The 60,677-nt window shown below is 43.2% G+C and overlaps 1 gene segment (V, D, J or C); it reads right to left on the minus strand.

Moving 5' to 3' along the window:
• Positions 1-111: 111 nt before the first annotated feature.
• LOC129200910 (T cell receptor alpha chain MC.7.G5-like) lies at positions 112-38,621 on the minus strand. The segment is given in 5 exon segments: positions 112-250; positions 728-833; positions 1,997-2,044; positions 2,501-2,764; positions 38,531-38,621. Coding segments are annotated over 5 exon segments (525 nt in total).
• Positions 38,622-60,677: the final 22,056 nt, after the last annotated feature.

Genomic DNA, 60,677 nt, shown 5'->3' on the forward strand with positions numbered 1-60,677 from the left:
AAAAAGAAGCATTGTCATGCTAAATGAGTCAGGCATGTGGGGAGTAGAATGCTGAGAATTTTTTAGTAGCTTTATAACAATGCAAAATGAAGCAATTTATTTATAATGGCGAGTGAGATACATAGAAACAGCAAGTAATATCCCTTGCAGCAGGAATGTCTGTGTTCCTTCTTGCACACGATGCTCTGGTAAAGATTCCTCAAAAGATTTCTTGGCACTTCAGGACGGCACCATCTGGTTACTTTCATTCCTGTAACAGCAATAAAGGTATATTGAATCCTTATTTGGGATACAGGCGCAGCCGCGCAGATGTACCTAAATGTCTAGGCAAAAGGAAGAGGAGAAAGAAACACTGGGCCAAAAACTAATATATGTCTGAGGTTTTACAGTCAATAAGCATAAAACTTTCCCAGCTGGAGACTGGTCAGGGCATGAATCTGATGGATAGACGGATGAATGCAGACAAGGGAAGGGATGGATGTAGAAATAGAAGGGACAGATGTCTAGAAAGAAGAAAAAAGTTAATTTTTTTAAGGATAAAGGAGAAGTAAATAGACTTGAGGGCTGAGCAAAAGCAATGGTATGGCCAAAGGAGCAGAGAGATTTTACTGTTGGTATACAGAAAAGTATGGATAGACTGCATAAACAGTTACTACAGAGAGAAGGAACATTCGTAGCTAATGAACTGATTCAGATGTTTTCTGTCAGAGGCCTCATCCATACTCACTTTTTTTTCCACATAAGCATCGTCATCAGCACATTAAAAATTATTCCTTTCATTAAAATTATTTTCAGGCCCAGCTGTGATAAAGACAGCATGTTCAGGTTTTCATCTGTCAAAGTAACAGAGAATGAAAGTCACAAGGGAACTGAGACATCTTCACGTCCAGACAGACTTAAAAGCACTTCTTAATGAAGCCGTTCCACCGTGTGGGATTGAGTTAGCAGTAGGATGGCTAATGAGACAGTGAGCAGGACTGTCTCACTGGGATGCTTTCATTTCTTCCAATTGATGTTTCAAGGGCTAGGTTTTCATTCAATAGCCACCCAATTGTCCAATATGCAAGTCTGCCAACCATATAGCTGTTTTAAATACTATGAACCCAGGATGCTGGAGGCAACCCTCTTCCTCTCCCTAAAATTTGTTAAGATAGGCAGGGGGGAAACAAGTTAAATTTTGTTCAAAGGACACAAAGTCTATCTGGATTTTCTATTAATCAATAGATACAAAGTCATTTTAATTTGAAAATACATTGACCTGTACTGAGGAAAAAAGTCATTTTATGTTTACCTTTGAAAACTGCTCTCTGAAATGACTGATCAAATCAGCCAAGTTTATTTGTGAGTATTTTTCTGAAGTGATGTTTTGGAAACATTTGGGTAACTGCTTTCTTTTCCGTAAGGCTGCATGTTTGCAAAAGTACAGCTGTTCTGTAAACAGGGCAAGTGCAGAGGCAGGCTCAACTCCTTTGAACTAGCAGGAAGAGCAATTGCTTGTGCTCCAGCACCAGCTAATATACTCCCACAGCCATGAGCTGAAGCAAAGCTTGCTCAGATGCACCGTATCTTTCGTGCAAGCCTGCTTCTGAGCACACACTGCAGAAACCACCTGCTTATCTTTTGGTTCAGTAGGTATTTGTGCACCCAAAAATATAACCAACACTTTTGAATTCTGAAATGCAGCCAGACATCCAGTAAAGCTGACTCATATCAGTACCTTAAATCATTGTGTGATGGGGATTAGTAGTTTGGCTAATCCTAGCAAGAGCATGTAGGCACTGGCTACACTAGTCACAGAAAAATACCAGCTCGGATTTCTAAAACTACATTAACCCAATGACTTCCAGCCTCGATGTTTAAAGCCTGTGGGGCCCTTTTGGAAATTTCCAGTCTGAGCTTTTTGCTCCAACAGGAATTCTGCAAACAGGGAACATTAGCAAGGAAGACATTTCCTTTAATCAGGCCAAGCTTTACTCCTAAAATGCTGTGTACATACCTGTCCTGAAGTGTAGAGACACCCCTGTAACACAGACAGCACTGGCACCTGCAGATAGTAACAATAAATTTAATCAATAACAGAAATCTACTTCTTCAGAAGTTCATAAAGATATCTCTGCTTAGAAGGGCTGGATTAGAGTTTCTGACCAGTAAATCCTCCCATAAACACTCACTTCTGCTGTTTTCAGTGCAAGCATAAAATATGATCTAATTAAACTTTAGTGTCCCATCAGACAAAGGAATTTCAAGGTTTATATCCCCCACAGTGTGATTTTAAGATCTCTCTGCTCTAGCTGTACCAGTCTATCAACCCTTAATCTTGTTTCCACCTAGGACGAAGGCAGAAGAAAACAGAGGCAACAAGGCAACATTCCTCTGGACTGTGGGACCATAATTCAGTACTGCTTGCAGGGTTGGGAGATGTGAAAAAGTCGTGCTCATACCAATAGCACAGAGACCAGAGTACCGCTAGCCCTGTACACACATCCAACAATGCCATTACCTTTTTCAGGATCCTCGCCCTCCAGTTTTCCAAAGCCCTCGTGATTTGCACCACACCGCATTACATCTTTCTTGGCCCAGTAGGTGGACAGGTAGCTCGCTTCCTGTTTGTTCTCTGGTGTTGCCACCTCTACTACAACATTTGTCTGCTTATCATGCCAGGGAAGAGTAATGTTTTCAGGGGAGTAATCTGTGATAAGACACATTTCCAAATCCTTATAATCTTTAGAGGTCAGCCTGTAGACTGAAGGAGATGGAGTAACATCTGGAAATGGAGAAGAGACGAGACATTAGATGAGAATACACAGTCATAGTTCCTTCAATCTTAACATACGGACTCAAAGGTATGGAGGTTTTTCCATGATTCTAGTGGGAAGTTGCCTGGTCATAGGCATGTTGTGCTAGGACACCTTTAGAGAACCAAGGCATCCACAGCAGATGATGCAGGACCTACATGAGACTTATGTTGACTTATGTTGTGTGGGAGACACAAGAGAGTGGTCAGGCAGGATCCCTAGAGCATCTCAAATGATACTCATGTGTGCATCCACGCCCTAGATGTCCATATCTAACCTAGTCATTCCTCTCTGTAACAACTCATTTAAGTCTACTCTGCAGCCTGGGTTTCCTTTTGGACCTTGGTCTGGATGCATTCACGAACGCGTATAACAGGCAGAGAACGCGCTGTCTTCTTGCTTCACTGCTACGAGATGTGTCTGGAGAGAACTGAACAGTCCAGGGGCATTCTGCCTTTTCTGCAAATGTGTAGTCCAATCCACCACTGACGTTCAAAATCCAACTGCTGTCACCTGTCCTAAGAGACCATGGATAAACTACCAAGTCTTAGGGTGTCCACAGTTACCACCAGTCTAGCTAATTGTGTTCCTGTAGGAGAAGGCTAGGAAAGCCACTGCAAGGTAGGAACACATGTTGCATTTAGGGAAATAAAGATGAAACAAATGAATGTTTCATTATGTTCCACCAACTGACAGTGCAGTGCAAGATGTTTTACTAAATTTTACCCTGCAGAAGAAGGGTTTGAGGAACTAAAGGCTGCAGATATAAGACACCTGGGATTTATTGCTGTTTTCTTGCTCCAAATTCTGCTAGCAAGTCAGTTAGTCTAGGATTTTCCACACATATCAAAACCCTACCTGTGGTTAAACTCTTTTTTTGCACATTTAGCTTTGTAAACTTGTACTCTAAGCATACATTTCATCTTGTCCAGCTCTTGAAGTCTGATTCTTTGAGAAGGTGCTTTCCTAAATCTTTGTCTGTGCTTAATAGTAAAATGTTATGGGCATTGCAGTACTCTAATGATGAACAGATGAAATATGATTAGAGACAAACTGTAGCCAAGATGCAGATTTGGTGCTCTCAGCAACCCATCAGCTGCATTTTCCATTACACTTCACAGTCACAGGTTTGAACAGGAGCTTCAGTTCACATTTGTAAACTGACAAAATGTTATCATATAGGGTTGAGGGTTTAGATTAATATTTTCTTCACCCCTGTTCACATACCACACTGATAAATCTTGTAGAAATGCTAAGAATAACTTAGGTCCCAGTTGAAGAAGTTTTAATTTCTTCCCATGATGGAAGTTTGGACTAAATCTTGGCTTTTAGAAACTATCTCAAAATCTTATGCAAGTGCAGGCCCTAGTTCTATCACTGAGATAAATGCTTTTCATCTGTTCAATTGTCAGTTGTCAGCACCTTAGAGAAATAGCCATACTTCTTTATTAGTATGATCTCAGAGAAAAAAATAATCCACAAAGCCTAATGATTCATTCTCTGGCCCATCTCCTGAATTGTATTTCATCTCTCCCAGCTTTGCCCTGGCTTTGAAAAACCTGATGAGACTGTCTCTTTCCCAACTACACAGAATACAGTGTAATGTATGTTCTGACTCCCTCAACCTCACTCCCCACCTCCCATACTCCCAGTTATTGTTTTGTAAATAGATTTCAGTGATCATTTATTAGGGAGAGGAAGACAGGAGCAAACAAAAAGCTTGATGGTAGATCCCTGTATAAAATACAGATGAACCAGGGTATATCATTGTCATGGAGTACATGGATACGAAAGAGAAGAGGAGGAATTGATCAAGCTGTTCTGCATCTCTCTCATTATGAGTACTATGGTTTCTGAAGAACTACGTATCCATCTCTCTCCAAATTAGGGTGTTTTTCTCCCTTTCAATCTGTACAATGCTTTTATCTTGAGCAGATAAAAAAATAAGATCTGGTTTTTGCAGGCAGCTTCAGCAGCACCTGTTTTGCAAAATACTCATTTCTCATTCTTGCTCAGCATGGCTGCTGGCTTTGTTCTGGTACTAGAGTCTTTTTCTGATAAGTTCCTTTGCATATTTTCACACTGTTATGAAAGTTTGCAGATAGCAGTCTTGGTAAATATCAGCTAACCACAGCACTGTGACCTATGTTTCCTGTTATTCTGTCTTAATGAGTTGGTAGATGTGTTGGAGATGCTGTATTGATATTTATGACCTGTGTTTGCAGGAAAGATTGAGAAGTAAATCATGATACTCTGAGCTGTCCACCCTGACTAATTTGATCTTTACTGAATGATATCTTCCAGTTGGAAGAACAGGAACTGTTGGAATGGTATTCCTGACCAGTTTACAGAGAAAGCCAACTCCCGATGCTGATTTCAGGGAGAGCGCAATAGAAGCCTGTTCCAACATCAGAGTGAGACTTACGCTTTTTTATCCAAACAAGCTGCAGTAGAAATCCTGAACTAGTTTAACACACAGCTTGTATTATAAAGAGATTTATTTCATTCTTCATTCTCTCCAAAGCAAGCTCTCTGAATCTCTGTTCAGACTGGAACTGGTGTGATAGAGGTCTTTGATCCTCTTACTGCTCCTCAGTCTAAGAATGGTATTCCACAGCTAGAGTCAATCTAGAGCTATGTCCCAACTCAGAGGAAATATATAGCCCCTCACACACTCATACACTAATCGTGACCCCAGAGGAGCAACTCCAGTGACTTAACAAACACTTTAGTGATGTTTGCTGGCTGTTCTCTGATGGAGGTTCCAAAAGGTCTACCAGAGGTCCTTTGTGAAATCTGCCAGCCCTGCATGGATGCTCGGATGTCTACAGCAAGACTAGATGTCCACATTTAGTACCTGAACCCTTCTCTAGACTTTCAGTGCTCATGTCTGGACACACTCAGATAAAGGAAGCCAGGTCCTAGTCTAGCATCAGCCAAGTAATCCAAAATACTAGGACTCTGTGCAGAGATTCAGTATTTGCAAATGTGAATATGCTGCTTCACTTAGAAGATTCAAGCATAATTCTGGTCCCCATCCCAAAAATGTGTTTGTTGTTGCTCCTGTAATTCACTTGGGGAAGTCGAACTACCAAACCCATCCAATATCTTTCTCGCAAACCTTTAAAGGGGAAGATTTCTAGCTGAACCAAAACTAAAGCTGAATCAATAGAGGAAGATATCCAGTATGTGAGGAGAAATCAAGTGTTCAGTGGACTAAATAGTTCTCTAGAACCAAAATAGGATAAATCCTGGGCTTATAGCATGTGTTCACATTAAGGAAGAGTTGAGATGAAGTTTTCTTAAATTTCATATTGGGAAGCAATATCCTATTTGTGTTCATGTACAGATTTATTCATGCCTCACCTAAACTGTGGGAGAGATTACTATGATCTCCTCTGCTGCTCCTTTCAACAATGTTAAGGAAAGATTTTTGGAGGTCATAAGGAGCAATTCTTTTTATCTAATCGACTCTTTGAAGCTCACAAGTGAATGAGATGGCTTAACATGTCTGTGTAACAATTGTCTGGAAACAAAAAGCCTTGAAGTGGCTGCTAATGAACCTTCTGAGAACATATCATTTTCACAAAATACTTTTGCATGGTTTTTCTTCCGAAACCAGAGTGAGTTTTAATTTCCAGAATGAGTTTTCAATTTTATATGCCAGAGATTTAGTTTCTGGAAAAAAATTCATAGAATCATAGAATGGTTTGGGTTGGAAGGGACCTTTAAAGGTCATCTAGTTCAACCCTCAATTCAAATAATTTCAACTCAAAAAAAAGAAACTTTCTGAATTAGAGATTAACTATTCATGTAGTGCCAGCCAAAAAAAAATTAGATTTGTTTAATGACTAAGAAAAAAAAATATCAAAAGAATCAACCTGAAATGCCTTTCTAAAAACAGGCGGAAGATCTTTTTTATGTTGATATCAAAAAGTCAGAAAAACTTTTGATCTTACACTTGTGAAATTGCCTCAGATACAGATATCTATTTCACACCAGAATTATATCCTTTCCTGATCAGTCTATTTAATGGGTACATTTAATTTGATAACTTATTTGGGATCATAGCCTTGTGCCATTTCAAAAAATTACTCTCCTAGCTCCAGTATCCCACACACCCCAGTTTGCAAATACTATAGTCTAAGTCACCTGGGAAATTTCTTCACAATGCAGTGTGAAACTAAGACTTAAACATGAACCCAGAGGTATTTCTGAATTTTTTTCCACCTCAATCTAAGGCAAAACACTATTACTGTCTGATAGGATTCAGAAGTTAATGTTAATGATATGCCAACATCATTAACCTAAGACATTGGCGATGCTGTCTCATTTCCCACTATTCCCAGTCTCCCTGCTCCATCTTCACAAGCACCATGCTGAAAAATAATCCTGGGTTCATTTTCTCTCAGCCTTCATTCCTCCGTCCACTCTTCATCTAGAATTTACGTTCATTTTCCATAAAGGTAGACCTATTCAGAAACACTAACCAGTGGACACTGCTCCTGCCTTCATACCTTCCTCACCTGTCTTTCTCCAAATCTTACTCACCTGGGTTGACTTTAAATCTAGTCCCTCTTCCAAACACAAATTTACTGTCTCTCTCAGTTTCCCACTCAATGAGAAGCCTTTGCAATAAATTCCTGCCTACCAGCTGCATATTCCAATGGCTCCTCATCCAAAATATGTGGGAAAGCTGTCTACCAGATGTTGACACACAAGGATATTTGAAATTTCATTCCATCTTTTCAGGTTTCTAAAGCATTTTAAAATCCAACTGAGGAAAGGAAAGAGAGTTACTATGCATCACAAGAAGTTTGGTTCCCATTCCAATTTTTCTAGTTCCTGACTGCTCACCCCGTAACATCAGTTTTTACAAATATGGAAGGGGACTTTACTCGTGGATTTTAAAACCAAAAATCATGACGTATTCTCTTAGGTTAAGAGTTAGGAAATCCAATCTCTAAGCCATCAGTAAGAATAACCTCCAGATAATATTTTAAAGATAATCATCAAGCCTGAAAACATTAATAGCCAGAAACTCTATAAAAGTGCTGAACTTTTTATGTAGCATTCAGTCATGTGTGAACTGCTTACAGCACTCTATGTGTGACTACACCATGCCGTGACTGTTAAACCTGTGTGAACATTACCATCTTCTCTAGCTGTTCTCTCCTGCAGTGAATCACTGCCACACCATAGCCAAGCATTCCTTGGATTGCAAGACTGCATCTCTATTCCAACTGGTTTTTGTCAAGGGAAGCCAAAAAGAAGTTGGACCATGCTTCCATGAAAGTCTCTTTGTCAATCCTGGTGTTAATATTGAACTGAAAGCTCAAACTTACTTGGGGTAACAAGAATTTTGGTCCCAGCTCCAAATGTGAGTTTCACATATCCCTGACTGGCACACTGGTGCCAATCTCTACAAAAATGTAGACAGGTTTTCCCAATGCATACTGACAACCAGGTCAGCAGACATTCCAGGGAATAACTTAAGGGAGCAATGACAAAACACATTGATTTAAGTCATTATAAAGTACCAAAGAAATCTACTAGAAAATTATCAGTGTCAGAATCAGGGAGATAAAATAAAAAAATGTTCATTTGTTCACTGGTTACAATTATGTATTACACCTTTTGTGACAATACTAGGAACAATCTGTGTTTTTCTGTCTGTAACATCACCTAAAATTCCTGTTCACTGTGCAATGTAGTTAGGACCACTGCCTTTCAGTCCAAGTTTTCTCCTGAATGTTTCAGCATTTACTACCCACCTGGCTTGATCACCAGCAAGGTTCCTTTTCCTAATGTCAGCTTGTATCCTTCCCCACCCCCATAATTCACATGACCCAGAAAATCTTTGCAAGAACCTCTTTGACCTTGGTTACAGTTATTTCCTTACAGGTTTCAGTGGCGCATTGTGACCCTGTCTAGATCTTAGAGCTTCACAGGCAGTGGCAAAGGCAATCTGAGCCTTCTAACTCTATTACCTCAGGATTCATACACTCTCACTTAGATATGTGGTAGCAGAAGTAAGCATTAAGTATGGCCTGGTAGCTGTGACAGCTCAGCAAATCTGGATTCAAGTCCCAGTCACAAACAGAATCCACTTGCAAAATTTGTGGATAATACAGTACCTGTACATCAGACAAAACAGCTAAAAGGCAGTCCAATTCCCATATCAACACTAATATTAAAAATGTTATAGGTATACTGTTCCTTGCTGGGATTCTGCTACAAGCAAAGTCCAGCTAAAATTGTGATAATCACCATAAGTGGATATTTTCTAAATCATAGAATCATAGTATGGTTTGGGTTGGAAGGGGCCTTTAAAGGTCATCTAGTCCTACCCTCCTGCAATAGGCAGGGATGTCTTCAGCTACATCAGGTTGCTCAGAGCCCTGTCCAACCTGTCCTTGAATATTTCCAGGGATGGGACGTGTACCACCCCTCTGGGCAACCTGTTCCAGTGTTTCACCACCCTCATCAAACAATTTCTTCCTTATATGTAGTCTGAATCTACCTTCTTTTAGTTTAAACCCATTACCCCTTGTTCTGTTGCTACCAGTCCTACTAAAAAGTTTGTCCCCATCTTTCTTATAAGCCCCCTTTACTGAAAGGCTGCAATAAAGTCTCCCCGGAGCCTTCTCTTCTCCAGGCCAAGCAACCCCAACTCTCTCAGCCTGTCTCCATAGCAGAGGTGCTCCAGCCCTCCGATCATCTTTGTGGCCTCCTCTGTGCTCGCTCCAACAGCTCCATGTCCTTCTTGTACTGGGGACCACAGAGCTGGACGCAGCACTGCAGGGGGGTCTCACGAGAGCTGAGGGGCAAATGACCTCCTTCGATGCTTCTTTTTATGCAGCCCAGGATATGGTTGGCTTTCTGGGCTGTGAGTGCACATTGCCCACTCATGTTCAGCAATATAAATATTACAGCCAGTCTTGTATTTCAATGCATTTTCATCTGACTTATATCATCCATGACTTTGCCAATGGAAGTGACATAGATTTACCCTTTAGAGAGAACAAATTCACATGACTGACTTGACAGAAGAGCAAAAACAGGCTTTGTCTGAGCTTATCCCAGGAATGCAATTGATGGAAGAGCACTCAAAGCACATGCCTGTCTGCAGCTGCCTCAAGGAAGACTGTTCAGACAGCTGTGTGGAATTAATTGCATTGGCTAAGGTGAGACCTCAGGCTATGCTTTTGACAGCTGCCATTTCCCAGATCTTGTTGTGTACCCACAGCAATCTTGCAAATCATGCAAAAAATCAGGATAAATGTACCTGGCAAAACCAGAAGTCTTGTCCCAGACCCAAATGTGAGTTTGTAACTACTTCCATAGTCACACAATAGCACAGGCCTCTACAATATCTAGAGTAATAAAATAATCCACCAAAAGAAATCATATTTATCTCTATGATTAGACAGATTAATCTATCTAGGATTTTTCTTCCAACTAACTTTCTTTTCATGTGGTGTTTTGCATCTTTCAAACTCCCATACACCTGTTCCTTAATATTCCCCTCCACCATATTTATCCCATTGCTTCCAGAAAGCAACCTGCATCCAAGTTCCATTCTTCATCTCATTCCTTGTTTATTTAGTCTGCCAGTCAGACTCCTCTCTCAAAAATTAGTTTATTTACTGTTACTTCACAGCTCACCTAGTGATCAACGGCATAGTACAACTCCATCATCCCATTCCCTTGGATTTGCCATCTGAAGAGTGATTCCAGAGCAAATTTGCCATTTAGCTTTTAAGTAGAAAGCGCACTTTTTTATGTATGTGGCAGGGAGACCATTGCTTATTCTGCCATTAAACACTGAGGTTTCAGTATGCATTCGGGAAGCTCTTAGGTTCCACAGTGTGACCAGAGCAAGAACTGGAGGAGTTGCATACAGATGTGACCATAATGCTAAATTTAGGGACATGTAAATGAACTCAGGCAGAGCCTTGATTTATAGCTCCTTTGTCTTGCGCCATATAAACGTGAGATTCTTATTTTTCTCAGATATTTTTGAACAGGGTCAGGAGGGTCATTTGAAATATGAGGCATTTTCCCAGAGGTTTTCGGAATGAATAGTGTCTTTATATTGCTGTGTTTTTTAACTTTCAGAATAAAATTATTTTGAAATTATCTTAACAATCACTACCATTTTAAGAAATGGAAATACTACTTTTCAGGAGTAAATCCAAACATTTAAGTATTAAATGCTCTGAAAAGTATTCTTAAGAAATTTGGAAAAATTGATACATTTATATGTAAAAAATATTGGTGTCTCAGGATCTTCTTTACTTTCTTTACCTTTTCCAAAGAGTTTTAAACAGGAGAACAGGTGTAGGGGTTTGGCAAGATTTTTTTTCAGACACTTGTGGCAGCACGTGTCGAAGTACAATTTTTTTCATGCTTTTTTGTTCAGAGAAAATTGATTTGTGGTCAGGGTTGCCTTTCCATCGTTCCACAAAAGTAATTCAGTAATGAACTTTGATTCTTGACCTCTTTCCCCTCTGTCTGGGTAGCTATTCCACCCCTCACACCCCATCACATTGGTCTCCAAGAGTTTCAGAGCTTCACTTCTAAGGTGCTTCAAACTTCACATAGATGTTGAAGGCCAAGGTGATTTCACAGCACTCAACACTAGTTGTCTGTGATTACAAACTTGGTATCATTCTCAAGGATAAGCTTGATTCCTGATCTTCCAGTATTTATATAATGCTTCACAATATGACAGAAACCCACTCCCTATATTACAGGGTCTATACAGCAAAGACCCGATATGTGCTTATATTTTGCATCTGCATACAATTAGAATCATAAAACAGTTTGGGTTGGAAGAGGCCTTTAAAGGTCCTTAGGAGTCTTGTTATCTTAAAGTATTAGTATCCACACACTAGAAAAGTCCTTTCTACCTACTACAGCTTTATGAGACTAGACTCACCACTCTGTATTTTCCTGGTTCATGCTAGCTTTCACCATTTCCTTTTGCTTCTGCTCTACATGAGGATTTTTTTATTTATCAGCCCACTTCCTGTTGACTTTCCAAGAAAAATACTCTTGCGTATCTAAAACGTCTGCTATGGCTATTCATCATCAGGAATCAGGAGGGAAAAATATATATGCAGCCATGGAAATCACTTCCTTTTATACCAGCTGAAAATTTATAGTCCTATTCCTAATATATTGTGGAGTAACGAAACAGGCAAAATAACTTGCAAAGGGAAAGAAGTACTTCTAAGAGGAATCACATCTGAGGATTCAGACATACCTGGAGAAACCATGAGTTTGGTTCCAGCTCCAAAAGTAACTTTGCCATAACTCACACTGTGACACTATGCTTTGCAAAATGTTGCACTGGTATGCACATATGCTGGATTAACACTTGAGAACACGGCACAACAAGATTCTTATTGGAATAATCTAACCAACATTATTGGCCACCTCCGGTGGACTCTCAAATACTTTTGACAAATTACACACAAGAAAGCTTCAAACTCACTGGGCTGGACGGACAGTCTGGTCCCTGAGCCAAATGTCACCTTGTAGCCATAGCCAAAATCCCACAGCATTTCCTTCCATAGCAAAAAGACCAACAAACCCCTTCAGAAGCAGCACCTCTCCACAAGCCTTTACTCAGCCATGCCAAGGCTACAAGGGGCAGCAGAAGGGTGATAATACTTCCCATTGCAACAGAAACTTGACCGGGATGGAATGGCGTAGGAAAGCCACACCATGGGATACCGGGAGTAGATGTGTGGTCACTTTGTCTGTCCCACACAAACTAGGAGCAAGAAGGATTGTTTTGGACCAAGCCAGCACATTGCCTTAAAACAAAGTCCATCAATAGGTGGTAACCAAACACCCAGACACACTTCTACACTGAACCACCCCAAGAAGGATCTCAAAGGAAACAGAGCATAGGAGCAGTGTTGGACTTACATGGCCTAACTTTGAGTTTTGTTCCAGAGCCAAGGACAGTTCTATACATATCAGATCCTGTGGTCACACAGCATCTCCTCTCTCAACAAAAACCCTACCAAATAGATGGTGCATGCCCACCATCGCAGAAACTCCCCTGATGGTTTACGTCGTCTGCATTAAATTCCAGCTATTATGTGACTCAGGTGAAACAACTATGTCTACAGGGTGCCCCAGTGCACACATGAGGATTTTTGAAAGAGGAGACACAAGAAAGTTGCACACTCACTGGGCTGGACGGACAGTCTGGTCCCTGAGCCAAACGTCAGCTTGCCATAGCTGGAGCCCAAATCCCACAGCATTTCCTTCCATAACAAAAAGCCCAACAAGCCACCTCAGAACCAGCACCTCTGTCCAAACCCTTTACTCAGCCATTGCAAGGCTAGGGAAAAACAAATCCTCCGTGTCTTTCTCCTGCACCTCTGACTTTCTTTCTGACCTTAAGCTGCCTAAGAATGGCAATGCAGCAAGAGGAGACAGCATAGAGTGGAGAAGCAGGAGAAGAAAACGTACTTGGCAGAACACGTAGCTTTGTCCCTGGCCCAAACTGGAGTTTTCCTGTGTAGCCAGTCACACAATGCTATACGCTCTGACAAGAACCCAAGGCTCACTCCGGTCTCTCACCCGCTCTGGTTTCCTTTTGTGAGGAGTGGGAAGAGCCCCTTGCACAGGAGACAGCATTTGCCTTGGGAACTGCAGCACCGAGAGGAGGGAAAGAGGAAAAACTCAGGGATGACTTCCTTAGGCTGCTGCTTGGAGAATACCAGTCATTCACTGGCACCGGGACTTTTCAGGACAGAGTGCCAAAATGGCTTGGTCTTGGTTTGTTTTGCAAAAGGGACAAAGCACTTTCTTGCCACAGCTTTTCTAATTTACTCCGACCACTCTCTGCTACCATTATGCTCTCTTCCCATGCAATGTCCAACAGGTTTCTAGTTTAGCAAAAACATAAGTTTTCTCTGAGTTTACCTTACAATTCCTCTCCTTCCCATCTGTAACATGACCGAGGTACAAGAAGTACATCTACACGGCCCTGCAGTGGACAGTCAAGGTTATCTGTCCATCAGTTTTCTAGCTCAGCAACAACATAAGCTTTCCCTGAGAGATCTGTTTACCTTTCCTCTCCTGTGTGCTTGACCTGTTGCTGGAGCACAGCCTGAAGACAAAATTGTCAGGCAGGATTGCACCATGCAGGCTTTAACCCAATTACTTGGCCAGAGAGTTACTTTGATCCCCGAGGCAAAGGTGAATTTGAGGCGGTTGTGACCACAGCAGAGCACTTGACAGAAACCCAGAGGCTTGGCTCCAGGATGGAGACACCTCCACCAATCCGGCTGTGCTGGCGGCCTCTTCACCTACACCCTGGGTGAGCGGGATGCTCACTCTCAAGCGGAAACCTGCTGCATGTCTGCAGAGTGGGTCAGTGGTGGGCAGTTTCACTGGCTTGGCATTTTTGAGGGTCCTTCCACCTGTGGCTGTCTGCTCAGCCACGTTAGGTTCCTCCTTTCACTGTCCACACCTTAGCCAGGCTGACAGCAAGTATCACAATGATCTGCAGCTTTTCTCTCCCTGGTGATGCCCAGAAAAACAATCGACGTACCGAGAGCTATTTGACACGACTATCGGGAAGCATTTGCACTGAGCATGATCTGAGCCTTGCCTGAGTTACCTCAAAGTCCTGAGGTAAGGAACGGAACTGAACCCCCTTTACCTATCCCCCACAGCCTTCCACAGCCATACACAGGTACTGAACAGAAGTAGGTGTCTCTATCTCTCTTTCCTAAACTGTGCCTCTATTTCTGATTGCTTCCAGATTATCAGCATCCTGGAGCACCACATCAATAGCAGGTTCCCCTAAATGCCAGAAGTCCTCCACCTCAAAATGCTTCTAGGCTCAAGAGTATCATGAAATATCACCTATTTTCTCCTTCCCCTATGAAAGGTTACACAAATACAAGTACATCTGCAGGGTGCTCTGGTGGACACTCCAGGACTTTTGAAAGAGGAGACACAAAAAGTTGCACACTCACTGGGCTGGACGGACAGTCTGGTCCCTGAGCCAAACGTCAGCTTGTTGGTGCCATAACCATAATCCCACAGCATTTCCTTCCATAACAAAAAGCCCAACAAGCCCCTTCAGAAGCAGCACCTCTCCCCAAACCTTTACCCAGCCATCCCAAGGCTACGAGGGCACTATAAGGGTGACACGACGCAGGAGGATCCCAGGGCAGGAGCAGAGGGTGACAGTCTGCCTGTGTGGGATGAGGTCTGGGATGGGGCCAGAACTAAGGGGCACCCCCCAAACCTCCTCCTCCTGCCCCCACACTGCCTCCTGGCTCAAGGCCTCCAATAAAACAGAAAGCATAGGAACAGTGGTGGACTTACGTGGCCTAACTTTGAGTCTCGTTCCAGAGCCAAAGACAGTTTTGTATGCACCAGCTCCCGTGGTCACACAGCATTTCCTCTCTCAACAAAAACCTTCCCAAATACTTGGCAAAGCTGCGCACACACAGCCCAACTAGACAGTGCTGACTGTCACTCCGAGTCAGCTATGTCCTGAAGTGAAGACCTCCCTGATCTGTCTGTGGGATCAAGAGCACCACTGGACCTACGGGTACAAACCCTGTTTGGGAGGACTGTTGCTCCTGCCCTCAGCCAAAGCCTTTCCTGGCGGGAAGCAAGCGGCATGTAACCCCACGGCTGAAGAGCCACCAGCCCAGGAGGAGATGCTGGAAAGCCCGCTGCCCATTGGCCAGTGAGTAGCTTGGCCACGCATGGAAGGAGAACACAAGAAAGTGGCGGCACTTACTAGGCAAAACCTGAAGTCGTGTCCCTTGGCCAAGTGTGAGCTTGCCGGAGTTCACACCGTGGTTTTCAGCTCAACAAGAACACAAGCTCATCCACGTCCTTAGAGAGAGAGGCAATCCCTGCTCTTGGCGAGCCGAGCCCCTGGCTTTGCCCCCCATAAGCAGAAAACTTTCAGCAGACATCCAGACACGCTGTACGCTGTAGTAAACCACCATCCGCTGGTGCCTACTTCTGCCAAACGAGGACTGATCCTCTTGCTGAGTAAAGGAAGGGTGGGCTGGGAAAGGAGGGCCCAGTAGAGCCCAGCTCAGGAAAGGCCCTGGCCATTCCGTGCTCTACCAGAGACAGGACCGAGCCTGCTCTGATCAGACAAAGGTCAGTGCTCAGGGATGTGGAAAGGGAGGATTGGGATAACAGAGCACAAGAAAAAAACCCACTGGGCAGCAGTTGTACTCACTGGGCTTCACAACCAAGCGTGTCCCCGTCCCCAGCGTCAGTTTGAGGTTCCCTCTGTTCACACAGTCTTTCGCTCTCCAGCAAAAACCCTCAGCTCTCATGCCAGTTACTCTACAACTCATCTCTAGGAAATCAGCTCCTTCCCATCAGCACCAGGCATTTGAAGCCAGGAATAACTCTAGCCTTGATAAGTAATCTCTTGGGAATCTCATCTATGGGAGGGATCACACATGGAATTCTGGAGCAAACAAGAGCATTATTAATTCAGCCTTTCTTCCACAGACCAGAGGACCACCACCCAGGGCTGTGCTAGACAGAGCCATCAGCAGCCCACCCCAACTGTCATGAGTATGGATGGCCATGGTACGAAATGTCTATCCCTGAGCAAGAAAGAGGGTTCAGGACACCGGTCTGCTTATGTGAAAGGCAGAGAGCAAGAGCCGGCAGGAGTAAGCTGAAGGAGAAAATTCACGGCTTTGTTGAATCAGGGTCTCTGCTGCCAGCAGAGAAAGCAGAGCAAAAAGCCCCACAGATTGAACCAGCCTCCCTCCATTGCAGTTATGCTAGCTCATGACTACAAAACTGTTCCACCAAGTGGAGCAGGAAAAAGGCTTTAAAACTTACTGGATTTTACCCTTAGCTGAGTTCCACCTCCAAAGATGACTTGGTTGCCATACTTACTCACACAGTGTTTGCCTTCACTACAAAAACCCTCTAAGTCACATGTCCCCTGCACTAGCTTAGTCCTTCCAAATCTGTGCATTGCTGGTTGGACACTTCTTTTACAACAGCCACGGCTGGTTATCCCTTTCAGCTCTGACAGAGATGACCCCTGAGTGGATCCTTGTCCCAGGGAGTGAAAAGATGTGGGATTGTGATCACAACTCCTTTCTCAGCCCTAAAAAATCAGCCCTAAAAGCAGAGATCTTCCCCTGGACCCTCCTGCACAAACCTTCAAAACGTCTTTCTTGGTTCTGGCTGCTGTTTGTTTGTTTGTTTGTTTCTTTCTTTCTTTCTTTCTTTCTCTCTCTCTCTCTCTCTGTCTCACACACACACACACACACCATCCCTGTGCAAACCAGTTTCTAAGACAGCTCAGCTGGTTTTAGTTTGGGGGTTTTTTTGTTGGTTTTTATTTTCTAAGGGATGTGACTTTCCTATCCTTCTTCCTTCAGCCTGGTATTCTACCTACCAGGTTTCACCATCAGCTGTGTCCCGCTCCCAAAGGCAACTTTCCAGGTGGATGCTGTAATCACACAATGACACATCCACTAACAAAAACCGCACACAGCTTTTAGTCCATAAAACAGTACAAGGTTTCCCATAGAGATCAAGGGGGTACAGAAAGATGCTCCTTTGGGGCACAATGAAAGCCAGTGAACACAGAGCTACTTACTGGGTTTCACAGAAAGTCTGCTTCCGTGCCCAAAGGTGAGCTTGCCAAGACCTGCTCCTGCAAATTGCCACAGCCACGCCCAGCTTTACAACAACCCCCAGTTAGCAGAAAGCAAACACCATCACCTGCAGAAGAGGCTGACATTTGTCCTTCCCAGCAGAGTATGGAGAAAATGGTGAAAAACAAGGGAAATTACTAGTTCCTGAGCTATGACAGCATCCCTACACACACCAGGCTAACACACAACTGCTTTTCCTCCAACACTGCCCTTGCCCACAAGGCTGGCAGCGCTGCCTTTGAACCCCTTCAGGAGCGGCCAGCGCTGCTCAGGACATGGCTGCTGAGACACACGCGTTTGTCTCAATCTCACAGCACTTACAGGCCTTTGCAAAGAGATTTCTCCCCTTCCCAAAGACAAACCTTCTGCCTGCTCCCCCTCCTCCCACAGCAGCTCACAGCTTTTCCATGCCCAGAGAGAGGGTACAGGGTTGTGCGTGCTTCCCACAATTTAACCCTGGACGTTATTGCCTTGGACATTTCAGCCCTGCAGGGGGAAAAAGTAGCTCTGAGACTACTCACAAGGCTTCACACTTAGCTTTGTCCCAGCCAAAGGTGTACCTGCCTGCACCAACACTCACAGCAAGAAAAGCCATTACACAAATGCTCTCCTCTCCCCAGAGCAAGGAAGCCCTTAGTGTGGCTGACAAGGACTTTCCCAGCGCAGCACAGGTGACACTGTTCCAAAAATCATGCAGGGCTCAAGTTAAGGTTTATTCTGTCCAACCACAACCTCTTTAAAGATGGCACTGACGGCATTCTTGGACCCTGTGAAGGGAGAGGAGGCAATTTCACTAGCTTGGCTTTTTTGAGGGTCCTTCCACCTGTGGCTGTCTGCTCAGCCACGTTAGGTTCCTCCTTTCACTGTCCACACCTTAGCCAGGCTGACAGCAAGTATCACAATGATCTGCAGCTTTTCTCTCCCTGGTGATGCCCAGAAAAACAATCGACGTACCGAGAGCTATTTGACACGACTATCGGGAAGCATTTGCACTGAGCATGATCTGAGCCTTGCCTGAGTTACCTCAAAGTCCTGAGGTAAGGAACGGAACTGAACCCCCTTTACCTATCCCCCACAACATTCCACAGCCATACACAGGTACAAGGCTTGCTTAGGCAATGTTGCAAGCGTGAAACTACTCACAGTGGGAAAATAAGTTGCACACACCTACAGCACTTGCCAGTTTTCAAGTGTTCTCTCACAGAAAGCCCCACAGCTTGTCTACTTTACATTATTGCTCTGCCGACCATCTCTCCTGCTCTACAATATCCAGCAGATGCTATAGCAACCAAGAGCTCACTGCTGTTACTTTTCGGCAACAGCCACTGCTTCTGAACTGCATTGCATTGCTCTCTCAGCAAACTTTTACTTTATTTTAGCTGGACTGAAGTTTTCCACTGAACAACTCAGTGTCCCAAATCTCGGAAAGCTTACTTGGTTTTACCATGAGCCTGGTTCCATGTCCAAGCGAAAGTAGGTAGGTACTCATAGACACTGTGTTGTTTGCCCTAGCAAAAAACGTTGTACACTCCTATCCACCCCAAACACCTGACTAACATTCCTCAGGGAAATCCTACAACTTCTCCACGGGCACACTTGCAATGCATTACATCTTATCTCCACGTGCATTGCTTGTTCTTCTTCCTCCCCACACAACAGACTCATTAATACCACAAGCAAGAGCCACAAGGCAATTCCCTTTCCAGAACAAAACCACCCTGCAACACTCACTGAAGACCATTACATTTTTTTCCTCATCTCTGTTCTTGTATTTCACTTACTTGTTTTCACTTTTCACTTGCTTCCTTTCCCCAGGATGGACGCTTTGCTGGTGCACAGTTGCTAAATAGAAAGTCTAACACTTCTTTCCTGGGAATACTAAAACCATCCCAAATTGCCCCACAAAGCCACTACACTGTTATTTTGGAAGCTGGAGTACAGTGTCATCTATATTGAGTCCACCTTGACTCAGAGAAGAGACAGCTCACCTGGGGCAACAAGAAGTTTGGTTCCACTCCCCCATGTGAGTTTTCCCCATCCAGTACTAGCACCGTGTGACAGGTCTTTGCAAAATGGGCCTCTTCATTCAGCCACCTCATGGGTGTCAAAGGCCTCAGATACATTCATGGAGCTGCCTCTGAGAGAAGCTATGAGTACCCATGCAGTTTTCCACAGACCTCCTCTAGCTCTCTTTGCCAAATACCTTCTTCTGTGTTCAAATGCATGGGAATAACTAGATTTGATTACAGTCACCTCAGGTATTAGAGATGGGAAGAACCTACTCCTTAGTTAGCAGGGAACACTTTAAGTAGCTTGTGTTGTTATATCCAAAATGTGGTGCCTACAATTAGTCACTGCAGATGGTTTCCCAGCCTAAGGCTCTTCCCACTAATCCCCCTCTCCTTCCTCATTTTCTGATATTTGGTTGCTCAAGAGCATTCCGTGTTTTCATTACGGCATGATGACTACCTTGCTGTTATCAAGGGCTGTGGCAAACTGAATCCCAAGTTGAAAGCAAAGAAAATATGTCTCTACTGGGTCACGGAATGCCCGAATAGCATTCAGATGCGTTTTGAAAACATGCCCTTATAAGGAACTTTTTTCCAGTAAGTAAGGAAATAATCCCGGTTCCTCAGACCCCACCTTCCTCATTTTCCCATGCAATGGCCTGAATAACTACTGGGGTTTTACTGACCATTTTGTTCCTTTGCCAAATATGAACTTATTTACTGACCCATAATTGGCATCATGATGCAGAGCTTATTTTAAAAAAAAAAAAAAAAAAAAAAAAAGCTTATGTTCCAAGCCAAAACATTCAAACTTTCTTTTCCTTCTCAATCACCAAGACAAAGATGATTTCGTCCCCGGTTTTGCTAAGTAAATGCACATGGCTGCTAACATTCATATCTGGAAGAAAAATACAGGGGGGAGAATCCACTAGTCTCCTTAAACCAGGTCAATTTTCACAGGCACCAGCTGAGTGAACTCTCCTTATACACAAAACTTTCAAAATTACTTTCTCTATTATTTTTCATTGTTTGGTTACTGTTTTGCCTGTGCTGCAGCATTCCCCATTAGATCAAGAGCTCAGACACTATTTAGCCACTTCTACAACAATCAGGCACTGACCTACAGTATGAAGGTAAGAGTCCAACTATCAAGACAAGTGAAGAAGACAACTGTATGACAATGACACATTCGCTATAACAACAGCAAATCTTCCCAATTGCTCAGCTTCTCCTATGGACAATTCTAAATCCAGAATACCATGCATGCATGCTCTGCTTAGCATCTTACTTCGTTTAAAAACAGCCTTGCCTCCTCTCAGGTGTGATTCTGGAGCCAGCGATCACTGTTTCTCAGCTCATAAAACCCTGTGTTCATAGACATTGCTTTTCACGAATTCCAACCTTGCTTGTCCTTCAGTTAAGGTTTCAGGTATGCATCAGACAGCTCAGAAAAAAGACATCACAGAATTGTCTTTTTTCCCCTCACCTTAGAAACAATTGATTATGTGGGCATTTTTCAAAAGCTTTTGCAGGAAAACCATGAGAATTTGTCTTAGCCCACAGAGTCGTAGAATCACTTGACAATGCTTTGCGCGAGGGGTTTGGACTAGATCATGTCCAAATGTCCCTTCCAACATCTGTCATTTTCCTGTCCACTCAATGCTAAACTTCAGAACCTAAAACCCCCCTCATGTTGCTGGCTAAGAGCCAGTGTATAAGAGTGTTTATGGAGATTCAGTACTGAAGAAAAATTAGTCTACTGACTTTACAGTTAGGCCTGGCGCAACAGATCCTGCAAAGACATTTGCAGACATGATCCTAAAGCATTGTTGTGCTGCAATGGCAAAAAGAGATGGGAACAGGAGGAACACAGTCTAAGGCCAGAATAACTGATGAAGTCCACCTTCCTATCAGTCAGGACTTCCATCTGCAGGTGGGTTTTTTTACAATGCAAGAAGTACCACAGTATATAAACCAGTGCTGTGCATTTGAACTACCCAATTCCTTTCATTGCCAAGTCACAGCACAGAATTAGGATATAATTGTCAGGCAAGATTGCAACACGCAGACATTAACCCACTTACTTGGCCAGTAACTTTAATCAGTTAACTCAGATTGTGACTTCAGTCCCTGAGCCAGCAGTGAGTTTGAAGCTGTTGTCACAACACCAGAGCACTTGACAGAAACCCAGAGGGCAAGAAGAGCGCTTGACATGGCTATCAGGAAGCATTTGCACTGAGCATGATCTGAGCCTTGCCTGAGTTACCTCAAAGTCCTGAGGTAAGGAACGGAACTGAACCCCCTTTACCTATCCCCCACAGCCTTCCACAGCCATACACAGGTACTGAGCACAAGCTGGCCAATCCGTCTCTCTTTCTGAAAACATGCCTCTATTTCTGATTGCTTCCAGATTATCAGTATCCTGGAGCACCGTGTCCATAGCAGGTTTCTCTAAATACAAGAAGTCCTCCACCTGGAAACGCTTCTAGGCTCAAGAGTATCTTGAAATAGCACCTATGTTCTCCTTCCCATTTGTAATGTGAACCACATAAAAGAAGTACATCTAAAGGGCGCTACGGTGGACACACAAGGGTTTTTGAAAGACCAGACACAAGAAAGTTGCACACTCACTGGGCTGGACGGACAGTCTGGTCCCTGAGCCAAACGTCAGCTTGCCATAGCTGGAGCCCAAATCCCACAGCATTTCCTTCCATAACAAAAAGCCCAACAAGCCACCTCAGAACCAGCACCTCTGTCCAAACCCTTTACTCAGCCATTGCAAGGCTAGGGAAAAACAAATCCTCCATGTCTTTCTCCTGCACCTCTGACTTTCTTTCTGACCTTAAGCTGCCTAAGAATGGCAATGCAGCAAGAGGAGACAGCATAGAGTGGAGAAGCAGGAGAAGAAAACGTACTTGGCAGAACACGTAGCTTTGTCCCTGGCCCAAACTGGAGTTTTCCTGTGTAGCCAGTCACACAATGCTATACGCTCTGACAAGAACCCAAGGCTCACTCCGGTCTCTCACCCGCTCTGGTTTCCTTTTGTGAGGAGTGGGAAGAGCCCCTTGCACAGGAGACAGCATTTGCCTTGGGAACTGCAGCACCGAGAGGAGGGAAAGAGGAAAAACTCAGGGATGACTTCCTTAGGCTGCTGCTTGGAGAATACCAGTCATTCACTGGCACCGGGACTTTTCAGGACAGAGTGCCAAAATGGCTTGGTCTTGGTTTGTTTTGCAAAAGGGACAAAGCACTTTCTTGCCACAGCTTTTCTAATTTACTCCGACCACTCTCTGCTACCATTATGCTCTCTTCCCATGCAATGTCCAACAGGTTTCTAGTTTAGCAAAAACATAAGTTTTCTCTGAGTTTACCTTACAATTCCTCTCCTTCCCATCTGTAACATGACCGAGGTACAAGAAGTACATCTACACGGCCCTGCAGTGGACAGTCAAGGTTATCTGTCCATCAGTTTTCTAGCTCAGCAACAACATAAGCTTTCCCTGAGAGATCTGTTTACCTTTCCTCTCCTGTGTGCTTGACCTGTTGCTGGAGCACAGCCTGAAGACAAAATTGTCAGGCAGGATTGCACCATGCAGGCTTTAACCCAATTACTTGGCCAGAGAGTTACTTTGATCCCCGAGGCAAAGGTGAATTTGAGGCGGTTGTGACCACAGCAGAGCACTTGACAGAAACCCAGAGGCTTGGCTCCAGGATGGAGACACCTCCACCAATCCGGCTGTGCTGGCGGCCTCTTCACCTACACCCTGGGTGAGCGGGATGCTCACTCTCAAGCGGAAACCTGCTGCATGTCTGCAGAGTGGGTCAGTGGTGGGCAGTTTCACTGGCTTGGCATTTTTGAGGGTCCTTCCACCTGTGGCTGTCTGCTCAGCCACGTTAGGTTCCTCCTTTCACTGTCCACACCTTAGCCAGGCTGACAGCAAGTATCACAATGATCTGCAGCTTTTCTCTCCCTGGTGATGCCCAGAAAAACAATCGACGTACCGAGAGCTATTTGACACGACTATCGGGAAGCATTTGCACTGAGCATGATCTGAGCCTTGCCTGAGTTACCTCAAAGTCCTGAGGTAAGGAACGGAACTGAACCCCCTTTACCTATCCCCCACAGCCTTCCACAGCCATACACAGGTACTGAACAGAAGTAGGTGTCTCTATCTCTCTTTCCTAAACTGTGCCTCTATTTCTGATTGCTTCCAGATTATCAGCATCCTGGAGCACCACATCAATAGCAGGTTCCCCTAAATGCCAGAAGTCCTCCACCTCAAAATGCTTCTAGGCTCAAGAGTATCATGAAATATCACCTATTTTCTCCTTCCCCTATGAAAGGTTACACAAATACAAGTACATCTGCAGGGTGCTCTGGTGGACACTCCAGGACTTTTGAAAGAGGAGACACAAAAAGTTGCACACTCACTGGGCTGGACGGACAGTCTGGTCCCTGAGCCAAACGTCAGCTTGTTGGTGCCATAACCATAATCCCACAGCATTTCCTTCCATAACAAAAAGCCCAACAAGCCCCTTCAGAAGCAGCACCTCTCCCCAAACCTTTACCCAGCCATCCCAAGGCTACGAGGGCACTATAAGGGTGACACGACGCAGGAGGATCCCAGGGCAGGAGCAGAGGGTGACAGTCTGCCTGTGTGGGATGAGGTCTGGGATGGGGCCAGAACTAAGGGGCACCCCCCAAACCTCCTCCTCCTGCCCCCACACTGCCTCCTGGCTCAAGGCCTCCAATAAAACAGAAAGCATAGGAACAGTGGTGGACTTACGTGGCCTAACTTTGAGTCTCGTTCCAGAGCCAAAGACAGTTTTGTATGCACCAGCTCCCGTGGTCACACAGCATTTCCTCTCTCAACAAAAACCTTCCCAAATACTTGGCAAAGCTGCGCACACACAGCCCAACTAGACAGTGCTGACTGTCACTCCGAGTCAGCTATGTCCTGAAGTGAAGACCTCCCTGATCTGTCTGTGGGATCAAGAGCACCACTGGACCTACGGGTACAAACCCTGTTTGGGAGGACTGTTGCTCCTGCCCTCAGCCAAAGCCTTTCCTGGCGGGAAGCAAGCGGCATGTAACCCCACGGCTGAAGAGCCACCAGCCCAGGAGGAGATGCTGGAAAGCCCGCTGCCCGTTGGCCAGTGAGTAGCTTGGCCACGCATGGAAGGAGAACACAAGAAAGTGGCGGCACTTACTAGGCAAAACCTGAAGTCGTGTCCCTTGGCCAAGTGTGAGCTTGCCGGAGTTCACACCGTGGTTTTCAGCTCAACAAGAACACAAGCTCATCCACGTCCTTAGAGAGAGAGGCAATCCCTGCTCTTGGCGAGCCGAGCCCCTGGCTTTGCCCCCCATAAGCAGAAAACTTTCAGCAGACATCCAGACACGCTGTACGCTGTAGTAAACCACCATCCGCTGGTGCCTACTTCTGCCAAACGAGGACTGATCCTCTTGCTGAGTAAAGGAAGGGTGGGCTGGGAAAGGAGGGCCCAGTAGAGCCCAGCTCAGGAAAGGCCCTGGCCATTCCGTGCTCTACCAGAGACAGGACCGAGCCTGCTCTGATCAGACAAAGGTCAGTGCTCAGGGATGTGGAAAGGGAGGATTGGGATAACAGAGCACAAGAAAAAAACCCACTGGGCAGCAGTTGTACTCACTGGGCTTCACAACCAAGCGTGTCCCCGTCCCCAGCGTCAGTTTGAGGTTCCCTCTGTTCACACAGTCTTTCGCTCTCCAGCAAAAACCCTCAGCTCTCATGCCAGTTACTCTACAACTCATCTCTAGGAAATCAGCTCCTTCCCATCAGCACCAGGCATTTGAAGCCAGGAATAACTCTAGCCTTGATAAGTAATCTCTTGGGAATCTCATCTATGGGAGGGATCACACATGGAATTCTGGAGCAAACAAGAGCATTATTAATTCAGCCTTTCTTCCACAGACCAGAGGACCACCACCCAGGGCTGTGCTAGACAGAGCCATCAGCAGCCCACCCCAACTGTCATGAGTATGGATGGCCATGGTACGAAATGTCTATCCCTGAGCAAGAAAGAGGGTTCAGGACACCGGTCTGCTTATGTGAAAGGCAGAGAGCAAGAGCCGGCAGGAGTAAGCTGAAGGAGAAAATTCACGGCTTTGTTGAATCAGGGTCTCTGCTGCCAGCAGAGAAAGCAGAGCAAAAAGCCCCACAGATTGAACCAGCCTCCCTCCATTGCAGTTATGCTAGCTCATGACTACAAAACTGTTCCACCAAGTGGAGCAGGAAAAAGGCTTTAAAACTTACTGGATTTTACCCTTAGCTGAGTTCCACCTCCAAAGATGACTTGGTTGCCATACTTACTCACACAGTGTTTGCCTTCACTACAAAAACCCTCTAAGTCACATGTCCCCTGCACTAGCTTAGTCCTTCCAAATCTGTGCATTGCTGGTTGGACACTTCTTTTACAACAGCCACGGCTGGTTATCCCTTTCAGCTCTGACAGAGATGACCCCTGAGTGGATCCTTGTCCCAGGGAGTGAAAAGATGTGGGATTGTGATCACAACTCCTTTCTCAGCCCTAAAAAATCAGCCCTAAAAGCAGAGATCTTCCCCTGGACCCTCCTGCACAAACCTTCAAAACGTCTTTCTTGGTTCTGGCTGCTGTTTGTTTGTTTGTTTGTTTCTTTCTTTCTTTCTTTCTTTCTCTCTCTCTCTCTCTCTGTCTCACACACACACACACACACCATCCCTGTGCAAACCAGTTTCTAAGACAGCTCAGCTGGTTTTAGTTTGGGGGTTTTTTTGTTGGTTTTTATTTTCTAAGGGATGTGACTTTCCTATCCTTCTTCCTTCAGCCTGGTATTCTACCTACCAGGTTTCACCATCAGCTGTGTCCCGCTCCCAAAGGCAACTTTCCAGGTGGATGCTGTAATCACACAATGACACATCCACTAACAAAAACCGCACACAGCTTTTAGTCCATAAAACAGTACAAGGTTTCCCATAGAGATCAAGGGGGTACAGAAAGATGCTCCTTTGGGGCACAATGAAAGCCAGTGAACACAGAGCTACTTACTGGGTTTCACAGAAAGTCTGCTTCCGTGCCCAAAGGTGAGCTTGCCAAGACCTGCTCCTGCAAATTGCCACAGCCACGCCCAGCTTTACAACAACCCCCAGTTAGCAGAAAGCAAACACCATCACCTGCAGAAGAGGCTGACATTTGTCCTTCCCAGCAGAGTATGGAGAAAATGGTGAAAAACAAGGGAAATTACTAGTTCCTGAGCTATGACAGCATCCCTACACACACCAGGCTAACACACAACTGCTTTTCCTCCAACACTGCCCTTGCCCACAAGGCTGGCAGCGCTGCCTTTGAACCCCTTCAGGAGCGGCCAGCGCTGCTCAGGACATGGCTGCTGAGACACACGCGTTTGTCTCAATCTCACAGCACTTACAGGCCTTTGCAAAGAGATTTCTCCCCTTCCCAAAGACAAACCTTCTGCCTGCTCCCCCTCCTCCCACAGCAGCTCACAGCTTTTCCATGCCCAGAGAGAGGGTACAGGGTTGTGCGTGCTTCCCACAATTTAACCCTGGACGTTATTGCCTTGGACATTTCAGCCCTGCAGGGGGAAAAAGTAGCTCTGAGACTACTCACAAGGCTTCACACTTAGCTTTGTCCCAGCCAAAGGTGTACCTGCCTGCACCAACACTCACAGCAAGAAAAGCCATTACACAAATGCTCTCCTCTCCCCAGAGCAAGGAAGCCCTTAGTGTGGCTGACAAGGACTTTCCCAGCGCAGCACAGGTGACACTGTTCCAAAAATCATGCAGGGCTCAAGTTAAGGTTTATTCTGTCCAACCACAACCTCTTTAAAGATGGCACTGACGGCATTCTTGGACCCTGTGAAGGGAGAGGAGGCAATTTCACTAGCTTGGCTTTTTTGAGGGTCCTTCCACCTGTGGCTGTCTGCTCAGCCACGTTAGGTTCCTCCTTTCACTGTCCACACCTTAGCCAGGCTGACAGCAAGTATCACAATGATCTGCAGCTTTTCTCTCCCTGGTGATGCCCAGAAAAACAATCGACGTACCGAGAGCTATTTGACACGACTATCGGGAAGCATTTGCACTGAGCATGATCTGAGCCTTGCCTGAGTTACCTCAAAGTCCTGAGGTAAGGAACGGAACTGAACCCCCTTTACCTATCCCCCACAACATTCCACAGCCATACACAGGTACAAGGCTTGCTTAGGCAATGTTGCAAGCGTGAAACTACTCACAGTGGGAAAATAAGTTGCACACACCTACAGCACTTGCCAGTTTTCAAGTGTTCTCTCACAGAAAGCCCCACAGCTTGTCTACTTTACATTATTGCTCTGCCGACCATCTCTCCTGCTCTACAATATCCAGCAGATGCTATAGCAACCAAGAGCTCACTGCTGTTACTTTTCGGCAACAGCCACTGCTTCTGAACTGCATTGCATTGCTCTCTCAGCAAACTTTTACTTTATTTTAGCTGGACTGAAGTTTTCCACTGAACAACTCAGTGTCCCAAATCTCGGAAAGCTTACTTGGTTTTACCATGAGCCTGGTTCCATGTCCAAGCGAAAGTAGGTAGGTACTCATAGACACTGTGTTGTTTGCCCTAGCAAAAAACGTTGTACACTCCTATCCACCCCAAACACCTGACTAACATTCCTCAGGGAAATCCTACAACTTCTCCACGGGCACACTTGCAATGCATTACATCTTATCTCCACGTGCATTGCTTGTTCTTCTTCCTCCCCACACAACAGACTCATTAATACCACAAGCAAGAGCCACAAGGCAATTCCCTTTCCAGAACAAAACCACCCTGCAACACTCACTGAAGACCATTACATTTTTTTCCTCATCTCTGTTCTTGTATTTCACTTACTTGTTTTCACTTTTCACTTGCTTCCTTTCCCCAGGATGGACGCTTTGCTGGTGCACAGTTGCTAAATAGAAAGTCTAACACTTCTTTCCTGGGAATACTAAAACCATCCCAAATTGCCCCACAAAGCCACTACACTGTTATTTTGGAAGCTGGAGTACAGTGTCATCTATATTGAGTCCACCTTGACTCAGAGAAGAGACAGCTCACCTGGGGCAACAAGAAGTTTGGTTCCACTCCCCCATGTGAGTTTTCCCCATCCAGTACTAGCACCGTGTGACAGGTCTTTGCAAAATGGGCCTCTTCATTCAGCCACCTCATGGGTGTCAAAGGCCTCAGATACATTCATGGAGCTGCCTCTGAGAGAAGCTATGAGTACCCATGCAGTTTTCCACAGACCTCCTCTAGCTCTCTTTGCCAAATACCTTCTTCTGTGTTCAAATGCATGGGAATAACTAGATTTGATTACAGTCACCTCAGGTATTAGAGATGGGAAGAACCTACTCCTTAGTTAGCAGGGAACACTTTAAGTAGCTTGTGTTGTTATATCCAAAATGTGGTGCCTACAATTAGTCACTGCAGATGGTTTCCCAGCCTAAGGCTCTTCCCACTAATCCCCCTCTCCTTCCTCATTTTCTGATATTTGGTTGCTCAAGAGCATTCCGTGTTTTCATTACGGCATGATGACTACCTTGCTGTTATCAAGGGCTGTGGCAAACTGAATCCCAAGTTGAAAGCAAAGAAAATATGTCTCTACTGGGTCACGGAATGCCCGAATAGCATTCAGATGCGTTTTGAAAACATGCCCTTATAAGGAACTTTTTTCCAGTAAGTAAGGAAATAATCCCGGTTCCTCAGACCCCACCTTCCTCATTTTCCCATGCAATGGCCTGAATAACTACTGGGGTTTTACTGACCATTTTGTTCCTTTGCCAAATATGAACTTATTTACTGACCCATAATTGGCATCATGATGCAGAGCTTATTTTAAAAAAAAAAAAAAAAAAAAAAAAGCTTATGTTCCAAGCCAAAACATTCAAACTTTCTTTTCCTTCTCAATCACCAAGACAAAGATGATTTCGTCCCCGGTTTTGCTAAGTAAATGCACATGGCTGCTAACATTCATATCTGGAAGAAAAATACAGGGGGGAGAATCCACTAGTCTCCTTAAACCAGGTCAATTTTCACAGGCACCAGCTGAGTGAACTCTCCTTATACACAAAACTTTCAAAATTACTTTCTCTATTATTTTTCATTGTTTGGTTACTGTTTTGCCTGTGCTGCAGCATTCCCCATTAGATCAAGAGCTCAGACACTATTTAGCCACTTCTACAACAATCAGGCACTGACCTACAGTATGAAGGTAAGAGTCCAACTATCAAGACAAGTGAAGAAGACAACTGTATGACAATGACACATTCGCTATAACAACAGCAAATCTTCCCAATTGCTCAGCTTCTCCTATGGACAATTCTAAATCCAGAATACCATGCATGCATGCTCTGCTTAGCATCTTACTTCGTTTAAAAACAGCCTTGCCTCCTCTCAGGTGTGATTCTGGAGCCAGCGATCACTGTTTCTCAGCTCATAAAACCCTGTGTTCATAGACATTGCTTTTCACGAATTCCAACCTTGCTTGTCCTTCAGTTAAGGTTTCAGGTATGCATCAGACAGCTCAGAAAAAAGACATCACAGAATTGTCTTTTTTCCCCTCACCTTAGAAACAATTGATTATGTGGGCATTTTTCAAAAGCTTTTGCAGGAAAACCATGAGAATTTGTCTTAGCCCACAGAGTCGTAGAATCACTTGACAATGCTTTGCGCGAGGGGTTTGGACTAGATCATGTCCAAATGTCCCTTCCAACATCTGTCATTTTCCTGTCCACTCAATGCTAAACTTCAGAACCTAAAACCCCCCTCATGTTGCTGGCTAAGAGCCAGTGTATAAGAGTGTTTATGGAGATTCAGTACTGAAGAAAAATTAGTCTACTGACTTTACAGTTAGGCCTGGCGCAACAGATCCTGCAAAGACATTTGCAGACATGATCCTAAAGCATTGTTGTGCTGCAATGGCAAAAAGAGATGGGAACAGGAGGAACACAGTCTAAGGCCAGAATAACTGATGAAGTCCACCTTCCTATCAGTCAGGACTTCCATCTGCAGGTGGGTTTTTTTACAATGCAAGAAGTACCACAGTATATAAACCAGTGCTGTGCATTTGAACTACCCAATTCCTTTCATTGCCAAGTCACAGCACAGAATTAGGATATAATTGTCAGGCAAGATTGCAACACGCAGACATTAACCCACTTACTTGGCCAGTAACTTTAATCAGTTAACTCAGATTGTGACTTCAGTCCCTGAGCCAGCAGTGAGTTTGAAGCTGTTGTCACAACACCAGAGCACTTGACAGAAACCCAGAGGGCAAGAAGAGCGCTTGACATGGCTATCAGGAAGCATTTGCACTGAGCATGATCTGAGCCTTGCCTGAGTTACCTCAAAGTCCTGAGGTAAGGAACGGAACTGAACCCCCTTTACCTATCCCCCACAGCCTTCCACAGCCATACACAGGTACTGAGCACAAGCTGGCCAATCCGTCTCTCTTTCTGAAAACATGCCTCTATTTCTGATTGCTTCCAGATTATCAGTATCCTGGAGCACCGTGTCCATAGCAGGTTTCTCTAAATACAAGAAGTCCTCCACCTGGAAACGCTTCTAGGCTCAAGAGTATCTTGAAATAGCACCTATGTTCTCCTTCCCATTTGTAATGTGAACCACATAAAAGAAGTACATCTAAAGGGCGCTACGGTGGACACACAAGGGTTTTTGAAAGACCAGACACAAGAAAGTTGCACACTCACTGGGCTGGACGGACAGTCTGGTCCCTGAGCCAAACGTCAGCTTGCCATAGCTGGAGCCCAAATCCCACAGCATTTCCTTCCATAACAAAAAGCCCAACAAGCCACCTCAGAACCAGCACCTCTGTCCAAACCCTTTACTCAGCCATTGCAAGGCTAGGGAAAAACAAATCCTCCATGTCTTTCTCCTGCACCTCTGACTTTCTTTCTGACCTTAAGCTGCCTAAGAATGGCAATGCAGCAAGAGGAGACAGCATAGAGTGGAGAAGCAGGAGAAGAAAACGTACTTGGCAGAACACGTAGCTTTGTCCCTGGCCCAAACTGGAGTTTTCCTGTGTAGCCAGTCACACAATGCTATACGCTCTGACAAGAACCCAAGGCTCACTCCGGTCTCTCACCCGCTCTGGTTTCCTTTTGTGAGGAGTGGGAAGAGCCCCTTGCACAGGAGACAGCATTTGCCTTGGGAACTGCAGCACCGAGAGGAGGGAAAGAGGAAAAACTCAGGGATGACTTCCTTAGGCTGCTGCTTGGAGAATACCAGTCATTCACTGGCACCGGGACTTTTCAGGACAGAGTGCCAAAATGGCTTGGTCTTGGTTTGTTTTGCAAAAGGGACAAAGCACTTTCTTGCCACAGCTTTTCTAATTTACTCCGACCACTCTCTGCTACCATTATGCTCTCTTCCCATGCAATGTCCAACAGGTTTCTAGTTTAGCAAAAACATAAGTTTTCTCTGAGTTTACCTTACAATTCCTCTCCTTCCCATCTGTAACATGACCGAGGTACAAGAAGTACATCTACACGGCCCTGCAGTGGACAGTCAAGGTTATCTGTCCATCAGTTTTCTAGCTCAGCAACAACATAAGCTTTCCCTGAGAGATCTGTTTACCTTTCCTCTCCTGTGTGCTTGACCTGTTGCTGGAGCACAGCCTGAAGACAAAATTGTCAGGCAGGATTGCACCATGCAGGCTTTAACCCAATTACTTGGCCAGAGAGTTACTTTGATCCCCGAGGCAAAGGTGAATTTGAGGCGGTTGTGACCACAGCAGAGCACTTGACAGAAACCCAGAGGCTTGGCTCCAGGATGGAGACACCTCCACCAATCCGGCTGTGCTGGCGGCCTCTTCACCTACACCCTGGGTGAGCGGGATGCTCACTCTCAAGCGGAAACCTGCTGCATGTCTGCAGAGTGGGTCAGTGGTGGGCAGTTTCACTGGCTTGGCATTTTTGAGGGTCCTTCCACCTGTGGCTGTCTGCTCAGCCACGTTAGGTTCCTCCTTTCACTGTCCACACCTTAGCCAGGCTGACAGCAAGTATCACAATGATCTGCAGCTTTTCTCTCCCTGGTGATGCCCAGAAAAACAATCGACGTACCGAGAGCTATTTGACACGACTATCGGGAAGCATTTGCACTGAGCATGATCTGAGCCTTGCCTGAGTTACCTCAAAGTCCTGAGGTAAGGAACGGAACTGAACCCCCTTTACCTATCCCCCACAGCCTTCCACAGCCATACACAGGTACTGAACAGAAGTAGGTGTCTCTATCTCTCTTTCCTAAACTGTGCCTCTATTTCTGATTGCTTCCAGATTATCAGCATCCTGGAGCACCACATCAATAGCAGGTTCCCCTAAATGCCAGAAGTCCTCCACCTCAAAATGCTTCTAGGCTCAAGAGTATCATGAAATATCACCTATTTTCTCCTTCCCCTATGAAAGGTTACACAAATACAAGTACATCTGCAGGGTGCTCTGGTGGACACTCCAGGACTTTTGAAAGAGGAGACACAAAAAGTTGCACACTCACTGGGCTGGACGGACAGTCTGGTCCCTGAGCCAAACGTCAGCTTGTTGGTGCCATAACCATAATCCCACAGCATTTCCTTCCATAACAAAAAGCCCAACAAGCCCCTTCAGAAGCAGCACCTCTCCCCAAACCTTTACCCAGCCATCCCAAGGCTACGAGGGCACTATAAGGGTGACACGACGCAGGAGGATCCCAGGGCAGGAGCAGAGGGTGACAGTCTGCCTGTGTGGGATGAGGTCTGGGATGGGGCCAGAACTAAGGGGCACCCCCCAAACCTCCTCCTCCTGCCCCCACACTGCCTCCTGGCTCAAGGCCTCCAATAAAACAGAAAGCATAGGAACAGTGGTGGACTTACGTGGCCTAACTTTGAGTCTCGTTCCAGAGCCAAAGACAGTTTTGTATGCACCAGCTCCCGTGGTCACACAGCATTTCCTCTCTCAACAAAAACCTTCCCAAATACTTGGCAAAGCTGCGCACACACAGCCCAACTAGACAGTGCTGACTGTCACTCCGAGTCAGCTATGTCCTGAAGTGAAGACCTCCCTGATCTGTCTGTGGGATCAAGAGCACCACTGGACCTACGGGTACAAACCCTGTTTGGGAGGACTGTTGCTCCTGCCCTCAGCCAAAGCCTTTCCTGGCGGGAAGCAAGCGGCATGTAACCCCACGGCTGAAGAGCCACCAGCCCAGGAGGAGATGCTGGAAAGCCCGCTGCCCGTTGGCCAGTGAGTAGCTTGGCCACGCATGGAAGGAGAACACAAGAAAGTGGCGGCACTTACTAGGCAAAACCTGAAGTCGTGTCCCTTGGCCAAGTGTGAGCTTGCCGGAGTTCACACCGTGGTTTTCAGCTCAACAAGAACACAAGCTCATCCACGTCCTTAGAGAGAGAGGCAATCCCTGCTCTTGGCGAGCCGAGCCCCTGGCTTTGCCCCCCATAAGCAGAAAACTTTCAGCAGACATCCAGACACGCTGTACGCTGTAGTAAACCACCATCCGCTGGTGCCTACTTCTGCCAAACGAGGACTGATCCTCTTGCTGAGTAAAGGAAGGGTGGGCTGGGAAAGGAGGGCCCAGTAGAGCCCAGCTCAGGAAAGGCCCTGGCCATTCCGTGCTCTACCAGAGACAGGACCGAGCCTGCTCTGATCAGACAAAGGTCAGTGCTCAGGGATGTGGAAAGGGAGGATTGGGATAACAGAGCACAAGAAAAAAACCCACTGGGCAGCAGTTGTACTCACTGGGCTTCACAACCAAGCGTGTCCCCGTCCCCAGCGTCAGTTTGAGGTTCCCTCTGTTCACACAGTCTTTCGCTCTCCAGCAAAAACCCTCAGCTCTCATGCCAGTTACTCTACAACTCATCTCTAGGAAATCAGCTCCTTCCCATCAGCACCAGGCATTTGAAGCCAGGAATAACTCTAGCCTTGATAAGTAATCTCTTGGGAATCTCATCTATGGGAGGGATCACACATGGAATTCTGGAGCAAACAAGAGCATTATTAATTCAGCCTTTCTTCCACAGACCAGAGGACCACCACCCAGGGCTGTGCTAGACAGAGCCATCAGCAGCCCACCCCAACTGTCATGAGTATGGATGGCCATGGTACGAAATGTCTATCCCTGAGCAAGAAAGAGGGTTCAGGACACCGGTCTGCTTATGTGAAAGGCAGAGAGCAAGAGCCGGCAGGAGTAAGCTGAAGGAGAAAATTCACGGCTTTGTTGAATCAGGGTCTCTGCTGCCAGCAGAGAAAGCAGAGCAAAAAGCCCCACAGATTGAACCAGCCTCCCTCCATTGCAGTTATGCTAGCTCATGACTACAAAACTGTTCCACCAAGTGGAGCAGGAAAAAGGCTTTAAAACTTACTGGATTTTACCCTTAGCTGAGTTCCACCTCCAAAGATGACTTGGTTGCCATACTTACTCACACAGTGTTTGCCTTCACTACAAAAACCCTCTAAGTCACATGTCCCCTGCACTAGCTTAGTCCTTCCAAATCTGTGCATTGCTGGTTGGACACTTCTTTTACAACAGCCACGGCTGGTTATCCCTTTCAGCTCTGACAGAGATGACCCCTGAGTGGATCCTTGTCCCAGGGAGTGAAAAGATGTGGGATTGTGATCACAACTCCTTTCTCAGCCCTAAAAAATCAGCCCTAAAAGCAGAGATCTTCCCCTGGACCCTCCTGCACAAACCTTCAAAACGTCTTTCTTGGTTCTGGCTGCTGTTTGTTTGTTTGTTTGTTTCTTTCTTTCTTTCTTTCTTTCTCTCTCTCTCTCTCTCTGTCTCACACACACACACACACACCATCCCTGTGCAAACCAGTTTCTAAGACAGCTCAGCTGGTTTTAGTTTGGGGGTTTTTTTGTTGGTTTTTATTTTCTAAGGGATGTGACTTTCCTATCCTTCTTCCTTCAGCCTGGTATTCTACCTACCAGGTTTCACCATCAGCTGTGTCCCGCTCCCAAAGGCAACTTTCCAGGTGGATGCTGTAATCACACAATGACACATCCACTAACAAAAACCGCACACAGCTTTTAGTCCATAAAACAGTACAAGGTTTCCCATAGAGATCAAGGGGGTACAGAAAGATGCTCCTTTGGGGCACAATGAAAGCCAGTGAACACAGAGCTACTTACTGGGTTTCACAGAAAGTCTGCTTCCGTGCCCAAAGGTGAGCTTGCCAAGACCTGCTCCTGCAAATTGCCACAGCCACGCCCAGCTTTACAACAACCCCCAGTTAGCAGAAAGCAAACACCATCACCTGCAGAAGAGGCTGACATTTGTCCTTCCCAGCAGAGTATGGAGAAAATGGTGAAAAACAAGGGAAATTACTAGTTCCTGAGCTATGACAGCATCCCTACACACACCAGGCTAACACACAACTGCTTTTCCTCCAACACTGCCCTTGCCCACAAGGCTGGCAGCGCTGCCTTTGAACCCCTTCAGGAGCGGCCAGCGCTGCTCAGGACATGGCTGCTGAGACACACGCGTTTGTCTCAATCTCACAGCACTTACAGGCCTTTGCAAAGAGATTTCTCCCCTTCCCAAAGACAAACCTTCTGCCTGCTCCCCCTCCTCCCACAGCAGCTCACAGCTTTTCCATGCCCAGAGAGAGGGTACAGGGTTGTGCGTGCTTCCCACAATTTAACCCTGGACGTTATTGCCTTGGACATTTCAGCCCTGCAGGGGGAAAAAGTAGCTCTGAGACTACTCACAAGGCTTCACACTTAGCTTTGTCCCAGCCAAAGGTGTACCTGCCTGCACCAACACTCACAGCAAGAAAAGCCATTACACAAATGCTCTCCTCTCCCCAGAGCAAGGAAGCCCTTAGTGTGGCTGACAAGGACTTTCCCAGCGCAGCACAGGTGACACTGTTCCAAAAATCATGCAGGGCTCAAGTTAAGGTTTATTCTGTCCAACCACAACCTCTTTAAAGATGGCACTGACGGCATTCTTGGACCCTGTGAAGGGAGAGGAGGCAATTTCACTAGCTTGGCTTTTTTGAGGGTCCTTCCACCTGTGGCTGTCTGCTCAGCCACGTTAGGTTCCTCCTTTCACTGTCCACACCTTAGCCAGGCTGACAGCAAGTATCACAATGATCTGCAGCTTTTCTCTCCCTGGTGATGCCCAGAAAAACAATCGACGTACCGAGAGCTATTTGACACGACTATCGGGAAGCATTTGCACTGAGCATGATCTGAGCCTTGCCTGAGTTACCTCAAAGTCCTGAGGTAAGGAACGGAACTGAACCCCCTTTACCTATCCCCCACAACATTCCACAGCCATACACAGGTACAAGGCTTGCTTAGGCAATGTTGCAAGCGTGAAACTACTCACAGTGGGAAAATAAGTTGCACACACCTACAGCACTTGCCAGTTTTCAAGTGTTCTCTCACAGAAAGCCCCACAGCTTGTCTACTTTACATTATTGCTCTGCCGACCATCTCTCCTGCTCTACAATATCCAGCAGATGCTATAGCAACCAAGAGCTCACTGCTGTTACTTTTTGGCAACAGCCACTGCTTCTGAACTGCATTGCATTGCTCTCTCAGCAAACTTTTACTTTATTTTAGCTGGACTGAAGTTTTCCACTGAACAACTCAGTGTCCCAAATCTCGGAAAGCTTACTTGGTTTTACCATGAGCCTGGTTCCATGTCCAAAGGCAACCTGTCTTTGAATGGCCATGGCACAAAACGTCCATCCCTGAGGAAATGGCTTCTGGGCCCTACACTGCTTATCTGAAAGGAATTAAGTATATTACTGACAGATGTGAATAATTGAGGGCATATCTTAGTAGACTTTTCTTCAACTCATACAATATATCACTAGCATGATTTTTTTGTATCTTTCCTTTTTTGTACAATTTTGAGCAGAAAATTGTTTAAAACTTACTTGGTTTTACCCTTAGCTGCACTCCACTTCAAAGGTGAATTTGTTTCCATAGCTACTCACACAGTATTTGTCTTCAAAATAACGCCCCTTTTTTTCTCCTCCAGCAGCTTATTAGTTCCTGCTCGGCATTTCTTTTAACTTATTATACCCAAGTAAATTCCTTGGCAACTTTAACTTAGATTTCTCTTAAAGATTTTCCTAGTTGATGATCTCTTTCAGTTTTGACAGATATGACCACTCCGGTAAGTTTTGTCCTTCATTCAGCTGAAGAAATGCTACAAGCATTGACAGCAAAATTCCTCCTTCAGCATTAGATTAACATTAAAAGCAGAGATCTCCCCCTGGACCTTCCTGCACATAATACAAGTCTTAAAAATACCTTTCTTGATTCCCCAAAGAAAGAACGTCCTGCTTGTTTGGATCTCTTTCCAAGACAGCCCAGCTTTTTTTGTCAAGGAGTGAAAACCTGGACAGAAATCTGTCTGTAGTCAGAAGCAGGAGCAGCAGAGCAAAATATAAGACAGTTTTCCCAGCAGATACAAGAACTGCAGCTTATGAGAATTAATGAGGACAAGTTTCTGGGCAATGGAAATAAAAGGACAGTGAGTGTCCCTGCAGGTCTGGGAGATTTGTGGGAACATATAGTGGTGAAGAGAAGGAATATTTGGGATATGGATCCTCTTTCCAGGTGTGGAAAGCTATGACTGATGTGCTTATTCTTTTTTGGAGAAAAAGAAACATGCAGCATACTGTCCATTGGGATGAATGCTGTCTCTTGGTCCTCTCACAAGGACAATTGACAGTAAAGGCTGCCTAGAAAATTATTATTATAGTCATTACTCCAGAACCTGTGTTAAACTCATTTTGAATGTTCACAAATGTTATAGCTCTCAATGATGCATAGAGTCCAGTCCTCCAAATATGTGTTTAGCTTTATAATGATTTTTTTTTTCTTTGAGGCAAGGTCAAGCTTTACCTTTGATTGCCCAGAGAAGAAAAGAACAATGGAATTTTAATGACTGTTTCACAGAAAGGGAAATTAGGCTTTCCTATCCTTATACCTTCAGGATTTCTACCTACCTGGTTTTACCACCAGTTGTGTCCCACTTCCAAAGGTGACTTTCCAGTTGGATGCTGAATTCACACAGTGATACATCCACTAACAAAAACCACACACAACTTTTGGTCCAGACAAGTATATGTGTTTTTCAAAAGAGATCAAGGGGGAAAACAGGTGTCACCCTTGTCACATTCCTTTGACTCCAAGTTAGGATGCCTTTCTAGTTGCATGCCTCTGACATCTCCACAGAAATGCAGATAGAAAAAATTCTGAAATGCATGAAGTAGAAAATCAAGTCCATTACCATTAGCATAATGAAGTTGAAGCTCCTTGGACAATTTTTAAGTAGAATAATTTTTGCCATAGTTAGGAGAATCTCAGCCTTTCATTTATAATTCAAAACAACTATTTGTTTTAAGATGTACCTGATTTCATAATTGGGTTTGTGCCTCTCCCACAGGTGAGTTTGCAGGAAAACTCATTTGTCCCACAGTAATAAAACCTCTGTATAAAAATTGTAAAGGAGAGAAACCTCAGCCTTTAAAATCCAGAACACATTGCCAGACATATCAAAGTGGGATGAAATTTCCACCATTTTAAAAAACATCTAACATAGTTGTTTCTAAAACTTCTCATGGTCTAAAGAAGGAATTGAGACAGATCAGCCAGCTAGAGTTAAGCAAGGGATGAGACACATAAGAGAAAGAAGCTAATTAAAAATAGAAGGAAACTCCCAGAGAATTTTTCTTGATTATTCAGTTGGCAATGAACCCAATAAGGGATCCAAACCTAAGTCCCAGAAGCTATTTTCACCTAAACTTTTGAGCAAAGATTATTCATGAACGCTAATCTCAAATATATTCCCCTGTAGGGTTCATCCTGACTAACATGGTGCTTGCACAACACAAAGGTCATTCACTGATTTTAGCAGAATCACATAAACATGACAGCGAAGATAAAAGCAAATTGTTTAGAATGTGCTCTTCTTCCCCATGCCCTCTTTCCTTTGTATTTTAAAGAAGATTTTGCCTCTGTATTTTAAGGAAGATCTGACAAAAGACCTGAAGTACTCTGTCTTTCCTAACCATATTGGTGAAGAGATACCTACTGGGCTTTATCAGCAGCTTGGTTCCTCTTCCAAAGATGAGACTGGCTGCATTTCCTGAATACACACTGTCAAAAGCTCCCTTACAAAAACCCCCATGCTCTTCTGCACACTTCAGGTTCCATGGCAGGAGACTCTAGTCTTCAAAATAAAACTATATGTGCAAAATGCCTGTTAGATATCCCCACAATATGAAGGCTGGGTTGTCTCTTCTCTGTCTCCTAGCAGGTTTCACATCAATACTTTTTACAAGTCAAGAAAGATGAAGTGCCCTGAACATGGGATGTTTTGGCATAGCCAGGAATAAACTAAGATCCTCTGTACAGAAATCATACAGTTAAGATTTATTGTCAAAGCTGTGCCTTGGTAAAGAGAGATAAACATTATCAGAAGCACTTCATTCCCCCAGTCCTGAACAGTTTTGCAGAGGACGATGTAACTGAGCAGTCAGAATGTCCAGCTAGGACACCTGGTCCAGTATTTCACAGGAGCAGAACTTCTGCAGGCTCTTCTCTCTATGTTAATGCATATTAAATCACTCTTTTTAATAGGGCAAAGACTTCCTGATTCTCTGAAGAGCCATCTTCTCCTCTCTTTGCTCATGTAATTCCACACATGGGTAGGCCCCAAGGTACTCTTCAAAAGGGATAAATGAGAAAAGCACAAGGAAAATCTATTCTTTTATACTGTCTGCAATGGCTCCTTCTACCAATTCCACAAAGCTCAAGCAGCTTGAAAAATGAAACAATTCTGTAGTTTGGGGAAAGATTTGTCACAGCTCTCTGGCACTCCATGCTGATTTACACTGTTTTCATTTTGCTGGGAATCTAGTCCTTGTTTCTTCGTGTGAGTAGAAACTCTCCACTGTAATTACTGTAAGAAGGACTCATCTCATAACAGCTCTCCACAAACCATTACTATCAGACCTTATAAACCCAGATTTTTCTTGCAGCTGTCTTTATACTACATGTTCCAGCCACACTATCATTTTAGCCCTAGAAGCAGTAGATATGTAAGTAGACTGTCTTCCCATGATCAATATGTATTATTAATTCCAAGCATCAGTTTCTCCAATATTTCTCAAGATACTTTTGTTCAGATCATGCACTTACTTGGTTTAACACTGAGTTTTATTCCTTTGCCAAACTGCAACTTGTAATAACTGGTTCCTGAATTCACACATCATTTAATTCCTTTGCAAAAATCTTTCCTACATTGCAGTTGTACACAAACTAGGGAAATGCCTGATCTGTGATGATTTCTGCACAGGAATGAACCAAGATGATCCCATCCTAGACTTAAGCAACCCAACAAAGAAAATCTAGGCATATATTTGAAATCTCATTAAAAGTTTTCCATTCTGTAAGCTACCTGGACAGGATAATGCTTGCACCCTAACTACAAGCCTTCATTCTTTTTTCATCACTGAGTTCAGATCTTACATGCAGACTAAAACATAAGTGAGATAAAGAAAGAACTTGCCCTTTCAGTCAAATAATTAACCATAATCCTAATGAATTTCTGTGAATGATATGCACTTTTAAGGTATTCATTGCATATACTGTGTGGTCCCACATATGTTTAAGTGAATGAGTTGTTTATGTAAGGTTTTTAGAATGCAACCCCACATAGTCCTCCTTTTCACACATGATTAGGGCATAAATCACTCACTGCATTTTTAATAGGATCCGGATCAAGTCAAAGTCTGTAGCTGAATTAACCTACAGATTGGGGTGCCCCCTTACTAAGAAAACTTTGAGTTTCCTCTTATCATTTTCTACATATCACTTTTTATTACCAGAATGTCCCCTAGCCAGTATTTTCTGTCCTTTGTAAAAGAGAAATACTTCTCACAGAATTCAGCAGAACCACACCTTCTCAACTATGAATCTAAGGCAAAATCTGACAGAAATACCATTCTGATCACAAATCAAGAATCAGGACTTACTAAGGTTATTTAGCCTGACCCCTACATAACACAGGCAAGAAAAGTATAAGATTCCTGCAGTATTTGAGACTGTCACAACAGAAGAAGGACACTACAGATTGACATTATGGACCAACTTGAGCTGAGTACATTTGCAAAATAGCTTTGGAAAACTTCAGATATTTTTTGTTTTATTTCAGAGCAAGTGAAATTGGCCCTTCAAACTGTATTTTCATGTCCTTCAGTAAATTTGATCACCTTACCCTAGTCGAGGCTCCCTGGCCTTTGACTAGCTTCCAGTTTTCAATTTCTCTCACCCCACACTGTATCTTCAAAGCCAGATAGATCTCCGCATCTTGAAGAGTATAAAGAGAAAAAAGATAAAAAAGCTGAATGTCATTAACTAGACTACACTTACTTGGTGTCACAACTAACTGTGTCCCTCATCCAAATATCTGCTTTCTTCCTCTTACAGTTGCACTGCCTGAGAGTCCTCTACAAAAATCAACACTGAAGTTTGAACTTAAGAATTTCTTGGCTAAAAGCATCCTGGTGGGTCCCAGGACCTGACTATAAAGAAAAAATTGTGCCTTTAATGGCACAAAATGGAAAAAAAAACAAGTCATATATAGATAAATATTTTATGGGGAATGCTGTCTGGACTGTTTTTCTTCCTTTTCTCCTCAGATATTTTCTTTAAACTAAAACTGCAAACTGGAAATGTCTTTCCTATTAACAAAAGATTTTTCTGATTTATTTCTAGCAAGTGAAAAGAAACTTCATTTTACTTTACTGATTTCTGTTTCTCAGGTATATCTGCCTCTCAACAGCAGCACAAATGACCATTTTATCACGGGTATTCAACAGACAATGAAGTCAATCAACCCAGCAGAACAAGGTAACATTTTAAGTAGCTTGGATATCTAAGCCTAAAAGAGAGGTTCGTTAAACTTCCAATTACTTCTTAATTGCTTAGCTTGCATGGACAATGCAGCAGTTTTGAACTAGCATTGCTAAAGTCTCAAAACAGGTAGGAAATTAGTAGCTACTTGTCTCATAGCCCCTGAAAAAAAAATCTATGCACTTTGTCAGAAATTAGCTTGGAAATGAAAACCTGGCGCTGAAGGGCTTGAATACAAACTTCTTTATAAAAGTACCTCATTGAAATTGCAAGGCCAGAACAGAATTTAACAGAAACTTGAAGTTAGCCTGTCTGATTTATACTGCTGAATTCATCTGATGAGTGTGCATATGCCCTGGGAGAAGATATCTATGACCAAAGAACAAGAACATTTCTGCACCCAGCTCTGCTGAGGACACAGGAGTCGCACTGAATGGATTCACTGGATCTGGGATGTGCTGAAACAGTATGGTCTGAGATCACTATTTTTACTGGAAGACTTACTTGGAAGCACAAACAGGTGAGTTCCTCCACCAAAAGTGAACTTCCCATAACCACCAGCCACACCATGACAAAGCACTTTATGTAAACCATTATAGGAAGAATTTAACAGATTCTAAATCACCACTGAATGATAGAGTTAAATATTGCCTTTCCAAAATCTTTAGGAATAAATATGAAGCAAAGTGTCTTGCTGTGCTGATGACTTATCCACAGAAATTTACTTTTATTGGTTAAAATTTTACTAAATCGAATCTTACCACAAATGGCATCAATTAATACCTTACTGTCCACATCAGTATATACTTTGGGTTTGTAAAAGCAAACAAGTTTTACATTTCATTATTTTTTTCCATTTAAGATATTTCATATGAAGCACAGATACAAAAAGAGGACAGTATTTAACATTGCAACATTTCTCTGCAACCATCATTGTGCCAAGAATAAAAAACAAATTGTCTGAATCATTCCGCACCACTGCCCTTGTAACATACTACATAAGAAAAATCAATATTGAAATTTTTTTCAATCTTATGGATAGTCATCAGAACAGAAACAAGATTTCCTAAACTTTCAAACAAATTAAATGCTAAAAAAAAAAAAAAAAAAGGACATGGAATTGTAATTACTAAAATTGGGTTGATATGAGAAGCTGAAACTTGGAAATGGAATTTAGGTTGTTTATATATGAAATTCTTCACTTCTCACTTACTTGGTATTACAACAATTCTTGTTCCTTGTCCAAATGTTAATTTCCCAGAGTTTCCTGTATTCACACAGCCAGCAAGTGCTTTACAAAAACCATCCAGAGAAATCTATTTGCCTTCTAACTCCTCCTCTCCTAGAAGAGAAGTTAACTAAATGCAACTGGGAATATTAAATGATGATATCCATAGTTTATTACTGAATGAGACTCATGGCTTAACTAAAGGCATTACCCTCAACCTGTTACATATAATTGTATGTGTTCCTTTCTTTTCTTTCCACTTTAAATTGGAAATGAATTTCTTTCACCAAGGAGTAATTATCACTCCATCACCATAGATATACATCTACTTTCAATCCTAAAAACATTTACGAGGCAATTCTTCACTTGGAAAAAATACCTGGTTTACCACCAGTTTATTTCCAGTCCTGAAGGTGAATTACCAGTTGCAAGAAGAACTCAGAACAATGATGTAGGCAGTAATCAAAACTTTAACGAACTTAGTGGTACCTCATTTGCTGGCAAACATGAGCAACTCTGGCTAAACTCCAGAGGTAGTTGCTCTCTGAGAACATTGCCAAAACATGCTGCAGCAAATTGCTTCTACTTCTGCTTAAGGATTGTGTCATATCTAATCACACAGGCAGGAACAGTCTCATCCAAAGTATAGAGCTACTGTAGGTGGGATGAAACCTGCTTTTTGTCTGACTTTTGTAAGCCATCTGCAAATAAATGAAAGTAGATACTTCTAGAAAATGCTAAGCTCTTACTTGCTCCTATCGAAGATCTGACTGTCTGCCTTGGGAGAAAAATCCATGCATGCTGATATTTTCTGAACACTAAAAAAAGCTGGTTGCTAAAACACTAAGATAAATAATTGTTGGAAGCTAAAGACACTCAAAAATCTTTTTCATCAATAGATTTCAGTGATCAAGGGCCCCAGGCAAGGACATTCATAAATTCTTAACAAGCTTTGATATTCCAGTGCTTTTAAAATCTAATTTATATGTAAATTAAAAGGCAAATTTCTTGGAATATTGAAATGTAAGTACTCACATATCATTCCCCATTTCCATTCTAGAAACTTAGAATAAAACAATGACCCAACTCATCAGTGAAACTCAATGGGGAACTAGTATTGGACATCTGTGGCCCACATCTGTATGCATGCAATCCTCAGGAACACAGCCACTTGCTTTTTAAAGCCTTTCACATTTCTCTTAGGCTTACATGGCTTTACTTTTAAGTGCATTCCTTTTCCAGATTTAAGCTCTTGATTGCCACCTCCAAAGTTACACCACAACAGAGCTTTACAAAATCCTGGCCATGGAAAGTTTTGATCCATCACAGACTTTCTCCCTACTTATTAAATGATCTTTCAATTTTTTTTTTTTTTTTGACTGGACTACATGTTCAAGGAAATTACTTGTCTTTATACAGACCAGAAACATATGCTGCCCATATAAGTTATCTAAACTTAGTACAGATGTCCTAATGTTCCTCTATAATCAGTAGAAAAACACAGGCATTTTTCAAGCACAGTTCTCATCTTGAAGATACTAAGTCTAAAAAAACACCTCAAAAAACAGTGATGAAGACAGAAGCAAATCTGCTGCTTGGGCTAGCAGATTTGACCCCAAATGCTTTATATTAAAGGGAGTAAACCTGGACTCACAAGTCTGACAATTTCAAGATGAGAATTCGCTTATTCTTTATCTGAAATGTGACACAGCCACTAACTGTAGAAACACAGATAGTTGGAGAGTTTCTCATTAAGGGAAAAAAAAAAAAATCTTTAAAATCCCTAAATGCCAAAGCTCATCACAGCATTATCAAGTTCAGGATTTTTGTTCATTTCTGGCACTTACTTGGATGAACAGACAGCCTTGTCCCCTTTCCAAAAGTCAGCTTTTCATAGATACCTATGAAGTTTCACTGTGACAAAGAGCTTTACCAAAAATGCTGGCAATAGCTTTTGACTCAAAGGAGTTTTTTAACTTTTATGTGTATACATAGATCTCCTGGGGTGTTTCTTCTCAGCTTCCTAGATCAAAACCCTAGTAAAAATTCTTGTGACAATTCACTACTGTGAATCTCACTGCTATGGGATCCTATCTTACCAGCCCAGCTCATATCTATCACAGAAGAGACTGTAGTTGCATCATTCTATGATAACAGCCAACTGTAAAAGAATCATTAACTGTAACCATGAAGATGGATAAGAAAAAGCAAGATAAGAGAGGAAATTTTTCTATAGCACTTCCTCCACCCACCTCTGTTAGTGCTTATCTTATTCCAGTTTACACCAGCCTGCAACACTGAGGCAGCTCACATTAAAACTATCTAAACTCCTCATCCAATAGAGCCTAAACACAACAATATTTCTTCACTTCAGGTTTTTGTTTTGCTTTTTTTCAAATGCCCCCCATCCCCTGAACAGCACCAAAATTATGACCAAGCCTTAAGGATTTATTCCTCTCTAAGTTATTAATTTGCCTCTGTTGTCACATTCCCAGTTTTGGTGCGGGGGAACAAAACAAAAAAACACCCCCACAAACACTTCCATAATCTTCCTTTACAACTAAAATTATAGACATTCTACAGAGCAACTCAGTCTCACTTTCTGCCTCTATTTTAATTCCAATAGATGCACAGAGATTCCTAGAATCTGGCTTTGCAGCCCCAAAATTCAGTATTATCTCTTTCTTGTCTACACATTACTAGCTATACATCAGTAAGCCTGAAAACTGACATGCAAACATAACAGTGGAATATACTCAGATAATTCTTTATTCCAACATATGGGGTTTTTTTTCTTCTTCTTCTTCCACTATATTCACTTGTATTTACCTCCAGAAGAGTCCTTGTCCCAAAGCTAAATGCATTGCCACTTCCAGGATTTCCACTGCCATTGAAGTTATTACCAAACCACCTCAAAATGTCACTCAGAACTCAGATTCAAAAACGTGTGAAAGTCACCCAATTCCAGGCAACCTTGTACTGCTGCTCAGTAGTTACTCTGGAATGTTCTTCAGACTTCCTTGAATTTATTGTTAAGCTGTTCCTTGACAAAAGATGATTTTCTCAAAACTGGTATATCACAACTGTAAGAAACTTTACAAAAAACCAAGCAGCTTTACAAAAACGTGAACTTTAAACTTGCTGAGTTCTCACAATTTAAGCAAGGAAAATTACTTGTTTCAGCCTGGTGCAAAACATGCCCTGTTCTTTAACGCAAATTCAAAGTGTATTACTTCCAAGAGTTCGATCTAGAAAAGTTCTTTGAGACAACTACATGCTTCCGTCCCCACCACTTTCTCAGAATTCTCTATTAGACTTTCACTGTAAAACTAAAAAAAGCACATAACTTTCTACTACAATGGGCACCCTACAAAGCTGTACAGTCTGATACAGTGATATTGAGAACTAAAACACTAAAGTATGTTAAAAGCAGTCTTAAGTGTTCACTTTGAATTAACAGGATACTGGATCAAAACTGCTGAATTATTGAGAACAAATACTGATTTGATCATGTTTGTCTAGTTTAGCTGTAAACCAACACATTTCATGGAGATGTTTTCCCCCATTTGGACTTATTTGAAAGCACATGCAAATACGTCCTCTTCCAAATATGTGTCTTGATATGAACTGTTCAATGCTATGTCACCATGAAAATATTTACTAAACAGCCAGCTTGCACCTGATATACTATTTTAACCATTCAGTACTAAAGTAGGTTCCAGGAAATGGTCTAAACTTCTCCTTTGTTAGTTGTGGGATACTTTGAATCTATTCCCAAACTTCATCAGTTTTGCTAAATCATCTTCAGAACTACCAAAGGCTTATTGCAATCCTATAGTAAGTATTTCAGCTTAATATCTTGAAAGCATTACACTTTGACCAAAGTTTGGTATACACTTTTTTTCTTTCCTATACAGCTATGTCTTAATAATAATTCTAATTAGGTTCCAGACTGGTTGACTTCCAAACCAGATTCTACACATGGCCTCTCCACCCTTAGAGCAAAACTCCTTTTCTGCAGACACAGATGCAGTCATTTATCACAGGTCCACTCCCACTATATGGACAGTTGTATGATCTCCACAATGATGGGTTTCTTCCCTGCTTCATGAATTCAGAACAGCTGACCCTAAGTAAACAGCAGGATTAATTCAAACCTGTCCCATCCCTGAGTGGGAATTCAGCTCTCCTTCTTATGGAAGTGAAAAGAAACTGTTAAAAAATCTTGTTACGGTTCCTTTCTACAGCTTGACTTTTCATCTGTAGAACAGAGAACATGAAGCAAATCTGCACTGATTCTACAGAATCATGCCTTTATGGAGTTTAATTGCAGTAATTGAGCATGCTCTTACAGCCAGAAATTGTGTACAACGAAGTGCACAGCCTTCATAGTGTTGTCAGTGATACATAGTCTCTATCAGGAGCTTCATCTATTCTAAAATAGGTACGTTTTTGCTGAGGAAAACTGACTTTGCACCCCCAGTCTTATTCTTTTCAAGACCTCACTTTTTAACTGTTAGAACGGCCTTTCACATCCACCTCTACCCCTCTATCTTCTGTTCTTACCAGGATTTACTTTCAGTCTTGTTCCAGTCCCAAGTGTTATTAACCAGCTATCCTTATTCACACAATAGCTAACAGCTTTACAAAAACTTATAACACCCTACAAGGATAATGCCTGTCCCCACTGTAGTTATCTTTTTTTTTCTTTTTTACCATCTTTTGTGGTTGAAAATTAATTACTTAGTACCACTTTCAGTGTTATTTCAGACATGAATTTCTTTTTCCTTCACTGTCTTTCAGCCCATTACAAAAAATTTGTTTTTTCTTTTTATCCTCCTCTTTGCACCTTCCTCTTGTCAAGTGTGAAATGTGTCATATCCATACAAAATATCATATCCTATTGGTTAAGTTAGTCTTTCCAATTAATATTACAATTAAATTTCCTTTTACTGTTTTTGAACCCCGAGCTAGAGCACCTGAACAAAGCCTTTCCATTGAAGAGTCTGTTTCAACTTACAGACTAAGGTTAAAAAATTCAGGGTACATTACCATTTCTTTCAGAAAGGAGACAAGACCACATGCAGCCACACAATCACATAATGGCTGAAGCTGGAAGGGACCTCTGGAGATCATCTGGTCCAAGCCTCCTGCTCAAGCAGGGCTACCTAAAGCTGGTTGTCCGGGAACATGTTCAGACAGCTTTTCAATATGTCCAACAAGGGAGACTCAACAATCTCTCTGGGGAACCTCTGTCAGAGCTTGTTCACCCTCACAGTGATAATGTGTTTCCTGATGTTCAGACGGAGCCTCCTGTGTTTCAGGCACTACTTTGCTTGTATTTTGTGGTTTCTAATGGCAACCTCCAAATTGCCTGAAGGCTAGTATTATATTGCAGAAAGACTTCTAAAATTATCTAGTTTGAGATATTGCATACATTTACACTAATAACTATTTCTGTTTTGAGACCTACTTGCACTGACTTTCAGGCATATCCCCTTCTGAAAGATTCGCTTTGATTTGGCTACACCAGCATTATGCAATAGCTGAGAACTTTAAGTTACTGGGACCATGTGCCGTCACAAAACTACTGAGTGCTCTTTTCATCTAGGATAAATAACAAGCCTTATTTGGCTTCATTGGAGTCATTCGTCTTGACTGGGTGCACTTCTCTAACTACAGTTTCTCCAGATTCAACTCTCAATCTAATTCTGCTCAGCTCATGAATAATTAATTTAGGCAGGTAGATTCATTGCATGATAGAGCACTGAGGGCAAATTTCTGTTCTTTGACCTTGCTCAGAGTTAAGTGCAAAGCTTTCAAACAACTAGGGCTGCAAATTACAGACAAAGGCCATTTCCTAGCACTCAATGATCTTTCTTATTCATTGTGATTTTCTACTGAAAAATATAGGGAATAACCTCTTTACGTTGCTAAAGAAAAGCTAACATAAACCCTCTAGATATCTCCCCTGTGAGCTCCTTTTCTTTCCTTACAAAACTCAGTCACTTCTCTTCAACATTAGTGTAGTGTTTGGTTTATTGAGGTTTGAGTACTCATTTCTTTCTAAATAATGTTTGCATCACTAACACCCAAGATACAACATAGTAAGGAAGGAGGAAAGGAAGGAGGGAAGTAAGTAAAGGGAGAAAGTAAAGGAGGGAGGAAGGAATTACTGTTGTTCAGTTTATAAGTTTAGTGGTGGGAAACCTTTGTGTCTGCCTATGCAAAAGTTAGTTATATAGAAAATCATTAGCTTTCCAAGCTGCTCTACTAAAGCTAAAGATTTTCAACTAAAATATGGCTGAGACGTGGGGAGGAAAAACTGCCCAGTTCATTATAGGATGAAAAGCAGCAGATCAAACCACTCAGCAGTTTTAAACATCTCACCCAGAGTTCCAAATATGCAAACTTGTTCAACAAATGGAAACTCTCCCACTGATGTTACTATAAAACATATAAATGGAACAAAATTCAAAGCAAGAACAGATCACTTCTGCCTTTCTATTTACACCATTCCATCCTCCTTCGAGTCCCTGCATCATTCGGGTACATAAGAAGTTTTAAGGAATTTAATTTCTCTCTCCAGTGGACACCAAAAATAAGTCATTTTACCAGAGTCCTATAGTGAGTGACCATCTCTAAGGACAGTCCTTTAACATCTGCCCTCCCCTTGAGTGACTGTACCACTAAACCCGATTACGTCTGTTCAAGAGCACACCCCCCAGTATAGTCACTATTGTGACTGCAGTACACCTAATGAAGAGAAGGATTCCAATGTATGGCACCCTGAATTCCCAGTTCAATGAAATTAAAGAAGTATTATATACACAAGTTTGTGGCATGCAAAATTCCTGGCCAACAGCAGACTTACCTGTTTCCAGAAACAGCCAGGTCCATAGGCAGAACTTCATGGAATTAGCGTGGTTTGGTCCTTCCACAGTGAGAAACCCCTCTGCAGAAACCCTCATAGTTCAAAGGAGCCAGAAGAACATAGTTCCTGAGTGCATCTCAGCTATAGCCATCCTAGATGCAACAACTTGCCTTACAATCTCTTTATCATAGGACATCAAACACTTTGGCACATGTTTTCATCCACCTTCTTATCAGTCTCTTCACTGCCTGAAGTCAGAAAGTTTTTACTGCGTTACTTGCTGCTTCAGACTTCTTGTTTAGCAAGAGATCCACACCTTTGGAAGCCCCTACCCTGTTTTAGACGTAACAGCTTTTCAGGACACAAACACATCCCTTAATCCCATCAAGACATCTTTCCTCTAGTTTAGAACATTCTGACCACCAGGTTCCTTGAATAACTTGCAGTTTAAAGCTCCTTTAGAAATATTAATGAATTTCTAAAGCAGTGCTGCAAGTGTTTCCTGTATTCTACTCCATTTCTTCTGTTACAAATCACTTACAACTCTACACCAGTTTTAGCTTGTATCTTCAAATAAAGCTTATTTGAATCTCAGTTCAGCTATTCATCTTTCAGCTGTGCATTTCTGACACTGGACTTTCTAAAGCCTCTGTATCACATAGCAAGGGGTTTTATCTGCACCTGCTGGCAAGGCAAGAATGCAAACGAAGACCAAAGAAGCAAAGAAGTTTAATTTGTGGCATGTGCAGAGACAATTCTTGTTATGGGGTTTGGGTGGGGATTTTTTGTTTCTTTTTTTTTTTTCATTTGACCTATTTACTGAATTTCATCAAATCAAAAATGTTGTGAGAACAATAAACACTTTTACCAGCAGGTAGCAGGAGAGATCAAGGAAAGAAATTCGGTTTACATCAATATATCTAATTTTATCAGGAAGTTTTGGGGAAACAGAACAGACAGGTCAGATTATGCCCAACAGAATGCAGGAGTATCTTTATGATATTGTATTTTTAATGCTCTATAAGACAACAGAAGGATTCAGTTGTACAAAAAGCTACTTAATATTTAGCATTCTCATGCAGTTTGGTATTGTTTAAAGTGATAACAAGAAAACAATCAGTTTATCTCTTAAAAATATCTGTAAAAGGTTATATGACCAGAAAGTCAAAGAAAGCCTGGTTTATCGTCTCAATTATAAAGTTTATATTGAAAAGAATATACTGATGGAATATGATTTTTTTTTTTTTTTCCAAAAAGGGGGGGGATTTTTTTCACCTCATTTCATGTATTTTGATTACTTTTACCAAGTTAAAACTCCCAGAAATTTTGGGCTTTGCTTTGAGTAGCCCTTTTGAGTATATGTAAGCTCTTTATTCCAAATGCAACCTGACCAATGCCTGACCAATCTGATAGCCTTCTATGACTGGTATGACCAGCTGGATGGATGAGGGGAGAGCAGTGGATGTTGTCTACCTTGACTTCAGCAAGGCTTTTGACATCATCTCTCATAACATCCTCACAAGCAAGCTTAGGAAGTGTGGGTTGGATGAGTGGACAGTGAGGTGGATTGAGAACTGGCTGAATGGCAGAGCTCAGATGGTTGTGATAAGCAGCGCAGAGTCTAGTTGGAGGTCTGTAGCTAGTGGTGCTCCCCAGGGGTCAGTACTGGCTCCGGTCTTATTCAACGTATTCATCAATGACCTGGACAAGGGGACAGAGAGTACCCTCAGCAAGTTTGCTGATGATACACAACTGGGAGGAGTGGCTGATAGACCAGAAGGCTGTGCTGCCATTCAGCAAGATCTGGACAGGCTAGAGAGCTGGGTGGAGAGGAACCTAATGAAATTCAACAAAGGCAACTGCAGGGTCCTGCACCTAGCGAGGAATAACCCCAGGCACCAGCACAGGACAGGGGTTGACCTGCTGGGAAGCAGCGCTGTGCAGAAGGACCTGGGAGTCCTGGTGGACACCAAGCTCTCCATGAGCCAGCAATGTGCCCTCATGGCCAAGAAGGCCAGTGGTATCCTGGGGTGCATTAAGAAGAGTGTGGCCAGCAGGTCAAGGGAGGTTATCCTCCCCCTCTACTCTGCGCTGGTGAGGCCACATCTGGAGTTCTGTGTCCAGTGCTGGGCTCCCCAGGTCAAGACAGGGAACTACTGGAGAGAGTGCAGCGAAGGGCTACAAGGATGATGAGAGGACAGGAGCATCTCTCTTATGAGGAAAGGCTGAGAGACCTGGGTCTGTTTAGCCTGGAGAAGAGAAGACCGAGAGGGGATCTTATCAATGCTTATAAATACCTAAAGGGTGGATGTCAAGAGGAAGAGGCCAGACTCTTCTCTATGGTGCCTAGTGACAGGACAAGGGGCAATGGACGCAAACTGGAACACAGGAAGTTCCATCTCAATATAAGGAAAAACTTCCTTACTCTGAGGGTGACTGAGCACTGGGGCAGGCTGCCCAGAGAGGTTGTGAAGTCTCCTTCTCTGGAGGTATTCAAAACCTGCCTGGACACCATCCTGTGCAACATGCTGTAGGTGATCCTGCTTTAGCAGGGGGTTGGACTAGATGATCTCCAGAGGTCCCTTCCAAACTCTATTGTTCTGTGCTTCTGTGATTCTGTAACCCTTGCACAAGAGGATACAAGTACATGCAATAGTAATCACAGACATAGCTCTTACACCTAGCTGGGTTTTACAGTAGTAAGAAATAAGCATCATTAGCCACATAATATCCAGACCCATTTTTAGACCCACTTACAGCAAACCTCTTGAGTCTCCTTTGGCAAGAAAGTACTAAATAAACCCCAAGTCAGGTTGATGTGCAGTGCATATAAGCCATTTAAAAACTCAAGGGTGAGGAAGTGTTCTAGCCCTAGAAGACAGTGGGGTATCACATGGGGAAAAGTAAGAAACAAGGTTTTTTGCAAGGGTAAGACTGTGGCTTTGATACATGCGTGTTCATGGGGCTGAGCTGGAAAGTGTTTCAGATGGGTGTTCCTTTTTTTTTTTTTTTACACATATAGTTGGAGTAAGTATTATTTGTGTTGTAACAGTTTGCCAGAGGATACAAAATCCCGTGCATCATTTGAGGCTGGTGTAAGCACTTTCCTTTGGCAGTCTGCGTACAGAGATATTGATACTGTCTCTGAACTTCTCCCTTTCTATTACATTCTTATTGTCTCTGAAAAAGCCAAGACAGTAAAGGAATGAGACTGGGAGTCCTGTGTTGTGCTACCAGAGCCTTTTTGGCTATGAAGCTTTACCATCCTTTGTGTCTTGTGTGAGGCTGGGCACTGAAAACTTAGAGATATTTAATCTTGCTTGGGGTGTTCCCATACATTTCTGCAGAAGCAAGAAATATATAGGAGTTGTGGTTTTACCCCAGCCAGCAGCTAAGCACCACGCAGCCACTCACTCGCTCCCCCCCTCATCGGGATGGAGGAGAGAATTGGAAAAGTTAAAGTGAGGAAACTCGTGGGTTGAGATAAAGACAGTTTAATAGGTAAAGCAAAAGCTGCGCGCACAAGCAAAGCAAAGCAAGGAATTCATTCACCACTTCCATGGGCAGGCAGGTGTTCAGCCATCTCCAGGAAAGCAGGGCTCCATCACGCGTAACGGTTACTTGGGAAGACAAACGCCATCGCTCCGAACGCCGCCGCCCCCCCCCCCTCTTCCCCCAAGCTCCTTATAAACTGAGCATGACGTCATGTAGTATGGAATATGCCTTTGGTCAGTTTGGGTCACCTGTCCTGTCTGTGTCTCCTCCCAACTTCTTGTGCAGCCCCAGCCATCCCGCTGGCAGGGCAGTGCAAGAAGCAGAAAAGGCCTTGGCCCCGTGTAAACACTGCTCAACAAGAAGTCCATAGAACAAAAACATCTCTATATTATCAACTCTGTCTCCAGCACAAATCCAAAACATATCCTCACACTAGCTACTATGAAGAAAATCAACCCTCTCAGCGAAAACCAGGACAATAAGCTGGAAGCGTAAACACTCCTTTCCCCATATATAAATAAAAATGTGGAAGAAAATGTAAAATATTCTCCCTGCTATTCAGTTTTACTTGTTCTTCATGGTGCTTTTCCATCTAACCTTTTGGAAAGATGTTTATTCACTTAGGGTGCTTTTAACGTTCTCTGCCACACGAGAGAGCTATCACCATTCTTGCTCAGCAACAAGCGACATGCAGGTGTTAGCATACTCTATCTGTGAGGCCCAGGGAAATAAGGTTAAACTTGATGTGCTGGAGGTGAACATTTGCCTGAAAGTACTTAAAAGGTTTTATTTAAGTTCACATTGTGGGTGGCTCGTGTCCTTTTATGATGAGAAACCACAAAACATACCATGCTATGACCTGCTGACAGCAAAAGGACTGAGAAGCTGTTTGTAGTTGGAATCTTTTGACAGTCAAGTCTCAAAGTTTCTGGCTGTTACAGCAGTTTCACTCTCTATAAAACCAGAAGAGTCTGCAAAAATTCGTGGCATGCAACACCTTACTTTTATCAGGCAGAGGTCTGCTTCCTATCAGTGATGAGGGAAGCTCTTGTATCTGAATGATTGCAGGTATCACTAGTCAGTAGAAATGCAGATGTTGCACCTTCTGAGTCATATTGGGCTCTGTGAACTTCTCTACATTCTCATTCTGCCTGTAGCATGCGGTTAAATATAACTGGCTTCTTAGAAGTATCTGCAACTTGGAGGAGAAGCTATCAAAATGACAAGCAGCAGATCCCCAATAGAAAGGTGAAGATGTAACTTTTTCATAAAATTAACTGTAAACATTTGCCAGAGAATGCCCATGGCACTCAGTAGCAGTCAGAAAAGAACAGCAGACTTAAACTAGGCTAAGACATTGTTAGCAATGGGGATTTAATGCTCCATACAGCTCAAAAAGATCTGAAGCCTCCCTGACCCAGGATGTGAGCTAAGGACTACCAATGGGTAAAACAATGGCTAAGCATACCATATGTATCTTACTAAAGTAAAAGAAGAAAACAATGCAAAAAAAAATAAAATAGATTAGAGCAGAACAGTCATAAAATTATACCAAACAGAAACACAATTTTAAATTTCCTAATGTTGACAAAATTGAGCAGTACTTAAAGTATTATTGGAAAGGAATGTAAAACAGCTCATCTTACCTAAGACATTGTATTGTCTTTAAATAGCATTCAGGTGAGGAGATTTTCAGGAGTTCGCAAAGTAGTTTAGATTTTCACTTGAAATCTAGACATCATCATCATCATCATTTTAATTAACTCTTCCACAGAAAAGTAAAGTGGCTTTCTGAACAACTAGGCTATATAAATTATTCTACAGTTAAAATAAATCTAACAGAGAAATGACCATGATGATGTCTAGATAAAAATGAAAGTCCTTGTAATACAATAAAAAATATAATACAAGCCTATGCAACCCTTTGAAACCTTCAACTTAAATGGCTTAAATTTAAAGAAAGCTGTCATGTGACATAATTTGATTAAGTATTGTAAATATTGCCATTTCGTGTAAATAAAAGTGCCGATGGTGAAATTGGTTCCTTAAACTCTTTATTCAAAATGGGATTGTATTGCAGCAGATGTAGTAAGACTTAGAAATACTCAGGAAAACTAAAGCAATAAAACTTTGTATTAGTAAAAAAAAAGCCATATTTTCTTCCAAATACTTAGTAGGGAATGGTGCATTATATGCTCTCCCCTCCTGAACCACCTGACTTACTTTTTGTAATCCTTTAGAAAAAAGATCTGAATTATTCAACATGTTGGGCCAAGCATTCTCAAAAGTTTTTGCACCAATTCTGATGCTGGATTCCCTGAGGATTCAAAGGATCTTGAACTTAAAAGCTACCAAGAACTCTAGCTGCCCCATAACACCAGACCTCGTGGGCATTTTAAGCTCTTCACATCTTATGGATGAACATCTAGGATCAACTAGGTACACAGGAGGAAGAATACTCTTCTTCAGGTGAGTCCTCTTCCAAGATGCCTGACGTGGTTTAGCCCCAGCTGGCAGCTGAGCACCACACGCTGCTCGCTCACCCCTCTCCTTGAGGGTTGGGATAAGGGCAGTTTACTGGGACAGCAAGGGAGAGGGAAAGCAATCAACAACAATACTGATAACAGATATTCACATTAATAATAATAACAGAGAACAATTTACCAATCCAACGACCAACCGACCGACTGGACGGTCCCGAAACCGCACCGCCCCCTCCCCTGCCCGACTAGCCCCCCTTTTATGGTGAGCATGATGTCACATGGTATGGAATACCCCCCGGCCAGCTTGGCTCACCTGTCCTGGCTCCTTGTGAAATTAACTCTATCCTCGCCAGAACCAGGACAATGCCAAACTAAACACAGACAGTGTATATCTTCCATGTTACTCTCGATATCTCTGGCAGCCCAGGAGTCCACACCAGCTGCAATGCTAAAAGGGACCGTCCCCCGAGATGCTGTGTCTCATCTGTTATATCTTCTCTTTGCATCTGGTTTGGACTCCTGGGGACTTTCTAAGCTGAAATTTCAGCTGTTTTCTAAAAGTGTCATCCTGTCTCTTTGAATTGGAAAGTAGGAGGCAGAGGGAGAAGTGCAGGCAACCAGCTTGCTTTGGATAAGAAAAATAAGCACATGAACATCAGATTTTTCCTGCCTTTTGCTAGAGAAAAAAAGCTGCAACTTGTTCTGCAAGTGGCAGACAGAAGGTTTCATAAAGCAATGTAACAGGGAGGGGAAGCAAAAAAATCCCTTGCTGACACATGGCATAGAAGGAGGGAATACACCTTTGAGCAGTCATTCTGAGCAAATCATGCAGAATTGCACTATTGAAGGATTTGCTTTGTTGATTCTCATTGCTTGAGTGGTCATTTTTGATGATATATTAATGGGATCCTTCCAAAGTACTTTTAAACTTATCTAGGAAACTATACACTTTGTCATTTTCACTGCAATAAATGTCTATAACTTCTAGTAGACTTCAATTACAACCTTAGGAGTTATGGGTATGCTGTTGACATGTACCAGATGAACATCTTTTTTTATGTCTTGAGTTTCCTAGGTCTGTATTAAAAGGAGAAAGGGTGTGAATCAGAATTTCCCCTGGGCTTACTCAGAACAGACTTCACTCATGAGCTGTGGGCTTCAACTCCTTACAGCCTGCCTCACACCAGCAATATTGAAACTTCTTGAGGTTCAGTTCTCCTCCATCTCTCAGTGTGAGAGATGGCAAAGAAAAGTATTCAAGCCCTTGTGCTAAATGTTACTGGTATCACTGCCTTCTCAAGTCCCATACTGCAGTTTTGTCCTTTGTTAAGTATTTAATGACTGACTTATCTTCTTGTGCTTTATTTGACTGTGTTAGTGCTCCTGACCACTCTATCTACAGCTATAGGGCAAGATAAGCTGGGTTTTTTCCTTACTGAATTGAACTGTTAATGTGCAATTTATTTCTCCTACCCAAATAATTACTCTCCTAACCTGGACTTTCTTCTTTGAAATTTCTAGGCAAACGTTCTGTGTGTGACAAAGGTATCACAGAAATACACAGTGATTGAGGTTGGAAGGGACCTTTGGAGGTCATCTGGTCTCCCCCGCTCAAGCAGGACTATCTAGAGTTGTTTGCCAAGGACCATGTCCAGATGGCTTTTGAATATCTCCAGGGATAGTAACTCCAGCCCTGGAGATATTCAAAGGCAGTCTGAACACAAATTTGGACACAATTAAATCTGTAGGAGAACACAGACAGTACTATTAAAATCATAGAATCATAGAATCATAGAATGGTTTGGGTTGGAAGGGACCTCAAAGATCATCTAGTTCCAACCCCCCTGCCATGGGCAGGGACACCCTCCACTAGACCAGGTTGCCAAAAGCCCCATCCAACCTGGCCTTGAACCCTTCCAGGTATGGGGCATCCACAGCTTCTCTGGGCAACCTGTGCCAGTGTCTCACCACCCTCACAGTGAAGAATTTTTTCCTTATATCTAACCTAAATCTGCCCTCTTTCAGTTTAAAACCATTACCCCTCTTCCTATCACTACCTGCCCTTGTAAAAAATCCCTCTCCAGCTTTCTTGTAGGCTCTTTTACCTACTGGAAAGCTGCTATAAGGTCTCCCCGGAGCCTTCTCTATTTTAGTACAAAATGCTTTGTACCACAGAGTTCTGCTTATCATCATCCTCAATTATTCTGGTATCATTGGATGTCTTAAATGACAATGTGTGTTTTCCTATTTAGGGATAATTTTAAACAGAGGATATTTTACTGTGGAGAACAATTTCTCTAGAAAAACTTTCCCTTAGCTCATATCAGCTGGCAGAGCTGCAGACTCTGCCCTCTTCTGTGGAATTAGCCACACCAACACAATCCTACTATTGGGCTGTATAAAAGCTCCCTGTTATGGATTTTATTCTGCAAACAATGATATTCTCCTGTTTTCTTAAACTGCATGTTCTGCATTGGCTCAAAATTTTAGATTTGCAACTGTCAAGTGAAAAGCCACTGCTAGTGGGAGGCAATCAGGAAGTCACAATGACAGAAAGTAGGACAGAGCAGCTAAAAGCTCTTTCCTTACTCAAACTAAAATAATTAGACCTAGACAGCTCCTGACAGGGGAAATGGTTCAAATGAAAAATCCAGCACAATCGGTCTAGAAGTTTAAAAGCTGGAAAGGGGTTGTGTGTCTGCACATGTATCTGCTTCTTCCAGCTGAGTCTTGTGGTCTAACATGGTATTGCCTTTTCCATTAACCTCCCTTCTCTAAACATCAGCTGCCTAGGTGCCAAAATTTCTCACTGGGTATAGATACCTCTTTCTCCCCAAGGGTGTATTTATGCAGTTTGTTCCCTCTTCCTGTCTTATCCCCAGTTAGTCTAAGCCAGCATAGATTGCTTCTTGCCACAGGAAGCTAATCCTTTCCTTCCAGAAGAAGGCCAGACAGAGACAACCAACTAGTTTTCTCCAGATGAAGTGAGAAAAACAGACTTCACCAGCTTTGGCTACAGTATGAGGATGCCTGGCCTGTCTTCAGTATCTATCTTTGGCATCATGTCTCAGAAATATTATTTTGGCCAGCTGTGAAACAGATCTCTTATTTCACATACTCTGACCTGAAATAAAGTCTTAGGGGAGCCACAGACCTGCCCACCAGGCAAGCCCACTCCAATGGGGACTAATTCTGCTCACTGTGGGTGAGTGATACACTGTGATAAGAGTCTGATGGATGGGTGTTCCCTCCTTCTCACGATCCATAGGTCTGAAGACTTCGAACCATTTTCTCAAAGACACCAGTTTCTCTGGTTTTTTGACTGAGATCCAGATAACAGAGACTTGGGTAACTGACATTTTAGGGGCTTAGTTATGGCATAGATGTTCCCACACCAACCATTTTCCCAGTGGTGCACAAGGAGGTCTGAAAAACCTGACCATGGAGGTGTCACTCAGGTTAAGAATCTCTTTGTGATGGAAATTAGAACTCTGGTGTCCCACACCAATGTGGGTGGGTGTTTGAAACACTAGAGACTGACATCTTTATCTGCCTGATAAATTTGTTTATGAGTTAATGCTATCCCTCAGTAGTCACACATTTGTAGATCCTTCTCCTTGCTTGTGCAGTGTTGCAAGATTTTAGGTCTGCCAAAGCTCTCAGGCACAACCAAGGACTACTCAGGAAAATGTCACTCCATGATTTGTACAGAGACACAGAAATAATAGTCCCTGTCTGAGTCTTGCCTGAGAGATTGGGAAGAGGTGTGGAGTGCAAGATAAAAAGGTTCAGTGTGTCATCAGAAAATCAGATAAAAATACTAGTGAACAACTTCCCCTGATTTACATTATGGTGGTAGAATGCACTAAATAAGCATTTCACTGTTTTTGGATTTTCCATGCAAATTTCACTTATCTTCTGCATAGGGTGAGGGTCTTCCTCTAGTTGTCTGCAGGGTCTGAGGGACTAACCTGACAAAGCTAAATTAAACACATCTTACTACGCACTCTGTAGAGGCTGTCTTAAAGCCAGCATTAACACAGTCAGTATGTGAAAAACCTTATTTCCCCTTCAGGATGTGGTTAACTGTTTCTTAAACAAGGGGAGTTAATCTTGCATGGTTAACTTAGTCATAAATGTTGACCACAGCATCC

The sequence above is a fragment of the Grus americana genome, unplaced genomic scaffold (genome assembly GCF_028858705.1).
Source record: "Grus americana isolate bGruAme1 unplaced genomic scaffold, bGruAme1.mat scaffold_665, whole genome shotgun sequence".
NCBI classification, from domain to species: domain Eukaryota; kingdom Metazoa; phylum Chordata; class Aves; order Gruiformes; family Gruidae; genus Grus; species Grus americana.